This window comes from Mytilus edulis, chromosome 13 (assembly GCF_963676685.1).
Source record: "Mytilus edulis chromosome 13, xbMytEdul2.2, whole genome shotgun sequence".
Taxonomy (NCBI): domain Eukaryota; kingdom Metazoa; phylum Mollusca; class Bivalvia; order Mytilida; family Mytilidae; genus Mytilus; species Mytilus edulis.
Genome location: NC_092356.1, coordinates 31,013,126 through 31,077,305, shown reverse-complemented (window position 1 = coordinate 31,077,305; position 64,180 = coordinate 31,013,126). Strand labels below are relative to the sequence as shown.

The following is a 64,180-nucleotide window of genomic DNA, read 5'->3' as shown; positions in this document are numbered from 1 at the left end:
ACAAATTCGAAAATGAACTATTGCCGGCTGACCAAACGAAGAGATTCTCCACGTGGGCAATAATACCAGAGGAAGAGGTACTTATTGCCTTTAAAATGGCCTATAGCACTTATACCCTAGACCCGTACGAGTTTGTCATTAGAGGGTTCAAAGGGGGGATATGGAATCCAAGAAACAACGAATTCGAACTGAACTATTGCCGGCTGGCCAAACTAAGAGATTCTCCACACCGACCATTATACCAGAGGTAGAGGTTGGTATTGCCTCTAAAATGCCATAGCACTTATGCCCTAGACCCGTACGAGTTAGTCAGAAAAGGATAAGGGGGGGGGGGTACCCTGGTATATCACAAATTCGAAAAGGAACTATTGGCCGGCTGGCCAAACGAAGAGATTCTCCACGTGGGCAATGATACCAAAGGAAGAGGTACTTATTGCCTTTAAAATGGCCCATAGCACTTATACCCTAGACCCGTACGAGTTTGTCAGTAGAGGGTTCAAAGGGGGGATATGGAATCCAAGATACAACGAATTCGAACTGAACTATTGCCGGCTGGCCAAACTAAGAGATTCTCCACACCGACCATTATACCAGAGGTAGAGGTTGGTATTGCCTCTAAAATGGCCCAGAGCACTTATCCCCTAGACCCGTATGATTTAGTCAGGAAAGGGTAAGGTGGATACCCTGGTATATCACAAATTCGAAATGAACTATTGCCGGCTGGACAAACTAAGAGATTCTCCACATTGGCCATTATACCATACGTAGAGATGGGTATTTCCTCTAAAATGGTCCAGATCACTTATCCGCTAGACCCGTGCGAGTTAGTCAGGAAAGGGTAAGGTGGGTACCCTGGTATATCACAAATTCGAAATGAACTATTGCCGGCTGGACAAACTAAGAGATTCTCTACGCGGGCAATGATACCGGAGGTAGAGGTACTTATTGCCTTTAAAATGGTATATAGCACTTATACCCTAGACCCGTGCGAGTTTGTCAGCATAGGGTTAAAAGGGGGATATGGTATCCTGGTTTACAACGGATTCTCCACGTAGGCCATTATACCAGAGGTAGAGGTGGGCATTGACTCTAAAATGGCATATTGCACTTATGCCCTAGAACCGTACGAGTCAGTCATCAAAGAGAAAGGGGTTTACCCTGGTATATCACTAAGTCGAATTGAACTATTGCCGACTGGCAAAACTAAAAGATACAAACCTTTTTTATGTACTACTTTTGGATATATTATATAGATTAGATGTCTTTAAAAACCCTACTTCCGGTAGAATCCAATATGGTGGACATTGACGTAAATAAGCTTATTTTTTAGGGAGGGTGATTGAAATGTGTTTTAACGTATTGTTACTATTATTAAATTGTGCAGGAACCTTTCTTTGATGCTTCTAAGGGATACAATGTATAAGACATATGTCTTAAAAACCCTTTTTTCCGGTAATATTAAAAATGGCGGACATAAATATATCATTTTTTTATTTTGATATTTAACTTCTGTTTAAAATGTGAAGAAAGTGGGTTTTTTTTGTGGTGGTCATTAACCATATGCTTTAATTTATCCTCTAAACCACTAATCATATTCTGTAGTTGATATTTGAATACAAAGTTAACACTTCCGGTAAAAAAAACAATATGGCGTAAAGGTCAAAGATGAGTACTCAATCTATATCTTCGATGTAGAGTTTTGGATAGATTGATTTAAACAAAGAAAATCACTTAAGTACTAAAACATTTTAAAAACTACTACTATTTGGCCAAAAAAATATGTGTATTCCCAGTTACCACCACATGCACACGACGCAGGGCACGGGAGACTTGATTTTCCACATTAACAACAACCGCGGCACCTTTCTTACATCCACAATGTGCAAGCTTCTGACAACATGATGAGGCCTCAGAAAGAGTTTTTTTTAAAGTGATCCTCTTTGTCCCGTCGTCATCCATTAGCGCCTGGACTTGGTAGCATAAGAGCCAATTTCAGGCTCGTCCCCTTGACACGTGTCTTAGTATATTGTACGTTTTGCATGCTGGAAAAGACTAGACTAAGTTGATAGCCTCAATTAACCTACCCTTTTGCGTAAATAGATATTTCTTGCTTTGTTAACCATGCTAACCCCATATGATAAGTTTGTGCTATCTTACAGTAAACACCGGTGATTGAGACGGATCAATTATTATTCTTTATGTGAAAGTTACATCTGCAAATGCAATGTCTTTTTCAAGAAAACAGAGAACCGTATCACAACCGGAAATATATGGATCACAATATGTGTGTGTGATCACTCATCGCTAGTGCATTTGGAAGGTCATTGATATATATTTATCCAAAGCTTTTCCTCCTCCTAAACACAATCCATAGTTTGTCTACCCCTATCTCACGGAATAGCGAAACAGTAATGACAGCATCATCAGAAACGACTGTTCGAATAATGACTTGTTTAAGTTCGTGTTTCACTGCATCAGACACATGCACCATGATTCTAGTGTCAGCCTTTTAATATGAATATGGTGTTTAACTTGAAATGCATCGCGTGGTGGTAAAGATAGAATATCCTGAACATGTGTTGCTACAACTGTCATATGCATTTAAGACTTCATCATAATAGTTTCATGTTTTTTTTAAGGTAAGGGCATAATGCCCTATCAGCATACTCGTTATGAAACAACTTGAAACTGTAAACAACAGTGGATGAACGCGTACATTGAAAATACGGGTAGTTTGAAGGCTGCCACAAGAAAAAAGAGCTACATTTAGGGGTTAGGGAATACATAGACGAATCCAGAGTCAAAACAAATCTCAAAATTGGTAAAGTTTTCTGAGAGATGACGACATTAAGAAATAACTTTTTAGTTTTTATTCTCAGGAGCTTGCTCAATAGATTTTGAGGGAGAGTAAGTTGTAGCAACAAATGCTCAGGATGTTCTGTGTTATTCACCACATGATGGTGTTTCAAGTTTAGCCCCATGTTAAAATGAAGAGGCTTATACTATAGAATCAATATACATGTGTCTGATGCAGTGATACACAGACTTAACTGAGTCATGACTTGAACAGTCGATTCTGATGCTGCTGTCATTGCTGTTTCGTTATTCTGTGACAAAGGGGCAGACGAACTTTGGCTTGCATTTGGAAGTGGGAAAAGCTTTAGATATAATCTATCCATGACCTTTCAAATGCACTTTTACTTGAAAGGGAACTTCGTTGTTGACATGGATGGCGTTTGAAGATGTGACTTTATGATTTAGAATGATGATTGATCAGCCAACATCACCAGATATGGATTTGATAATGTCATTGATAAAATGATACGTGGTTTTGTAGTAAGATCGAACAAACTTATCAGATGGGGTTTATGAAGCAAGAAAACATGTTTTTGGAAGTGGAAAGACTTATTAATGCTATTTGAACGACTCGGTCTAGTGTTTTTCAGCATGTAAAACGTGCAATATACCATGGCGGGTTTGTATGAGTAACACGCTTATTTTTTTCCTATGCTAACTAGTCCAGACGCTTATGAGGCTATTTATACGACTCGGTCCAGTTTTTTTCAGCATGTAAAACGTGCAATATACCATAGCGGGTGTGGATGAGTAACAAGCTTGGGATTGGTTTCTATGCTTACTATTCCAGACGCTTATGTATGGCGAAAGGAAAAATATGAACCATTGGAACCCTTTTGGACAATTCTTTGTGAGGCCTCTTCACCTTATCAGGAGCTTGTACATTATTGATGTAAGAAACAATACCGCTGTCTTTTTAAATGAGGAAAATCAGCTCTCCGATTGTGAATATTTGCGGCCATTAATCCGTAATTTTAAAGATGTTTTAGTACTAAAGTGATTTTATTTTATTTTCATCAATCTATCCAAAACTCTACATCGAAGATATGGACTGAGGACTCATCTTTAAAATTTACGCAAAATTGGTTTTATTTACCGGAAGTGTTAATTTTGTATTTAATCATTATCTATAGAATAGAATAAGTGGTTTAGAGGATAACTTAAAGCCAAATCCAAATGTTTACTGACCAGCACAAAAAAACCCAGTTTCTTTACATTTTGAAATAAATATGAATATCAAAATAAAATAATGATATTTTATGTCCGCCAGATTGAATATAACCGGAAGTAATGATTTTAAAGACATATCTCTTATTTATTATATCCATTAGCAGCATCAAAGAAAGGTTCCTGAACAATTTAATGATAGTAGCAATACGTCAAAACACGTTTCAATCACCCTCCCTAAAAAATAAGCTTATTTTAGTACAATGTCCGTCATGTTGGATTTTACCGAAAGTAGGGTTTTAAAGACATCTCATCTATATAATATATCCAAAAGTAGTACATAACAAAGGTTTGTACCAAATATTATTATAGCAGCATGATAAAAACCGCTTTTCACACACTAGCCTCTGATATTTGATTTAAGTATGATGTCGGCCATTTTGGATTTTTACCGGAAGTGAGACATTTTTTTTCAAATGCCTCCTTATCTGAAATAAAAGAGTAATAGCCGAGGAAGGTCTATGCCAAATTTTATTCTTGTAGCAGGATTTGCACAATTTTTCACAAAGCTGCCGTATTAATTTCTGGTACATCAGATCATCGAATCAGCTATTCCATAACATACCAAGTACTTTTGTGTTTTGTCCGCATATAGTACTTTTTCTGTCTTAGCTAGCTTACGTATATCCACACTGTTTGACGTCCAGGATCGTAGATAGAATCCAGTTTCCTCCATCATTGTTCTCCCTTCCTTATAGTCAGCACACCCTCGTTCTGTAAACTTAACAGAATGTTGTCCACATACAAATCTCTTTCCATCAATGTATCTGTGATAGTGTTATTACGTTGTAAATGTTAAATATCGTGGCGTTTGGTATAAACGGCGAACAAGTCGCTCCGAACAGAACGGATTTGAACTTCTAAGTCTGTAAATAACTTGTTGGGTCGGATGGGTTACTTAGCCACCAGAAACGTGTATCGTCTCGATCACCCTTTTTTGTAATCCTTCATGTAAAAAGGCTTTTTTAAATATCCGTTGTTATGGCGACAGAATTGTCTGTAAATCTCATCAGAATTTTTTTCAGGTCGTTTAGCTTCGGCGGTGTATCCAAAAGGCAGTCATTTAAACTTGGCGAATTATGCGACTGTCGACAACTGTAGTCGTAAACAATTCTGATAGGCATAGTGCTTGATTCCTTCTGTACAGGATGATTAGAAATGTAGTGATATTTTTCTTAAGTTCAGCTGTTTCATCTACCTTTTCTTTGAATCCTCTTCGTTCCTGTTCTTGTATAATGTTTCCGTACTTCTTTAACATATCTGAGATTTTAGTAAGTCTTTGAAGGACGTTTTCAGTCGTTCTGTTCGTGACTGCTTAATTTATAGGCAATTCATCATGTTTCCAAGGTAACCTAGCGAAATATTTAGTTTCTCAGAACTCAATTGATCTGTCCTGATAGATTTTAATATATGCATTGTCGTCTTCGTCTACTTCCCTGCTTTTTATTCCTATTGAATCTAAATTCCAAAATCTCTCTAGATTGTATTCTTCAACTTTGTGTGATATTAGAACATTAAACATACTAGTCTTCGACGTGTTTGTTTTCGTACCGTATATAAGTACCGAAAGCATATATCCAATCTTGGATTTCACGGCGGTCGGATCGTTTCCACGTACTATATAATCGTTAACAATGTCCCCGTAGTGATATGCGCCTACCAGCAACGATATCTCGAATGAATCATGCTTTTTCACCGTGTGCGCTAACTTTAAACCACGCAAATAACCGTTCTGTGTATCAATGTTACGTATGTAATTCTGTAGAGGCATGCCGATCAACATGCCGATCATCTGTACTTTGATTGACAAGACGTGTCCTGCAACGGTTTTCAGATAGATTGTTGACTTTTCTATGTGTCTCGTGTTTTTCTCTCCACCTCCAAATGCCGATAAATATATTATTTCTGTTCCCGCTATCTGTAAATTAAGTTAAGTTCTGCGTTAAAAAAGATGTTTGCGCTCTTTCGTCAAAAAGAATATTCGTATCGATAAAGTACTGATTTGAGCCTACTTGTGCTACGGCAGTTTACAAAATTACATTGATTGCAATTCTGTCGATTGAGAATACAAAATAGTAGCATCATGTTCCGTATTACGAATGTCATTCACGAGTTGAACGTTGGTCGAATTCGAAGATAGTGGGATTAACGGGTTGCTGCTCTGATTTCCTTTTGCGCGAAAATTAGTATGCGCTGAGTTACTACTCTTGTTTCTATGGCTAACCTCATTCCCTTGTTTTAATAAAATTATATTGTTTCTTGGAAGTGCATTACATTAGTTTGTATGGTGTTTCTCATTACAATGTGTACATGTGTGTTTAGATTTACATTCGTTAAGTATGTGTATAACAAGGCAGTTAAAGAATAACTAAGCTGTTCATACGGGATTCTGTGTCGGCTATTTTACTGCAACGAGTTGGTGCGTGTATTTCGTGACAGAAAACGCTAGGTCTAGTCTCAATATTCTTGTAAGATTTACATTTCATCAATTTCGGGTGTCGACTCTATTGTCCTGTGTCCAGTATAACGATCTCATCTTATATGCTTTTACGGAGGTCCCGTAATACCAAGGTTTTTATTCTATGTTCTCGCGCGAGATATTTTCTGACTTCCACGGGTAATTTGTTCACAATAATGGGAACAAGTAGCGTGCCGTATGTTTCATGTGTCTGACCCAAAGTTTCTAGACCCTGACTACCTTCAATTTGATCGTAAAAACTTCGTAAGCTTGTAAACTGATTTATAGGCGAAGGAATTTCTAAACCTAGTGCTTCGTGTTCTAGCTCATGAGCTTTCAAGCAGTTACACTTTTGTATATTTGTAAGTGACAGGTTCAGATGTGAGGCCGACTCATATGAGTCCCAGAAGGTTTGCCATTCTAAAATGGTGCCTTTGAAAGTTGGAAGCGTAAGTTTTGTAGGCCGTGACTCTGATTAATAGCTGCAGAAAATGTACTTTGTTGCGTGTTGATTGTGAGACTAGCTTGGGCAAACTGGTTTTCAAACGACTGTGTGTTGTGTGGGTTAGCTATGTTGTGCGTTGAAACAAACGGTATAGTTTCTGGATTTAAAGTGTGCGTTCTAGTACTTAAGTATTTGATTCAATTTGACGGGACTGCAGGGTTTTGGACATTTTGTATGAACTTACGTACGTGTTGAATCTTCGTTACCATATTAACCGAAAATTCATCTGAATCAAATAATCTAATTTACCACATCGTAACATTCCGTTAACTTTAGAATTTGTTCATTCAAGTCCTAAAAAATGTTTGTTTTTGCACAAGTTTTCCGAGTGTTGCAATGACTTCTACTTCATCGAAATTTGTATTCTCCTTTGCTTCATCTAATCTTCGGAATACCTTGAACTACACGTATTTTGCGACTGCATATCTGAACAACGGAACCGAAACTACGTTAGTGATTGCAAAAAGCAGATTAGCGCAAGTGAAAAACCTAACATAACCGCAACTAGAACTTATGGCCGCCGTTATTGGAACTAGACTAGCTTTTCATGTAAAATCGACCTTTGAATGTAAAAACGTGGTTTTTTGGTCGGATAGTTGTATAGTATTGCACTGGTTAAAATCATCGAAACCGTTTAAACGATTTATTGTGAATCGAGTGCGAGAAATAACAAAATCTACAAAATCAACATTAATGGAGATATTGCCCGAAAGAATGCAACCCAACCGATCTCTTAACACGAGGAATTGACGTCGATCAATACATCGATAGTGTCATTAAAAAAAGACCGAGTTAGTTAAAGGTATTGACAATTACAGAAGAAAACGAAGACGAGGTATTTCTAAACAATGAAGTTCATACTGATCACTATGGTATCAGTAACGTTATAGACAATTCGAAATATGGAACTTTCAGGAAAGTGATTCGAGTAACTGCTTACGTTCAGTGGTTCATATCCAACTACCAATATACCGATATACCAAACATCTGAGATAAAACACAAGGAAATATCCTAGCATTAGACAAGTAGGACTCTTCATAGATGACGGTGGTTTTGTGAGATGCAATGGAAGGATTCACACCGCAACGATTTCAGAGAATACCAAATTTCCGTATTTATTACCTGCGAATCATTTACTTACCAAACTGATAGTGACAGACGCACACGAGCGTTCACTTCATTTTGGACTCAGTGCTACGCTTACTTACGTACTACAATCGTATTGGGTACCGATACTTAAACAATTTGTTAAGGAGTAATTGATCAAGTTTTCGCTCCTGTTAATCATTGTTATGTTACCTAAGTGTGACGTGTTGACATTAGAGTCCGAATAGATATACATACATTCTATTCGCTTTTGTTATTGTTAGCTATATAGTTGCCCGATGTATCCACTTAACGATATTGGTGTCAAGTGACCAGGATGAATTTGAAGCTGAAATCGATACTAGCAGGACATAGAAGCGCCGTTTTCAGAATATTCCAGAAATTAGACGAAAAAGGGGAGAGCGGAACAGAACTTGTTGATTCCGATGAACTTTCGAAACAGAAATCGTTGACTCTGATGAGTATTTATTTAATTTAGAAACAAAAATACGTTAAATAGCAAAATGTATCTAAGTACAAACATCAACGCTAAACACAAATGCCACAAGTTCACAACATCACACAAAACTACATGAATGCATTATTTTACATACCTTCATATAAGAGCTGACGATATTTTTTACGAGAAAATTGAAACATATGTACGTGGTTTAGAATCCGTTGGTCAGACAGAGAATACATATGGCCCATTATTGGTCCCTGTCATATTGAAAAAGTTACCGGGGGACGTACGCATAAATCTAACAAGACACCATGAATCAAATAGTTGGCAATTAAATGAACTACTACAAATACTATCTCACGAAATCTACATAATGGAGGAAGGCAATTCCTCTGCATGATCATACGGAAACGTATACCGCTACAGCAGCATTTCACACCAATGCAAAGGTACGTACAAAATAAATCAACAGACAAATAAACGTAAAACCATGTGTACTTTTGTAACGAATCACATGTCCCCGTTAACTGCACTAAGATAATTGATCACACAGTAATTATTTCTATTGTTGATTATATAGGTATATATTGTTAAACGGGATAGTTTATGTGTTAACTGTCTTTGACCTCCCAATATAGATGATTGCAAATCACACCAAAGTTGCAGGAAATGTAAAATATGACACCATACTAGTTTATGCAAAGACGCGGTTGAAAAAGATGAAAAACAGAGTAACACTTATGTAAATATTAACACAATTCAGGAAACACAACACAACGCGAAGAAAACGGGCACAGTACTTCACTCACAGACACAGAATAAAAACTGCTGTAGCGCAAGTAAGTTCGGGCATTCAATGTACTAACACAAACACATTATTTGACAAGGGCGCACAGATGTCCTTCATCACAGAAAAATTAGCTACAGAGCTTGATTTGACAATTACCAGACAGGAGACCATAAACTTGTCAGGATTTTGTGACACAAGTGAGGACAAAACAGTTCGACATCAAAATAATGGTACCATTTACTTACTTACAGACAACGGAAAATTACCTATCAACGTTTTGATTGTACCAGAAATAGCTGTACCAATGAAAACTTATGTACATAATATTACAAATTTAAAGTATTTGTTTGGCTTGAAATTAGCCCATCCGCTCTCACATGACCCAATGGTTGAAGTTTCTCTATTGAATTCTATCTAAATCGATTATTACTGGTCAATTGTCGATGATAGAATAGTATGAGGAGCAGGACCTACTACCGTCAAGTCGGAAATCCGTAACCTTCTGTCCGGCACAATCAATTGAATACCTGCAAATCCAGATCACACACTTACGTCAATGATGAACATATTAGTAGGTCACAAATTTGAAGAGCATATATTGGAGAAATTTTGAGAAGTTCAAGCTGCTAGTATAAATAATACTGACAACAAATCTGAAAACAGACCATTCCAAGATGTATATGAATCAAAATGTAGAGGTTACCATATGGAAACAGAAAGATATATTGCTAAGTTACCTTGTAAGGAGGAACACCACACCTTACTTGACAACAGAAGCACAACGGAGAACAGATAATGTCAATAAGCGTCTTAGTCGTGAACTTACATTTTTATAGAACAACGGAAAAATTATAAATGAACAAGAAAAACGTGGATTTATCGAGAGAGTTGATGAACGATCAACCAAAACAAATGTTCATTCCATACCGCACCATCATACTGTAAAAGTCGTCAACCACGCCCATCAGAATTGTATTTGACTGCAGCTGCAAACTTTCACCTGTTAGTCTAAGATTAAATGATTGTTTGATGGATCTTTGGCCAAACTTTAATGATTTAACCGGAATTTTTCTCCGATTTAGAATGCACAAATACGCCGTGTCGTCAGATATAGAAAAAAGCCTTTCTTAATATGGGTTGGATGAAGAGGATCGTGATGTTACCAGATTCTTTTAACCTAGTAACCCGGATGACCCAAATAGTCAACTAACCGCAAACAGATTCAAGTCAGTATAATTTGGAGCAACTAAGCTTCTCTCCGTTTATCCTAAATGCTGTTATACGTAAACATTTGACTACAATTCCACAGACTTGACAACAATTTTAAAGAAAGACTTTTATGTCGACAATAATATTTCGAGCTTTGATCAACAAAGAGCTTTGTTAGACTTCTTTCATGCATCACGTTGAGTATTTGTAAATGATTTGTATGATGCGGGAGCATAAGAAATTGAACATTTATCAAAATCATCATATGGAACCGAGAAGCTTAATTCTTATGGAACAATTTTGTTCGGCGGATGGTGGGAGAGATTGAGATGAATAACGAAAAACTGCATTAAAAAAGTATAAGGACGAGCACTTATGGACAATAAAACACTCAACATGAAGTAGAAAGTTTACTCAGTGATCGCCCACTAACATACGTTTCATCGGATCAAACGGACGGCTAACCCCTTAGTCCGTCACATTTATTACATTGAAAACGGACCAGGACGCTACCGTTTAACGGACTTGAAGACTGTAGTTTACAACCAGGAACCAAAGACACTACGCATGAATCAGTAACTGGCTAGACAATCGAAATTTCTTTCATTAAAACTCGTAAAAGATACATAAAAAGATGGAAGCAGGAATACATAAATTCGCTTAGGGAACATTACCGATACACAGATCGAAACACATAGAACATTAAAGTCGGAGATGTAGTTCAGATTCAGGACTATGTATCAAGAGTAAATTAGATCATTGACAAATTATTTTACGGCAAAGATGGACTTACACGATCAGTCATAATCGAACAAAAACTGGTTTGATATCTAGACCAATTATCAAACTTTATCTGTAAGAACTGAATTCTTTGGAACTTGAAAATAGAGCAGCTCAGAGTGAGGCAAAGACGAAAATAAAAACTTGGAATACCATGTGTTAAATGTAAATTGTGAAAAGTAAAATGATAATGTGTGATTAGCATATGAACATTAAAATGAATATAAAAAGTGGGCTGCTAAATATTTTACATATAAACTTTCAAGTTTTAATTTATTTTATTAGAACTTTAATAATTAAAGTTGTGATCACTTTCATTTATTGTAAAGTAATTCATGTGCGGCCCAAGCATGTTGGGAGCAAAATCACAAACGTAACGTTCTCGCTGCCGCTATTCATTGTAATGTCACCTAAGTGTGACATGTTGACATTAGAGCTTGAATAGAGAGATTTTTTATTGTTAGCCATATAGTTGCCCGATTTATCCACTAAACGATAGCCTAGACCCGTACGAGTTTGTCAGCTGTAGGTTAAAAGGGTAGTAACCCGGTTTAACACGAAGTCGAAATAAACTATTACTGGTTGGCCAAACGAAGAGATTTTCCACACGAGCCATTATATCAGAGGGAGAGGTATCCATTGCCTCTAACATGACCCAAATCATTAATGCCCTAGACTCGTACGACTTAGCCAGGAAAGGATAAGGTTGGTACCTTTATATACTGACCGGCTTTAGAAACGCAACACTAGATTATTGTTTTCCATTTTCATTTTTAATTATGCATTTTTTTTTGTAAACATACTTATGAATAGAAAGTTCTGTCATTACTTAAATGTTTGAAAAAAAATGCAGTTCGAAAGTTGAATTGATTACGTCATGTTCGATGTTCAAATATTGTGGTATACACTGAAACCCTGGTTTTCCCCTTACCAATGAACGTGTCACCGTCAAAAGCAATCATTTTATTATGACTGCCTGTAACAAACGCCAAAATGATTGTCAGAAAGGTCAACCATTTCTGTTCAAAACGTTTTGGTTTCTGTTTTGCACCTTCTGATTTTGCCGTTGTTCCACCCATTACAATGTGTTTTGTCAATTATGCGGTTTAAACTTTAAGGCTCTAAATGTTTTTCTGCAGTCGATTCTTTGCCAGTTCAGTTAATGGGAAACATTTATGGCATAAATCTGTGCAAAATTTCATTCATCAATTTGGTTAGCAGTTGACGTTGCGGCTGTAGATCTGTCTCACAAATGACGTTGTTTAATCAAATTCTATTGACGTTGCATTGTCACTACATGTTGATCTAGTCTTTGATGGTCTTCAACAAATCCAGTCTACCGATATCATTGTCGGAAGGACAGTAAGACGAGTTTCTGACGTCAATTTTTTGTGTTGCAGCACGTTCACGTTTTCCTGTTTGCAGAATTCTAATGAGTTGATTCAGCTTTTCATTCCTGAGTTTTGGCAATATGGAGATGCCACATTTTTTTAAATGATTAAAGTGTGTCCAAGGATTGAACGAACTGTTTCACAAAGAAAAAAAACCGGAAAAAATCTTTTATTGGCTCGAAATTTCTCTTTCGGAAATTTCGTGCGATCTAAAAAATCTGGTATTTTCAATAACCACAGGTAAGTGAGATGTTTATTTTTCGAAAGGGAAAGACATATGATGAGCATGGATAGTAGTTGTATGAGGATCAAACATTATTTGGTGAAAAAAATCTACAAAATGAGTGTTGCGTTTTTAAAGCCAGTCAGTATATATCTCAGTCGACATGAACTATTGCCAGCTGGCCAAACCAAGACATTTTCCACATGGGTCATGACACCAGAGGTACATGTAGTAGTTGTGTAATGGCCCATATAGTACTTATGCCCTAGACCTGTACGAGTTTGTCAGTAGAGGGTAAAAAGGGGGATGTGGTACTACGATTCATCACGAAGTCGAAACAAACTATTGCCGGATGGCCAAACTAAGAAATTCTCCACGTGGGTCATTATATCAGAGGAAGAAGTAGGCATTGCCTCTAAAATGACCCATATTACTTATTCCCTAGACCCGTACGACTTAGTCAGCAAAGAAAAAGGTAGGTACCTTTATATATCTCAAAGTCGAATTGAACTATTGACGACTTGTCAAACTAAAAGATTCTCCTCATGGACCATGATACAGAGGTTAAGGTAATAATTGCCTTTAAAATGGCCAGCAAGTAAAAGTATGTTTGAATATTTTGATATACAAGAGTACTTCCCTTACCCTTTTCCTACCAATACGTACGGATCTATGATATACGATATATGGGCCTTTTTAGAGAAAACAACTACGTTAATCTTTTTAATAGTCCACAAGGAGAATCTCTTATTTTGGTCTTTGTGATATACAAGAGTCCTACTTTCCCTTTGCTGTCCAACAGGGACGAGTCTAGGACATAACAACCATGCGTAATTTTCGAGGCAATATTATTCTCTACATCTGATATAATGGACAACGCCATCAGGGTTAGTGCTATGGCCCATCTTAAAGGCAATGACTACCTCTACCTCTGCTAAAATGGTCCACGTTTAGAATATCTTAGTCAGTCAGCTGACAATATTTCATTTCGACTTCGTTGTACACCGGGATACCATATCCCCCTTTAAACCGTCTGCTGTCAAATTTGTACGGATTTAGGGTATAAGTGTCATGGGCCATTTTAGAGGCAATGCCCACCTCTACCACTGGTATAATGGCCCACATGAAGAATCCCTTAGTTTGGCCAGCCGGCAATAGTTTATTTCGACTTCGTTGTAAACAGAGGTACCACCTCCCCCTTTTAACCCCTGGCTAACAAAATCGTACGGGTCTAGGGCATAAGTGCTATATGCCATTTTAAAGGCTTGGTCCACTTCTATCTCTGGTATAATGGTCCACGTGGAGAATCTCTTAGTTTGGCCAGCCGGCAACAGTTCATTTCGACTTTGTGATATTCGAGGATACCCCTTTACCCTTTGCTGACTAATTCGTACGGATCTAGGGCATAAGTGTTTTGGGTAATTTTAGAGGCAATGCCCACCTCTACCACTGGTATTATGGCCCACGTGGAGAATCCCTTAGTGTGGCCAGCCGGCAATAGTTTATTTCGACTTCATTGTAAACATAGGTATCACCTCCCCCTTTTAACCCCTTGCTGACAAAATCGGACGAGTCGAGGGCATAAGTGCTATAGACCATTTTAAAGGCTAAGTCCACCTCTCTCTCTGGTATAAAGGTCCACGTGGAGAATCTCTCAGTTTGGCTAGCCGCCAATAGTTTATTTCGACTTCGTTGTAAACAGAGGTACCACCTCCTCCTTTTAACCCCTTGCTGACAAAATCGTACGGGTCTAGGGTATAAGTGCTTTTGACAATTTTAAAGGCAATAAGTACTTCTTCCTCTGGTATCATTACCCACGAAGAGAATCTCTTCGTTTGGCCAGCCGGCAATAGTTCATTTTCGAATTTGAGATATACCAGGGTACCCCCCTTATCCTTTCCTGACTAACTCGTATGGGTCTAGGGCATAAGTGCTATTGGTCATTATAGAGGCAATACACACCCTCTAACTCTGTTATAATGGTCGATGTGGAGAATCTCTTAGTTTGGCCAGCCGGCAATAGTTCAGTTCGAATTCGTTGTATCTTGGATTCCATATCCCCCCTTTGAACCCTCTACTGACAAACTCGTACGGGTCTAGGGTATAAGTGCTATGGGCCATTTTAAAGGCAATAAGTACCTCTTCCTCTGGTATCATTGCCCACGTGGAGAATCTCTTCGTTTGGCCAGCTGGAAATAGTTCATTTTCGAATTTGTGATATACCAGGGTACCCCCCCCCCCCCCCTTATCCTTTTCTGACTAACTCGTACGGGTCTAGGGCATAAGTGCTATGAGCCATTTTAGAGGCAATATTAACCTCTACCTCTGGTATAATGGTCGGTGTGGAGAATCTCTTAGTTTGGCCAGCCGGCAATAGTTCAGTTCGAATTCGTTGTATCTTGGATTCCATATCCCCCCTTTGAACCCTCTACTGACAAACTCGTACGCGTCTAGGGTATAAGTGCTATGGGCCATTTTAAAGGCAATAAGTACTTCTTCCTCTGGTATCATTGCCCACGTGGAGAATCTCTTCGTTTGGCCAGCCGGCAATAGTTCATTTTCGAATTTGTGATATACCAGGGTACCCCCCTTATCCTTTTCTGACTAACTCGTGTGGGTCTAGGGCATAAGTGCTATGAGCCATTTTAGAGGCAATATTAACCTCTACCTCTGGTATAATGGTCGGTGTGGAGAATCTCTTAGTTTGGCCAGCCGGCAATAGTTCAGTTCGAATTCGTTGTATCTTGGATTCCATATCCCCCCTTTGAACCCTCTACTGACAAACTCGTACGGGTCTAGGGTATAAGTGCTATGGGCCATTTTAAAGGCAATAAGTACCTCTTCCTCTGGTATCATTGCCCACGTGGAGAATCTCTTCGTTTGGCCAGCCGGCAATAGTTCATTTTCGAATTTGTGATATACCAGGGTACCCCCCCCCCTATCCTTTTCTGACTAACTCGTACGGGTCTAGGGCATAAGTGCTATGGGCCATTTTAGAGGCAATACCAACCTCTACCTCTGGTATAATGGTCGGTGTGGAGAATCTCTTAGTTTGGCCAGCCGGCAATAGTTCAGTTCGAATTCGTTGTATCTTGGATTCCATATCCCCCCTTTGAACCCTCTACTGACAAACTCGTACGGGTCTAGGGTATAAGTGCTATGGGCCATTTTAAAGGCAATAAGTACCTCTTCCTCTGGTATCATTGCCCACGTGGAGAATCTCTTCGTTTGGCCAGCAGGCAATAGTTCATTTTCGAATTTGTGATATACCAGGGTACCCCCTTATCCTTTTCTGACTAACTCGTACGGGTCTAGGGCATAAGTGCTATGGGCCATTTTAGAGGCAATACCAACCTCTACCTCTGGTATAATGGTCGGTGTGGAGAATCTCTTAGTTTGGCCAGCCGGCAATAGTTCAGTTCGAATTCGTTGTATCTTGGATTCCATATCCCCCCTTTGAACCCTCTACTGACAAACTCGTACGGGTCTAGGGTATAAGTGCTATGGGCCATTTTAAAGGCAATAAGTACCTCTTCCTCTGGTATCATTGCCCACGTGGAGAATCTCTTCGTTTGGCCAGCCGGCATTAGTTCATTTTCGAATTTGTGATATACCAGGGTACCCCCCCTTATCCTTTTCTGACTAACTCGTACGGGTCTAGGGCATAAGTGCTATGGGCCATTTTAGAGGCAATACCAACCTCTACCTCTGGTATAATGGTCGGTGTGGAGAATCTCTTAGTTTGGCCAGCCGGCAATAGTTCAGTTCGAATTCGTTGTATCTTGGATTCCATATCCCCCCTTTGAACCCTCTACTGACAAACTCGTACGGGTCTAGGGTATAAGTGATATGGGCCATTTTAAAGGCAATAAGTACCTCTTCCTCTGGTATCATTGCCCACGTGGAGAATCTCTTCGTTTGGCCAGCCGGCAATAGTTCATTTTCGAATTTGTGATATACCAGGGTACCCCCCCCCCCTATCCTTTTCTGACTAACTCGTACGGGTCTAGGGCATAAGTGCTATGGGCCATTTTAGAGGCAATACCAACCTCTACCTCTGGTATAATGGTCGGTGTGGAGAATCTCTTAGTTTGGCCAGCCGGCAATAGTTCAGTTCGAATTCGTTGTATCTTGGATTCCATATCCCCCCTTTGAACCCTCTACTGACAAACTCGTACGGGTCTAGGGTATAAGTGCTATGGGCCATTTTAAAGGCAATAAGTACCTCTTCCTCTGGTATCATTGCCCACGTGGAGAATCTCTTCGTTTGGCCAGCAGGCAATAGTTCATTTTCGAATTTGTGATATACCAGGGTACCCCCTTATCCTTTTCTGACTAACTCGTACGGGTCTAGGGCATAAGTGCTATGGGCCATTTTAGAGGCAATACCAACCTCTACCTCTGGTATAATGGTCGGTGTGGAGAATCTCTTAGTTTGGCCAGCCGGCAATAGTTCAGTTCGAATTCGTTGTATCTTGGATTCCATATCCCCCCTTTGAACCCTCTACTGACAAACTCGTACGGGTCTAGGGTATAAGTGCTATGGGCCATTTTAAAGGCAATAAGTACCTCTTCCTCTGGTATCATTGCCCACGTGGAGAATCTCTTCGTTTGGCCAGCCGGCATTAGTTCATTTTCGAATTTGTGATATACCAGGGTACCCCCCCTTATCCTTTTCTGACTAACTCGTACGGGTCTAGGGCATAAGTGCTATGGGCCATTTTAGAGGCAATACCAACCTCTACCTCTGGTATAATGGTCGGTGTGGAGAATCTCTTAGTTTGGCCAGCCGGCAATAGTTCAGTTCGAATTCGTTGTATCTTGGATTCCATATCCCCCCTTTGAACCCTCTACTGACAAACTCGTACGGGTCTAGGGTATAAGTGATATGGGCCATTTTAAAGGCAATAAGTACCTCTTCCTCTGGTATCATTGCCCACGTGGAGAATCTCTTCGTTTGGCCAGCCGGCAATAGTTCATTTTCGAATTTGTGATATACCAGGGTACCCCCCTTATCCTTTTCTGACTAACTCGTACGGGTCTAGGGCATAAGTGCTATGGGCCATTTTAGAGGCAATACCAACCTCTACCTCTGGTATAATGGTCGGTGTGGACAATCTCTTAGTTTGGCCAGCCGGCAATAGTTCAGTTCGAATTCGTTGTATCTTGGATTCAATATCCCCCCTTTGAACCCTCTACTGACAAAGTCGTACGGGTCTAGGGTATAAGTGCTATGAGCCATTTTAAAGGCAACAAGTACCTCTTTTTCTGGTATCATTGCCCACGTGGAGAATCTCTTCGTTTGGCCAGCCGGCAATAGTTCATTTTCGAATTTGTGATATACCAGGGTACCCCCCCCCTTTATCCTTTTCTGACTAACTCGTACGGGTCTAGGGCATAAGTGCTATGGGCCATTTTAGAGGCAATACCAACTTCTACCTCTGGTATAATGGTCGGTGTGGAGAATCTCTTAGTTTGGCCAGCCGGCAATAGTTCAGTTCGAATTCGTTGTATCTTGGGTTCCATATCCCCCCTTTGAACCCCCTATTGACAAACTCGTACGGGTCTAGGGTATAAGTGCTATGGGCCATTTTAAAGGCAATAAGTACCTCTTCCTCTGGTATCATTGCCCACGTGGAGAATGTCTTCGTTTGGCCAGCCGGCATTAGTTCATTTTCGAATTTGTGATATATCAGGGTACCCCCCCTTATCCTTTTCTGACTAACTCGTACGGGTCTAGGGCATAAGTGCTATGGGCCATTTTAGAGGCAATACCAACCTCTACCTCTGGTATAATGGTCGGTGTGGAGAATCTCTTAGTTTGGTCAGCCGGCAATAGTTCAGTTCGAATTCGTTGTATCTTGGATTCAATATCCCCCCTTTGAACCCTCTACTGACAAACTCTTACGGGTCTAGGGTATAAGTGCTATGAGCCATTTTAAAGGCAACAAGTACCTCTTCCTCTGGTATCATTGCCCACGTGGAGAATCTCTTCGTTTGGCCAGCCGGCAATAGTTCATTTTCGAATTTGTGATATACCAGGGTACCCCCCCCCCCCCCTTATCCTTCTCTGACTAACTCGTACGGGTCTAGGGCATAAGTGCTATGGGCCATTTTAGAGGCAATACCAACTTCTACCTCTGGTATAATGGTCGGTGTGGAGAATCTCTTAGTTTGGCCAGCCGGCAATAGTTCAGTTCGAATTCGTTGTATCTTGGGTTCCATATCCCCCCTTTGAACCCCCTACTGACAAACTCGTACGGGTCTAGGGTATAAGTGCTATGGGCCATTTTAAAGGCAATAAGTACCTCTTCCTCTGGTATCATTGCCCACGTGGAGAATCTCTTCGTTTGGCCAGCCGGCATTAGTTCATTTTCGAATTTGTGATATACCAGGGTACCCCCCCTTATCCTTTTCTGACTAACTCGTACGGGTCTAGGGCATAAGTGCTATGGGCCATTTTAGAGGCAATACCAACCTCTACCTCAGGTATAATGGTCGGTGTGGAGAATCTCTTAGTTTGGCCAGCCGGCAATAGTTCAGTTCGAATTCGTTGTATCTTGGATTCCATATCCCCCCTTTGAACCCTCTACTGACAAACTCGTACGGGTCTAGGGTATAAGTGATATGGGCCATTTTAAAGGCAATAAGTACCTCTTCCTCTGGTATCATTGCCCACGTGGAGAATCTCTTCGGTTGGCCAGCCGGCAATAGTTCATTTTCGAATTTGTGATATACCAGGGTACCCCCCTTATCCTTTTCTGACTAACTCGTACGGGTCAAGGGCATAAGTGCTATGGGCCATTTTAGAGGCAATACCAACCTCTACCTCTGGTATAATGGTCGGTGTGGAGAATCTCTTAGTTTGGCCAGCCGGCAATAGTTCAGTTCGAATTCGTTGTATCTTGGATTCAATATCCCCCCCTTTGAACCCTCTACTGACAAACTCGTACGGGTCTAGGGTATAAGTGCTATGAGCCATTTTAAAGGCAACAAGTACCTCTTTTTCTGGTATCATTGCCCACGTGGAGAATCTCTTCGTTTGGCCAGCCGGCAATAGTTCATTTTCGAATTTGTGATATACCAGGGTACCCCCCCCCCCTTTATCCTTTTCTGACTAACTCGTACGGGTCTAGGGCATAAGTGCTATGGGCCATTTTAGAGGCAATACCAACTTCTACCTCTGGTATAATGGTCGGTGTGGAGAATCTCTTAGTTTGGCCAGCCGGCAATAGTTCAGTTCGAATTCGTTGTATCTTGGGTTCCATATCCCCCCTTTGAACCCCCTACTGACAAACTCGTACGGGTCTAGGGTATAAGTGCTATGGGCCATTTTAAAGGCAATAAGTACCTCTTCCTCTGGTATCATTGCCCACGTGGAGAATCTCTTCGTTTGGCCAGCCGGCATTAGTTCATTTTCGAATTTGTGATATACCAGGGTACCCCCCCTTATCCTTTTCTGACTAACTCGTACGGGTCTAGGGCATAAGTGCTATGGGCCATTTTAGAGGCAATACCAACCTCTACCTCTGGTATAATGGTCGGTGTGGAGAATCTCTTAGTTTGGCCAGCCGGCAATAGTTCAGTTCGAATTCGTTGTATCTTGGATTCAATATCCCCCCTTTGAACCGTCTACTGACAAACTCTTACGGGTCTAGGGTATAAGTGCTATGAGCCATTTTAAAGGCAACAAGTACCTCTTCCTCTGGTATCATTGCCCACGTGGAGAATCTCTTCGTTTGGCCAGCCGGCAATAGTTCATTTTCGAATTTGTGATATACCAGGGTACCCCCCCCCCTTATCCTTTTCTGACTAACTCGTACGGGTCTAGGGCATAAGTGCTATGGGCCATTTTAGAGGCAATACCAACTTCTACCTCTGGTATAATGGTCGGTGTGGAGAATCTCTTAGTTTGGCCAGCCGGCAATAGTTCAGTTCGAATTCGTTGTATCTTGGGTTCCATATCCCCCCTTTGAACCCCCTACTGACAAACTCGTACGGGTCTAGGGTATAAGTGCTATGGGCCATTTTAAAGGCAATAAGTACCTCTTCCTCTGGTATCATTGCCCACGTGGAGAATCTCTTCGTTTGGCCAGCCGGCATTAGTTCATTTTCGAATTTGTGATATACCAGGGTACCCCCCCCCTTATCCTTTTCTGACTAACTCGTACGGGTCTAGGGCATAAGTGCTATGGGCCATTTTAGAGGCAATACCAACCTCTACCTCTGGTATAATGGTCGGTGTGGAGAATCTCTTAGTTTGGCCAGCCGGCAATAGTTCAGTTCGAATTCGTTGTATCTTGGATTCCATACCCCCCCTTTGAACCCTCTACTGACAAACTCGTACGGGTCTAGGGTATAAGTGATATGGGCCATTTTAAAGGCAATAAGTACCTCTTCCTCTGGTATCATTGCCCACGTGGAGAATCTCTTCGTTTGGCCAGCCGGCAATAGTTCATTTTCGAATTTGTGATATACCAGGGTACCCCCCCTTATCCTTTTCTGACTAACTCGTACGGGTCTAGGGCATAAGTGCTATGGGCCATTTTAGAGGCAATACCAACCTCTACCTCTGGTATAATGGTCGGTGTGGAGAATCTCTTAGTTTGGCCAGCCGGCAATAGTTCAGTTCGAATTCGTTGTATCTTGGATTCAATATCCCCCCTTTGAACCCTCTACTGACAAACTCTTACGGGTCTAGGGTATAAGTGCTATGAGCCATTTTAAAGGCAACAAGTACCTCTTCCTCTGGTATCATTGCCCACGTGGAGAATCTCTTCGTTTGGCCAGCCGGCAATAGTTCATTTTCGAATTTGTGATATACCAGGGTACCCCCCCCTTATCCTTTTCTGACTAACTCGTACGGGTCTAGGGCATAAGTGCTATGGGCCATTTTAGAGGCAATACCAACTTCTACCTCTGGTATAATGGTCGGTGTGGAGAATCTCTTAGTTTGGCCAGCCGGCAATAGTTCAGTTCGAATTCGTTGTATCTTGGGTTCCATATCCCCCCTTTGAACCCCCTACTGACAAACTCGTACGGGTCTAGGGTATAAGTGCTATGGGCCATTTTAAAGGCAATAAGTACCTCTTCCTCTGGTATCATTGCCCACGTGGAGAATCTCTTCGTTTGGCCAGCCGGCATTAGTTCATTTTCGAATTTGTGATATACCAGGGTACCCCCCCTTATCCTTTTCTGACTAACTCGTACGGGTCTAGGGCATAAGTGCTATGGGCCATTTTAGAGGCAATACCAACCTCTACCTCTGGTATAATGGTCGGTGTGGAGAATCTCTTAGTTTGGCCAGCCGGCAATAGTTCAGTTCGAATTCGTTGTATCTTGGATTCCATATCCCCCCTTTGAACCCTCTACTGACAAACTCGTACGGGTCTAGGGTATAAGTGATATGGGCCATTTTAAAGGCAATAAGTACCTCTTCCTCTGGTATCATTGCCCACGTGGAGAATCTCTTCGTTTGGCCAGCCGGCAATAGTTCATTTTCGAATTTGTGATATACCAGGGTACCCCCCCTTATCCTTTTCTGACTAACTCGTACGGGTCTAGGGCATAAGTGCTATGGGCCATTTTAGAGGCAATACCAACCTCTACCTCTGGTATAATGGTCGGTGTGGAGAATCTCTTAGTTTGGCCAGCCGGCAATAGTTCAGTTCGAATTCGTTGTATCTTGGATTCAATATCCCCCCTTTGAACCCTCTACTGACAAACTCTTACGGGTCTAGGGTATAAGTGCTATGAGCCATTTTAAAGGCAACAAGTACCTCTTCCTCTGGTATCATTGCCCACGTGGAGAATCTCTTCGTTTGGCCAGCCGGCAATAGTTCATTTTCGAATTTGTGATATACCAGGGTACCCCCCCCTTATCCTTTTCTGACTAACTCGTACGGGTCTAGGGCATAAGTGCTATGGGCCATTTTAGAGGCAATACCAACTTCTACCTCTGGTATAATGGTCGGTGTGGAGAATCTCTTAGTTTGGCCAGCCGGCAATAGTTCAGTTCGAATTCGTTGTATCTTGGGTTCCATATCCCCCCTTTGAACCCCCTACTGACAAACTCGTACGGGTCTAGGGTATAAGTGCTATGGGCCATTTTAAAGGCAATAAGTACCTCTTCCTCTGGTATCATTGCCCACGTGGAGAATCTCTTCGTTTGGCCAGCCGGCATTAGTTCATTTTCGAATTTGTGATATACCAGGGTACCCCCCCTTATCCTTTTCTGACTAACTCGTACGGGTCTAGGGCATAAGTGCTATGGGCCATTTTAGAGGCAATACCAACCTCTACCTCTGGTATAATGGTCGGTGTGGAGAATCTCTTAGTTTGGCCAGCCGGCAATAGTTCAGTTCGAATTCGTTGTATCTTGGATTCCATATCCCCCCTTTGAACCCTCTACTGACAAACTCGTACGGGTCTAGGGTATAAGTGATATGGGCCATTTTAAAGGCAATAAGTACCTCTTCCTCTGGTATCATTGCCCACGTGGAGAATCTCTTCGTTTGGCCAGCCGGCAATAGTTCATTTTCGAATTTGTGATATACCAGGGTACCCCCCCTTATCCTTTTCTGACTAACTCGTACGGGTCTAGGGCATAAGTGCTATGGGCCATTTTAGAGGCAATACCAACCTCTACCTCTGGTATAATGGTCGGTGTGGAGAATCTCTTAGTTTGGCCAGCCGGCAATAGTTCAGTTCGAATTCGTTGTATCTTGGATTCAATATCCCCCCTTTGAACCCTCTACTGACAAACTCTTACGGGTCTAGGGTATAAGTGCTATGAGCCATTTTAAAGGCAACAAGTACCTCTTCCTCTGGTATCATTGCCCACGTGGAGAATCTCTTCGTTTGGCCAGCCGGCAATAGTTCATTTTCGAATTTGTGATATACCAGGGTACCCCCCCCTTATCCTTTTCTGACTAACTCGTACGGGTCTAGGGCATAAGTGCTATGGGCCATTTTAGAGGCAATACCAACTTCTACCTCTGGTATAATGGTCGGTGTGGAGAATCTCTTAGTTTGGCCAGCCGGCAATAGTTCAGTTCGAATTCGTTGTATCTTGGGTTCCATATCCCCCCTTTGAACCCCCTACTGACAAACTCGTACGGGTCTAGGGTATAAGTGCTATGGGCCATTTTAAAGGCAATAAGTACCTCTTCCTCTGGTATCATTGCCCACGTGGAGAATCTCTTCGTTTGGCCAGCCGGCATTAGTTCATTTTCGAATTTGTGATATACCAGGGTACCCCCCCTTATCCTTTTCTGACTAACTCGTACGGGTCTAGGGCATAAGTGCTATGGGCCATTTTAGAGGCAATACCAACCTCTACCTCTGGTATAATGGTCGGTGTGGAGAATCTCTTAGTTTGGCCAGCCGGCAATAGTTCAGTTCGAATTCGTTGTATCTTGGATTCCATACCCCCCCCTTTGAACCCTCTACTGACAAACTCGTACGGGTCTAGGGTATAAGTGATATGGGCCATTTTAAAGGCAATAAGTACCTCTTCCTCTGGTATCATTGCCCACGTGGAGAATCTCTTCGTTTGGCCAGCCGGCAATAGTTCATTTTCGAATTTGTGATATACCAGGGTACCCCCCCTTATCCTTTTCTGACTAACTCGTACGGGTCTAGGGCATAAGTGCTATGGGCCATTTTAGAGGCAATACCAACCTCTACCTCTGGTATAATGGTCGGTGTGGAGAATCTCTTAGTTTGGCCAGCCGGCAATAGTTCAGTTCGAATTCGTTGTATCTTGGATTCAATATCCCCCCTTTGAACCCTCTACTGACAAACTCTTACGGGTCTAGGGTATAAGTGCTATGAGCCATTTTAAAGGCAACAAGTACCTCTTCCTCTGGTATCATTGCCCACGTGGAGAATCTCTTCGTTTGGCCAGCCGGCAATAGTTCATTTTCGAATTTGTGATATACCAGGGTACCCCCCCCTTATCCTTTTCTGACTAACTCGTACGGGTCTAGGGCATAAGTGCTATGGGCCATTTTAGAGGCAATACCAACTTCTACCTCTGGTATAATGGTCGGTGTGGAGAATCTCTTAGTTTGGCCAGCCGGCAATAGTTCATTTTCGAATTTGTGATATACCAGGGTACCCCCCCTTATCCTTTTCTGACTAACTCGTACGGGTCTAGGGCATAAGTGCTATGGGCCATTTTAGAGGCAATACCAACCTCTACCTCTGGTATAATGGTCGGTGTGGAGAATCTCTTAGTTTGGCCAGCCGGCAATAGTTCAGTTCGAATTCGTTGTATCTTGGATTCAATATCCCCCCTTTGAACCCTCTACTGACAAACTCTTACGGGTCTAGGGTATAAGTGCTATGAGCCATTTTAAAGGCAACAAGTACCTCTTCCTCTGGTATCATTGCCCACGTGGAGAATCTCTTCGTTTGGCCAGCCGGCAATAGTTCATTTTCGAATTTGTGATATACCAGGGTACCCCCCCCCTTATCCTTTTCTGACTAACTCGTACGGGTCTAGGGCATAAGTGCTATGGGCCATTTTAGAGGCAATACCAACTTCTACCTCTGGTATAATGGTCGGTGTGGAGAATCTCTTAGTTTGGCCAGCCGGCAATAGTTCAGTTCGAATTCGTTGTATCTTGGGTTCCATATCCCCCCTTTGAACCCCCTACTGACAAACTCGTACGGGTCTAGGGTATAAGTGCTATGGGCCATTTTAAAGGCAATAAGTACCTCTTCCTCTGGTATCATTGCCCACGTGGAGAATCTCTTCGTTTGGCCAGCCGGCATTAGTTCATTTTCGAATTTGTGATATACCAGGGTACCCCCCCCCCTTATCCTTTTCTGACTAACTCGTACGGGTCTAGGGCATAAGTGCTATGGGCCATTTTAGAGGCAATACCAACCTCTACCTCTGGTATAATGGTCGGTGTGGAGAATCTCTTAGTTTGGCCAGCCGGCAATAGTTCAGTTCGAATTCGTTGTATCTTGGATTCCATATCCCCCCTTTGAACCCTCTACTGACAAACTCGTACGGGTCTAGGGTATAAGTGATATGGGCCATTTTAAAGGCAATAAGTACCTCTTCCTCTGGTATCATTGCCCACGTGGAGAATCTCTTCGTTTGGCCAGCCGGCAATAGTTCATTTTCGAATTTGTGATATACCAGGGTACCCCCCCTTATCCTTTTCTGACTAACTCGTACGGGTCTAGGGCATAAGTGCTATGGGCCATTTTAGAGGCAATACCAACCTCTACCTCTGGTATAATGGTCGGTGTGGAGAATCTCTTAGTTTGGCCAGCCGGCAATAGTTCAGTTCGAATTCGTTGTATCTTGGATTCAATATCCCCCCTTTGAACCCTCTACTGACAAACTCTTACGGGTCTAGGGTATAAGTGCTATGAGCCATTTTAAAGGCAACAAGTACCTCTTCCTCTGGTATCATTGCCCACGTGGAGAATCTCTTCGTTTGGCCAGCCGGCAATAGTTCATTTTCGAATTTGTGATATACCAGGGTACCCCCCCCTTATCCTTTTCTGACTAACTCGTACGGGTCTAGGGCATAAGTGCTATGGGCCATTTTAGAGGCAATACCAACTTCTACCTCTGGTATAATGGTCGGTGTGGAGAATCTCTTAGTTTGGCCAGCCGGCAATAGTTCAGTTCGAATTCGTTGTATCTTGGGTTCCATATCCCCCTTTGAACCCCCTACTGACAAACTCGTACGGGTCTAGGGTATAAGTGCTATGGGCCATTTTAAAGGCAATAAGTACCTCTTCCTCTGGTATCATTGCCCACGTGGAGAATCTCTTCGTTTGGCCAGCCGGCATTAGTTCATTTTCGAATTTGTGATATACCAGGGTACCCCCCCTTATCCTTTTCTGACTAACTCGTACGGGTCTAGGGCATAAGTGCTATGGGCCATTTTAGAGGCAATACCAACCTCTACCTCTGGTATAATGGTCGGTGTGGAGAATCTCTTAGTTTGGCCAGCCGGCAATAGTTCAGTTCGAATTCGTTGTATCTTGGATTCCATACCCCCCCTTTGAACCCTCTACTGACAAACTCGTACGGGTCTAGGGTATAAGTGATATGGGCCATTTTAAAGGCAATAAGTACCTCTTCCTCTGGTATCATTGCCCACGTGGAGAATCTCTTCGTTTGGCCAGCCGGCAATAGTTCATTTTCGAATTTGTGATATACCAGGGTACCCCCCCTTATCCTTTTCTGACTAACTCGTACGGGTCTAGGGCATAAGTGCTATGGGCCATTTTAGAGGCAATACCAACCTCTACCTCTGGTATAATGGTCGGTGTGGAGAATCTCTTAGTTTGGCCAGCCGGCAATAGTTCAGTTCGAATTCGTTGTATCTTGGATTCAATATCCCCCCTTTGAACCCTCTACTGACAAACTCTTACGGGTCTAGGGTATAAGTGCTATGAGCCATTTTAAAGGCAACAAGTACCTCTTCCTCTGGTATCATTGCCCACGTGGAGAATCTCTTCGTTTGGCCAGCCGGCAATAGTTCATTTTCGAATTTGTGATATACCAGGGTACCCCCCCCTTATCCTTTTCTGACTAACTCGTACGGGTCTAGGGCATAAGTGCTATGGGCCATTTTAGAGGCAATACCAACTTCTACCTCTGGTATAATGGTCGGTGTGGAGAATCTCTTAGTTTGGCCAGCCGGCAATAGTTCAGTTCGAATTCGTTGTATCTTGGGTTCCATATCCCCCCTTTGAACCCCCTACTGACAAACTCGTACGGGTCTAGGGTATAAGTGCTATGGGCCATTTTAAAGGCAATAAGTACCTCTTCCTCTGGTATCATTGCCCACGTGGAGAATCTCTTCGTTTGGCCAGCCGGCATTAGTTCATTTTCGAATTTGTGATATACCAGGGTACCCCCCCTTATCCTTTTCTGACTAACTCGTACGGGTCTAGGGCATAAGTGCTATGGGCCATTTTAGAGGCAATACCAACCTCTACCTCTGGTATAATGGTCGGTGTGGAGAATCTCTTAGTTTGGCCAGCCGGCAATAGTTCAGTTCGAATTCGTTGTATCTTGGATTCCATATCCCCCCTTTGAACCCTCTACTGACAAACTCGTACGGGTCTAGGGTATAAGTGATATGGGCCATTTTAAAGGCAATAAGTACCTCTTCCTCTGGTATCATTGCCCACGTGGAGAATCTCTTCGTTTGGCCAGCCGGCAATAGTTCATTTTCGAATTTGTGATATACCAGGGTACCCCCCCTTATCCTTTTCTGACTAACTCGTACGGGTCTAGGGCATAAGTGCTATGGGCCATTTTAGAGGCAATACCAACCTCTACCTCTGGTATAATGGTCGGTGTGGAGAATCTCTTAGTTTGGCCAGCCGGCAATAGTTCAGTTCGAATTCGTTGTATCTTGGATTCAATATCCCCCCTTTGAACCCTCTACTGACAAACTCTTACGGGTCTAGGGTATAAGTGCTATGAGCCATTTTAAAGGCAACAAGTACCTCTTCCTCTGGTATCATTGCCCACGTGGAGAATCTCTTCGTTTGGCCAGCCGGCAATAGTTCATTTTCGAATTTGTGATATACCAGGGTACCCCCCCCTTATCCTTTTCTGACTAACTCGTACGGGTCTAGGGCATAAGTGCTATGGGCCATTTTAGAGGCAATACCAACTTCTACCTCTGGTATAATGGTCGGTGTGGAGAATCTCTTAGTTTGGCCAGCCGGCAATAGTTCAGTTCGAATTCGTTGTATCTTGGGTTCCATATCCCCCCTTTGAACCCCCTACTGACAAACTCGTACGGGTCTAGGGTATAAGTGCTATGGGCCATTTTAAAGGCAATAAGTACCTCTTCCTCTGGTATCATTGCCCACGTGGAGAATCTCTTCGTTTGGCCAGCCGGCATTAGTTCATTTTCGAATTTGTGATATACCAGGGTACCCCCCCTTATCCTTTTCTGACTAACTCGTACGGGTCTAGGGCATAAGTGCTATGGGCCATTTTAGAGGCAATACCAACCTCTACCTCTGGTATAATGGTCGGTGTGGAGAATCTCTTAGTTTGGCCAGCCGGCAATAGTTCAGTTCGAATTCGTTGTATCTTGGATTCCATATCCCCCCTTTGAACCCTCTACTGACAAACTCGTACGGGTCTAGGGTATAAGTGATATGGGCCATTTTAAAGGCAATAAGTACCTCTTCCTCTGGTATCATTGCCCACGTGGAGAATCTCTTCGTTTGGCCAGCCGGCAATAGTTCATTTTCGAATTTGTGATATACCAGGGTACCCCCCCCCCCCCTTTATCCTTTTCTGACTAACTCGTACGGGTCTAGGGCATAAGTGCTATGGGCCTTTTTAGAGGCAATAATATGGACTGAATTAAAGATTAAAGACTCTTATTGATCTCCGTAATTTTGAAGAATTATGTCATTGAAATAGTAATTGACAGTTTCTATTTTTCTGTTTATTATATGTCTTCAACTAACTATGTTTCTTGTTTTTCTGATCTTTTTAATTGTGTGATACTATCATATGTATTGTATATTTTAGTTTTAGAATTGGACTATATTTGTAGACAACGAACAGATTATGGAATGCCCATATGACAATTAATTCCATTTAATTACCCTCTATTTAATCATCTTGTTTTAATTACTAAAGTTTACATTGATTCAATAATAACAACATTTTAATGATCATAATTGTTTTGTGTTGTGTGAGGCAATGCAATTAAACTTTTCATTTACTTTCATTTTAAATGACGCGGACCTTACAGAAGACACCTATTGGCTTAATATTTCTTAATTAATTTATATTGCTATAAATAGCATAACCATAATGGATATTGACAGCAAAATTTATTTTATTGTCACAATCTAATAACTATCCAAAACATTTCATCGAACGCGGTTTTGATCTCATGAATATTATTGACGGCTAGCCTCATGAATATTAACGCCGGCTAGATCTACACTAGTCCATTTTACTGATGTTTCTTAAAGTAAGGAAATCGAAGAAAAACGGGTAATTTTTAGCCATATAAAGAAAAAAATCCGTGGTCACAATGTATTTAATGTTAATTATAGGCCAAATAACAACCTTCAAGACGGAGCCTTGGCTCACTCCGAACAGCAATCTCAGCTTGTTTTTGCATAAAAATTGTTTCCAGGTTCAATCAATACTGATGCATGTCTCTTAGAGTAAGGAAATCGAAGGAAAACGGGTCATTTCTAGCTATTTTACTGAGAGAGAAAAAAAAAATCGGCGGCCCCCGAACCCCTGCCTCCCCTGAATTAGAACCCTAGTTACGGCCCTGAAAAGGCAAGGTTACGCTCACTTTATAAGTTAATAAACAAGATTAACTTCTCTAATCAAGAAAACAAATCTGCCATTAAATGTTGCAGGTGGTTAAGCAACAAGAGGCTCGTCGTGTTTGCTTGTTACAAGCAACTTATAAAAAAAATTTCCTGCAACTATTTCCATTGTAAGCTTTTAACCCTGAAATACAAACTGGTTTGACATAGGACACACTTTACCATTCTTATGACCGCATTCTGTAAAAAAAAAAATTCGACTCCCTGCGGCTTTAATCGTAATTGTAGATCAAGAGAAATACAAAACATATAATGTCTCTGGTAGATCTTACTGAACTACTGATCTTACTTATAATAGAACGATAGATGGATGAGAATAAGTGAGAGAAAACAAAATTCGTTTTAATATTAATCTTATGTTTTCATTGCATTTTACTTGTTTCTTTTTATTTGTCTTTATCGTGTTACATATCTGATCTTCTTATTTAGCCTCTTCAACATAATGATTAATAATTGATATCTTCTATATATCTTTGAACCAAACTCTTCACAGGTGGTATTTTCTACTCAATTAAGCATGGTACATTAAGGAGAAAGATCAAGCACCGTCTTCGTCCGGATATGTATGTAATATTTGACACTGGACGTTACACATGCATCAATTAATACATGTACATCTATCAATCCATCCATCAGAATTCTTCCAATTCTAAATAGTTTAAAAACAAAAGAGTGACTCTTTGGGTTGTTTATATCGTTATATTTGTAGACAGGCAATTCTATTCTTATTTATATGTACAACTGATTAAACTCATGCTTTATAGTTAAAGACTACAGATTGAGATTTTTCTTGTTAATGGTGGCTTTTAAAAAGTTTACAACAGCATTATATGGTTGTATTTCACATGAAATTGATGCTTTACTTAAAGGAATTGATTATGGTATCTTCGAAAGCTTTACAGCGCCATCATTTTGGGTTGACCGTTGTCGGTATGGTCATCCTTTAAACCTGTTTCAACTCTAGGGGGTTGTAGGAGTTTTAGTGATACCTTCAATATATTTAAAATAGTGTAAAGTGCAGAATTAAAGTACATGTAAACTTTGTTCATTAGTACCATGACTTTAAACATTTATCAGAGATCAATTCGTCCATATCGATAAAGATGTCTTAACATCATCCGAATGATAGAGGTATCAGGAAATAATGTCTCCCAGTCTGTCTGTATCTATGTCATCAAAGTGTTTAAATCCAGTAGCACCTACTATGAGGTCGATCTTTCCGTGTTATAATCAGTACTAAGTAACCAGAGAAAATGCAGTATTTGGCACAAAATCCGATTAAATGACGGAAGAAAGAATTAAGGCACCATTATAAATATTATTACGATGAAACTAGAGGTGTGAGATGAGCCAGTTTAGTGTAAAGTCACTACGTGTTGTCTTTGAGTGACAGCGATTAATTACCCTTTCAATACTTTAAGGTAGGTACTTTGTGTAAATTAACGCACGTTTTATCTAAACCGTTCTTTGTTAATGATAAACATTCCATCAAATTATACCCTTGTCTATTCTTATTTTGTTATAAGGTTAATGAAACCGTTTTATGTGATGTTACCTGAAAGATATAGACAAAAAACTATGCAAGAATTCCCCTTGAACTTGTTGCCATTGAATGGGATATATTAATCACCCAATTATGTAATAAACTATCAAAAATTGTTTTTACTCGAAATCAAGAGAAACGTGGAAGCTATATGCAACAAAGGGATGGGATGCAGAATTGTGCAAGCTTAAATCTTCAATTAATTAAAACAAAAATGTATTGCGTAATAATGGCATTGCATTTTTTTAATCTTCACTGAAGGGTCGAGATAGTTAACATATTGCTTTATTTCGATATTATAATATCTCGGGTTTCAAATCATCGATGTAAACAATTTAAATGATATAACAAATAAATTACTTAAGGATGTACTTCAGTGAAGTTTTGGAATTTGTGTCAAATGTTCGGACTCCTTGGTGTTTTTCCATACAATACAATGTAAAATATTTTGCCCCGTAACACCCATTTATTTTTTTCATGTTAGACTTAATAGCTCATGAAAGGTCATTTACCAAAATTTTAGAAGATTCTTGATTTTCTTTCTTTGTTTTGACTCCCAAATAATACCAATGCAAATATAGGGTAAAAGTCCGAGTCAGCCTTTTCCCGCCATATTTTAAATTTCAAATATCTCGAAAAGGAGGTCAATGACCTATCAATATTTTTAGCTTATTGATGCTCTACCAGCTTATAGTATCAATTTTAATTTCTTAATTTCTAATTTTTTACCTAACCTCACCTGAGCCGTATTTGGAACGTAGTAAGGACGTGCTATGACAGAGTTTGGTTTTGCGTCAATTGGATGTACCTGTGTACACAGACCGAGTCTGTTTAAAGCACTCTCATTCCTTTCATTTAGAGACCCAACTCGACCTTGTTACGTTCTTTTAAAGTCTTTAATCCGTCTTAATACGACAAAGCAAAATAAAAAATCCATAAATAGTTAGCAGCAAGATTGTTCTCTGATCAATACGTTTGCAGTATGTTCTTTGAACGGTCTACTCGTGTTTATTGCGTTCTTATGCATTCTAAAAACATAAAAATAGACAACTGTGGTATACAAAGAGGTCATCATTTAGCTAGTTATATATTCAGAAACGCTTACATAAGTACAACATGGAAGTTCATGTGTGGATGGAGGGTGATCACAGTTCTAGTTTGTATCAGAGGAACAAAATTACTTATTTATTGTTATGAGTTACAATTTATGACTAAAATTAGCAAAGACCCATCAAAACAACATTTGATACAAAAATTTAACAATACTTTTAGATATTTGGATGATATATTGGCTCTAAATAATGACGACTTCAGTATGTATACTAAAGAAATTTATCCTGTAGAACTTACTTTAAATAAAGCTAATGATAACAATGACCACTGCCCTTTCCTCGATCTTGATATCTATATCATAAACGGGAAGCTTAATACAAAAATTTATGATAAAAGAGATGATTTTTCATTTCCTATTGTTAATTATCCATTTTTAGATGGTGACGTTCCCTTGTCACCATCTTATGGTGTTTATATATCTCAACTTGTACGATTCGCTCGTGTATGTAACAATGTATTAGATTTTAGCGAGAGAAATTTATGTATTACTGAAAAATTATTACACCAGGGTTTTCGATATCACAAACTGGTCAAAACATTTACTAAATTTTATCACCGGTATAAGGAAATAATTCGTAAATATAACTCAACATGCAGACATCTTATACGTTCAGGTATTTCACATCCAAAATTTTATGGAAATATTCTTTATAAAGCACAAAAATGTCAGTATTCTCCTCAGAAACTAACAAAACCTTTAAATAGACTTATTAAAAGGGGATATAGTTACGATACTGTTGTCAGGTCATTAAAGATTGCATATTTTGGCTTTAACATTGATTCACTGATAGGGTCTTTGCATCGGAACTAAACACATTTATTTCTAAAAAAACAGTTGTTGGCATGACACGGGTTATGTTCTTCTCATATATTTTATGATAGTATGATACTAAACCCCTAACGGGAGGGATTGTACCTGATATTCATATGATGAAGACATAATCTTTCAATCAGTTTAATTGAGGTCTGGAGCTGGCATGTCAGTTAACTGCTAGTAGTCTGTTGTTATTTATGTATTATTGTCATTTTATTTATTTTCTTTTGTTACATCTTTTGATATCAGACTCGGACTTCTCTTGAACTGAATTTTAATGTGCGTATTGTTATTCTTTTACTTTTCTACATTGGCTAGAGGTATAGGGGGAGGGTTGAGATCTCATAAACATGTTTAACCCCGCCGCAATTTTGCGCCTGTCCCAAGTCAGGAGCCTCTGGCCTTTGTTAGTCTTGTATGATTTTAAATTTTAGTTTCTTGTGTATAATTCGGAGTTTAGTATGACGTCCATTATCACTGTACTATTATGCATATTTTAGGGGCCAGCTGAAGGACACCTACGGGTGCGGGAATTCTCGCTACATTGAAGACCCATTGGTTGCCTTCGGCTGTTGTTTGCTCTATGGTCGGGTGGTTGTCGCTTTGACATATTCACCATTTCCTTTCTCAATTTTATTATCATATTAAAATATGTATCTTCATGCTTCTCTTCAGTGAACATCAACACATTTTCAGATATCAACGTAATATTAGACAATCTTAAAGCATGTCACAAAGTTCTAGCTAGAATAACTAGCACAACTGAAAAAACAGGCGCGGATCCAGAAGGGGGGGGGGGGGGTTCCGGGGGTTGGAACCCCCCTTTTTTTTTACGATCAATGCATTTGAATGGGGACATGTATTTGGAACCCCCACCCTTTGTCCTGGGTTAGGAACCCCCCCTTTTTGAAATGGCTGGATCCGCCCCTGAAAAAATGTATATAAAGCGGCTTGCGAGAATGAGGACTATCAGACACGGGTTTGGTATGTATTGTCTTTAGGCTAGGACGTGAAAACAATAACCTGGGTGGTGTGATTCTAGTGAACGCTTTACCACTATAATGATTCATGTTTGAATTGCTGTTTTATACCGTAGGATTAAATAATGCAGAATTCAAACAAAAATACATCTAAATGATCTCACATATCGCGTTTAGACTTAACTGTTTTGATTTTCTAATATTTCTTGTATATGACGGGAAAAAGTGAATTTCACAATTTATATTATTATAGACACTTATGTAGTTCTGTTCTATCTTGTTGCGGTTACGAAATGATTTAGATTGAACATTCACATGCTGCGATGACTGAGTTGTTGCACACACGAAAAGGAATGTGTGTTATAAAACAGGAATATCTAAAATTCATTGACTTGCTATCTGAGAATACTATGCAATATATTTTTTTCTTATGAATTTTCTTTATGTTATTGTAATCATTGACTGTATTTTGTTACATACATATTCGTTGTGTTCATAGCTTGTAATTTTATTTTTGAATTTAGTGAGACGGATGTATGTAAGAGCACTGTTCTTATTTCCTAATCCCAATTATTGATTTTTTTTGTATATTTAGTATTTATGTCTTTACCCTTGTAGCTAAATATAACGATTTCTTTTTATAAAATATGTTTACAGGAATAGTAGTCTCTGTTGCTATAAATAATGTAATAGAATAGATAATTTTCTCTCTCTAAAGTTGTTGGAACGTAGTAAAGCTGGGATGCAAGTCTATCCTTAAAATATATGTTTTCTAATTTGAAAGCTTTGTTTTGGTATATTTAATATGTTCATTCGTCAATTTGTTAATTCATTCACTCATTCGTCAAATTATTCATTCATTTGGAGTAATCTGTTTTACGAGAATTTGTCAGGATGGAAGAAAGACAACTCATGAGAATTACAACATTGGGGTTTTTTTTTCTCTCGCAGATTTATGCATCTTTGCACCTGATATCGTAACTGGTACAAAATGTAATTGAACAGGATTGATTTATTAAGTTGTAAATGAAATCGTTACGTATCTTGTCATAGAACACAACAAGCCTTTGCAATCCTTAAACCAGTCTGGCGGTGCAAAGCACTCAGAACAAACACCAAAAATCAGGATCTTTAACTCCAATGTAAAGTCTATAATTCCCTATGGGTCAGAAACTTGGAGACTAACAGCTGTGTCTTCCAAAAAATTACAAGTTTTCAAGAACAGGTGTCTGAGAAACATCATTGGAATCAAGTGGCCAAACACCATTAGCAACAAAGAACTATGGAAAGGGACAAGACAAGAACCAATAGAAAGAACAATTACGACTTGAGATGGAAATAGCTTGGACACATGTTAAGTAAAACAACACAAATATAACTAGACAGGCATTAGATTTGAATCCTCTTGGCCATCGTAAAAGGTGGGCGAACGAAATTCACCTAGCGCAGAGATCTAACGTCTGATTTACAGAAAATTGGGAAAACATGGTGAGAAGTAAAGAAAATAACCAAGGACAGGAAAAGATGAAAAACTACTGTGGTCGCCCTCTGTCCCCCATGGAACAAACTGGATTAAATCAAGTAAGTCAAGTAATTCATGGAATATTGTCATATCTTTTAAGGAAAATGACTGGTCTGGCTATTGAGATATTAAAACTTTGTTGAAAGCAAATATGTGGGGTTTTTTTCTTCTCAATATTGGTTCTACCACTCATTGACCAATTCCTGGAAAGTAGTAAAATAATAAGAACACATGGCTCCAAGGAAAATTCAAAAAGGAAACAAATGGTACCAAGTCAACTATGTTTCATATACATGTATATATTTACATATGAAAAGGTTGACTCGAGATCTCGTGGAATACATTTCCACATTTTTATTATATATAGCAATATCATGTTAAGTCTTAAATAATACCGCTTTTTGATAAATCTAAAATATTAGATATAATACAAGATGTGAAATGATTGTGAATAAAAAGTAAAATCACAAAAATACTGAACTCCGAGGTAAATTCAAAATGGAAAATCCCTAATGAAATGGCAAAATCAAAAGCTCAAACACATCAAACGAATGGATTTCATGTAATATTTATGACTTGGTACAGGTATTTTCTTATGTAGAAAATGGTGGATTAAACCTGGTTTTATAGCTAGCGACAGCTAAATGTATCTATGGAAGATCATATGACAAGTATCCAAACAAGTTCACGTAACCGTTACGCCTACGCCAATGGATACATTATGATATAAAAGACCCTGGGGTAACAAATCATGTAAGAGGACATATGACTTTTAAAATTGTAAAAACCGAAAAATATGACCTTTAAAATTGTAAAAACCGAAAATCTGTACATTTAAAAAACTGTACAGAAATTTGCCCCTTCATAAAGCATGTAGTTACACCACTTTTCCGGTTTAAGGGAGGGATGAGCGTTTGCAACCAAGTTTTTACCATTTACATTCTGCATATGCCTGTCCATAGTCTGGAATCTGTCATTCATTAGATATAGTAGGTTGCTGTCAATCATGTCATGTTATTTTACCTTTATTTAAACATAAGAATCCTTTGGTTTTCTCGATTTGACCATTTAAACATTTAGTCGGACCGGTTTTTTTAAGGTTTTTTTTCTGCATGTTTTTGCTCATTGTTGACGTTGTGTTCCCCATGCGTTTGAAATAGTATCATCATTAAATTTTGTTTAGCTTTAGATGCAATAAAAATAAACAAGTTTCGTACTAGTGATGTAAATAGGATATGCTGGCCTGTGGATTTTTACATTATTTTTCAAAATATTATAGTGCAAGTATATATATAAAGATTAGGAGACGTAATATGGCTGATTAATCCACCAAAGTGAATGTAAGAAATTTTAGGCAACCTATGGCCTTCAACAATGAGAAAACCCACAATGTAAAGTCGTCTTAAAAATTCACCGGCAAGAGACATATGAAACAATTTAATTGAGAAAACTATAGTGGTCTAATTCATAACAAAACAATTACATAAAAACAAATAGAACAGACACGAACCAACGAAAACCACTTAACAGATTCCTGACTTAGCATATGCAAATAAAGAATGTGATGAGGTAAGACGTGTTTGAAGGAACCAATCCCATATTACCGATGCCAGTTGGGTGGTGTAACAATACATCATAAGGAAAAACTATGAAGATCGGTTAGGAAGGACTTACCAATCAAACGCGACACAAAATAGAAAATCTTAAAATCAAAATCTCAGACCGAACGTGGCAGAGTATTTATGAACCCCTCACACCAGAAAAGATTTGGGAGTACTCGAAGTTATCGACAGTCTATTATAAAGTCTGAAACAACTAATTAACAATTCATGTATCTAAGACTAAAATATCAATCAGTAGACATCCAACATCAAAGGGATTTATTGTTAAGAAGTCATTTCCATTCATAGGTTTAAGATACAGTATTAAAAAAGTTCTATCTAACGTTTGTGTCGGGATGTATAAGTACCGGGCCACGTCCACTTGTATTTTTGTCTATCTGATGAGTTAATAAAATTGAGAAAGGAAATGGTGAATATGTCAAAGCGACAACCACCCGACCATAGAGCAAACAACAGCCGAAAATAACTGATTTTTATAGTTCGTTCTTATGTTGTACTGTTATACCACTGTCCCAGGTTAGGGGGAGGGTTGGAATCCCCCTCACCTGTTTAACCCCGCCACATTATTTATGTATGTGCCTGTCCCAAGTCAGGAGCCTGTAATTCAGTGGTTGTCGTTTGTTGTGTTTATGTGTTACATATTTGTTTTTCGTTCATTTTTTTAACATAAATAAGGCCGTTAGTTTTCTCGTTTGAATTGTTTTACATTGTCTTATCGGGGCCTTTTATAGCTCACTATGCGGTATGGGCTTTGCTCATTGTCAAAGGCCGTACGGTGACCTATAATTGTTAATGTCTGTGTCATTTTGGTCTTTTGTGGATAGTTGTCTCATTTGCAATCATACCACATCTTCTTTTTTATACTATCGCATAATGTATTAAATTAAGACCCCTCCTCATTTATGCACATTGAAAATCTATTTGTGTGTACTGCTGTATACAACCGAATAGACATTGCCGTCAATGTATGAAAAATTGGAAATTCGTTTTCTTCAAAGACATATCTGAGAGGACTCGCAGTTACTCACAGCCAATTCAAAACCTTTAACAACTTACATATCATGTATCAACCGAAGTGGAGATAGTCGTCACTATATGAGCTGCGTTGTATAGAAATCAGCCTTGTGCAAAATAATCATCATACATCTGTTACACCCAATCACAAGTTACAATAACCTTGACAAATCTCGCTACTAGCCTTGTTGATAGACTCCTCGACTATCTCCTATACTACTTGATTGTCTATTATTGTCATTTGTGTCCCAATGAATTCTTTAGAAAACTATTTAGTAACGCTTCGAATACCAGATAATTAGTTGGCTTGGTCGTATAAACTCGTCATTGAGTTGATAAGTCATTGTTATATACACATGGAAAAAAGTATTGCAACACCAAATTGAAATTGAAATTAAAAAACACTCTTTATTTTTTTGTGATATAATTTGGTAAAATAGAACTAGTTAAACATTTTTTAAGTATCACCTGAGTTTAATCAATAAATATTGACTCGATAAGTTTTTATCTGCACATGCAGCTAATGTACCCGTAAACAGCAAAACAGATGTTTTTATCCTCATTGTTTTCAACACTTTAAATAACCAAGTTTTTAAAGTTATGTGATTGACACCTTGTAATGGGTCCTTGACAACTCTTAACTGCAGCAAGATGGCAGATTATCAGCATAAGAGAAGCAGGGATGTCGCTGTAACAACTGCACGTATTGTTGGTCATCACCATTCCAGTATAAGTCGTTTTGAGAATAAAAATCAGGCAATAAACGCTGTTAAAGACCTTCCGAGATAATGAAGACCCCCTATACCATTTGCTAGGGAAAATCAAGCATAATGAAGGTTGGTCAGAAGGAAACCCATTGCATACAAGACAATCCTAAAAAGAGAGTGGTGGCCATACAGGAGCCTTTTAACAAGAACTGTTCGAGATCGACTCATCGCTACTGGTTATCGTGCGATAAGACCATTTCGGAGACCTTTGCTATCGAAGAGACACACAGTTTTCCGTATCCAATGTAGTGCAGAGCTCGCCAAAGTTGGAAATAAGCATCGTGGAGGAAGATCCAATGTTCAAATGGAATTCGGTTCATCTTCATTGGCCCGATCGTAGCCCGGATTTGAACCATATCGAGCATATTTGGGACACTATTTGGCGGAAAGTGCACGAAAGGACACCCCAGTTTAAACACATCATGAAATAAACAATGCTCTTCATCAGAAATGGTTGCTGCTACCTTAGCAACAAATAAGTCGATTGATGGCAGGAATCAGAAGACGTTTAGATGCGGTTATCCGTTTGAATGGAGGCTGTGCACAAAGTACTAATGCTTTGGCGTATAACGATCAACCATGATGTGAACAGTCAGCTGAAGATTAATTTTGAAATGTCTGACATTGTTAAGTTCGACTACAGTAAAAGTTGTAAAATGCATTTTTTGTACAAAAAACACTTCATTTTGTTATTAAAATTGTGGTTTTATAAATCATTTTTTTTTTCAAACATTTTTTGGTTGTGTCAATGCCAATGTTATCATAAACTATGTTTCAATAATAATATACACATATTTTATTATATTTCATCCAAAAAATGAGGCTGATTTTTCAAGTTTTAAAAAATCAAGGTGTTGCAATACTTTTTTCCATGTGTATATATCACGAAAAGCCTACAGCTAAATTTCATTTGTCTAACTGGACAGGGCATGATATTGGTATCAATCGTATGTCCGAATTATAAATAAACAATCATTTGAATAAATGAGATGTGGTATTATTGCTAACAAGATAACTCTTCACAAGAGACAAAATGACACAGAAATTAACAACCATAGATCACTATACGGCCCTCAACAATGAGCAAATTCTATACCGCATAGTCATCTATAACCAATAGAAAAAGGTTCTTTTTCAGTATTTTACTTTCAATATATCTGTTTAAATCCCCCTCAAAGTTTACACAACACACAATAATTACATGAACGAATTTTATTGAATTATTATAAAGATATGTATATAATACACTAAATAAGCGTTTTTACAAATAACCACATCCACGAAATATAGAAGAAGACTTTGAAGCGGATACTTGTCCTAGACCGTCACATATAGCCATCTCAGTCAATTCACGTGCGTAGGTCGTATGTTTACGCAAATAGTCTTTCATTACTTCAAAGCATACTTCACACGTATTCAAGTCTGGGTGATATGGAGGTTGATATAATAAGTCTATGTGACGGTGTCCCAAAATAAATCTAAGTGTATTTTCGGCGAATCTACCGTGGTGGAAGCCACAATTGTCCATAACAACAGTGTCCCCGGGACGTAAGCAATAATTTCCAAATCGATCTAATTCCTGTAAAGCATCAGAAAAAAAGTCAACGAGATGAAATCCATTTGAAGGTCCATCTAAAACATTAAAATAATCAATTCCAAATGGCCCATGAAGGAGGTTTACCGTGTGGGTAGCATTGGAAGCATATTTTTGTACCTCTATAACCTTTTCCCCTACTGTTGCATGTCCATAAAGTCTATTTCCAGTTGTTTTTATGACAGATGATTCGTCAAAGAAATGTAAAGAATAAGGATTAATTGAAGAGATAGTATTTACATATTCGTCAAATCGTCGTTGGTTCTCAGCACTTAAAGCTTCTTTAGCACATACTTTTAACTTTTTGTGTGACATTTGGCAGTCATTTTTCAAAATTTTTGAAATTGTAGACAGACTTGGCAACCGATCATTTGTCGTTACTCCATCAGACAATAACGTACTTTGAATTTCTTTCCCATAGATTGACGGCTTGCGAAATTTATAGTATCTTATAGCCTGAACAATGTCTTCGGAACTGTTAAGCCTTGTTGCACCATGTTGATATTTTACCGGAGATACAGAACCATCTAATTGATATTTATCAATGACATTGCGAACCGTATTGTGCGAAACGGCACAGTGTTTTGAAATAAATGCACAAGTATGGTTTCCTGATAAATACATGTCTAGAATAGTCTTTCTTGTTACAACATTAGTATCCTTTCCAACTTCATAGTATCTTCCAAATGAATTTTGCTTGATCATATTACATGTACTGTGATGGAATATATACAACTGTTCAGCTTTTTACTTTGAGAACCGTTATATTTGAAAACAGGTTTTTTTCAACTTACAAGTACATGCATATTCATCATTACATGTACATGTATATTCATCGATTTATACTTTAAAAAGTACTCACATGCCATCCTTTCTACTATAAATGAACTATAATTCAATCTTATTCATTTATATACTACCAAAATGGATGATATGACAGTGACTGAATTTCTTTCTCAAATTGGAAAGGAATTTGTACAATTTTCGGATTATTTCGTTCAACATAAATTTCTGAATGTCTCTTTGTTACGCTGTATTCATATTCCGGATGACATTAATTACATTTTTGGAACTGTATTGACATAAGGAGAAAAGAGGCAAATCGAAAATGCGCTCATGGAATTGAAAAAATGTCGCCGTAAACGAAAAAGAAACTTTTGAACCTGAATCTTCAGCACTTCACAAAATTTCAGGAAGGCTTGAAGACAAACTATAGCAGAAAAAGATAGAACTGGCAGATAAAGAGCACCAACTTAGACAACTGGAAATGCCTGTAGAAGAACCACCACCCCAAGGAAATTTGAATTATAGGTAAATGTTATTATATATACTTTTTTCTTGCGCCTCAAACTATTATTTTCTGTGATTTTTTGTTGTTGTGATAGCTAAAATTTTAACTTTGTTATAATATTTTTTTCTATACTGCTATCTTATTATTAATAAGTTTGTACGACATGCATCGACTGTTTAAAGTATAAACATCATTGATTATAAAGTTTGACTTCTATAAATCTTCATAAAATAATTCTAAAACATTTTTCCCCTTGACGTATGTTGATATATGATATATACAAACCACCACAAGAAATTTAAATCAAATATCTCGTAACCTATAACTATTCTAATTTATTCTGTTGATTAACGCATGCTCTTTCAATTTAAAATTTCATGTAAGTACAAAAAAGTCACCACTTTTATTTGTCACATGCTTAAAGATTTATTCTTATTTTTAGATGCACAAACTGTCACATTAGAGGCCATAAGGCTGACAACAACAAGGGGAATAATGTTTGCAAGAATGACCGCTGTTCTACATTTCTGATTTGCGGCCAGAAAGACAAACACAAAGAGTTTCGCGAGGAGAGAAAATCTTTGCAGAAACAAATACGAAATATACGCATAGAAGTAGAGTCCCTCACAACAGAACAAAACCAGTTCTGTGAGTACAAACAAAGAAATGATGCCTTATTCATGACAGTCATGAAAGACCGATTAAGGAAAACAGATCCTGTAAAATGTTCCAAACTAAATATACTGATGCGACATCTTATGTGTCTTAAGTCGACGTATAATGGAAAAATCCCACCTGTGACACAAAATGACAGAATAGAGCTGCCCAAAATGGTCGAGAAGGCATACGAGAAGAAACGTGAATTGAATTCCGATTCTGAAAATGAAAGCTTTGTTCCCTCTTTTAAAAAGGCACGTTCCTCTGTTTATTCAAACCAAAATATCTCGCAGACGTATAGCAGTCACTGTGTGCCATACCAGAATCATCAACAATTTCAACAACACCATCCAGCTCCATACAATATGATTCCGCAATACCATACATTTAATTATACTAACGTGCCACAACAACATCAACAACAACACATATTCGACCAGTATTCTATGCAGCCTTCTTATAACCCTATATATCCAAATGCTTCAATGTCGCGTAATTCTTCTTTCAGTTTCAACCAAATGCCTCTCCAAGTCATACCACCACAGTCTCCTTACTTCTCTTACTCCACACCTGCAGATGATAATTACCACAGTAGTATAGATGAAGACCAAGAGGACAAGTCTAAGCCAACGAAGATATGGTCACCCGTTGGACTATGACATTTTAAGATAAAAGAATGTGATTATTATAAACGTTCCTGTCAATATTGTAATATTCACATGTTGCATTTTGTTAATGTGTTACTTTGCCTACCAGCTGATCATATGAAAACTCGATATTGGCAAAAAGAATACATTTGCCTATTGTATACTAATATCTGTATGCCAAGATCGTTATATATATAAACTATTATGTATTTCAATTTGTTGCATTGATTCTTCGTAGTCGTATATTAAAAGAAGGAGAAATGGTATTATTGCCAATGAGAAATCTAAGGAGACGAAAAATTAAAAACACGTTTAATTTCTTGCGTCCGAATTCGAAGCGCTTTTCTGGATTTACCTCCATCAGGAACGCTCAAAACCAAACATTTGAAATCCCAAAATGTATAAGTACCGAAACCGTTGAAGAGCTATATGTAAACAATACCTTAAATATATAGACCCCCCCCCTCTCTCAACACCTGAATATAAAGTGGTCGTCCCCAGACAAACCGATTCAAAATAAAGTTTATTACTGCAACTAAAGATAATCGTACGACCTTCAACTTAACAAGTTATCCCGATACCGTGTAGACTAGTCAGCTATAAAATGCTCCGACATGACAAATGCGAAACAGTTCAAACGAAAAAATCAACGCGAAACAAACATACATGCCTTGAGTTACATGTTATCCATTAGGAAACTAGATTAGGCAACAAAGAGTAATCAAGTAATTTGAAAACTTTAAACACCAAGCCAACTAATTATCTGGTATTCGAAGCGTTACTAAATAGTTTTCTAAAGAATTCATTGGGACACAAATGACAATAATAGACAATCAAGTAGTATAGGAGATAGTCGAGCAGTCTATCAACAAGGTTAGTAGCGAGATTTGTCAAGGTTATTGTAAATTGGGTGTAACCTATTTCGAACTGAAAATCATCCCTATACAAAATCTGTAAGGGAGCTACCATTTGATTTTTATGGAGGGGGGGGGGGGGGGGCTAGGATGAAATTTGAAAAAAATAGGCAGGACAGGAGTTTTGAGTTAAAAAAAAAGGCAGGATGAGACACTTTGCAAAAAAAAAAGGCAGGATGACAATTTAGGTAAAAAAAGTCAGGATAAACTAATAAAAAAAAAGGCAGGACCGAATAGAGTGAAAAATAAAAATGCAGGACAGAGATTACAACTAAAAATAAATGCAGGACAACATTTTTCATCCTAGCCCCCCCCCTAAAAATCAAATGGTAGCTCCCTAACTGTTTGAAAATTAAGTTGATATAACAACCCTACATAATAGACCTACATTTACAATCATTTTTAATTACTTATTTGAATGTTCCAAAATCAATCAAATACTGATATATGTACATTTAAAAGTGCACTTGCATAAGGTGGTTTTCTATTTCTACGCAGCTCTTATGAAAGATTGCAATTTCGTTCCCTTCAAGGACATCTCGTTGTTGAAACATTTCGGTAGTTTATTTTAGCAGATTATTATCTAGAATAATTTTGTATGGAAACATGAAACTTGATCATGAGATGAAGTAAAAATGATTTTCAAGGTAAAAGGTTAAATTTCATCAATTTATCAAACAGAATAATAGTGTTTTCATATGTTTACAAAATTGTTTGAATATGTACAATATATTCAGTATATGAAATGATACTAAGTAAATAGAAAACTGGAGTGAGTTAAGGAGGTAGACCTAGGTTAAGGGAAATATCTCTTAAAATCCTCAGTACGTTTGTGTCAGCCATTTTCATAAATATGTTCTAAGTTTCTAGAATACATAGATTATTTCTAATCTGTTTCATGTAAATGCTTAAAATTTATTGACAAAACTTGGCTTTTACAAACACATAACTGATTTAAAGAGTTATCTCCCGGAACCGAGGTCTACCCTCTTAACATATGCTTGTTTCACAAAGAAAATCAGTTAGAAAATAGTCAACCGAAACATCTATCTTTCACCCTACCTGCTAAAACATTGCAACATAGTCAATCTTTTTAACTCTAAACTTCCCGGCAGTTCCAGCCTTGATCTGCATACTAGTTCCAAAACGGAAACGATCCCTGTACGGAGTTTGAAAAAAATGAACAGTCGTATATCAATTTTAGTCTTAATCAGTCATCTTGGTCGAAAAAGTCTGAACTTAAAATGATGAGTCTTTCAAGAATTTAAGATATTTTTCAGATATCTTCTCGTAAATTCAGTAAATTCAGATCAGTTAGTTATGGTAAGTAGATTAAAGTATAGTCAGTATGTGTTTGTTCTGTGCAGGTAAATAACAAATACTGAACAGTCTACACATAGTCTTAACAGATCTGAATTAACTGCAAGCGTATTACCGGAACAGCAATGAACTTACCGCAGAAGATAAGTCTTGTAATTGATTGAAAGACTGAACATTATTTTAAATTTTAGTATACAGTCTTTAAAGACCTGTTCAAATAAGAATTAACCTGTTGGTTAAAAAAGATCGCATAGGGTTAATAGACTGGTAACAACGGTTGTTGAACTTCGAAATATGATTAAATCGTTCATTCTCACTCATGAATTATATATAGAAAACGTATGCCTTTTCACCTCAGTCGATCACATTTTTGTGCATTTAAGTTACTTAATAATTACCAAAGATACCAACCAGGATTATTATTTGATACCTAGACACGTGTTTCGTCTACTAGAGACTCATTAGTTACGCTTAAATCAAAATAGTTAGAAAGCCAAACAAGTATAAAGTGAAAGAACATTGGGGACCCCAAATTCCAAAAGGTTGTGCCAAATACGGCTTAGTCAATCTACGTCTGGGATAAGAAAATCCTTAGTACCGGAATTTCGAATAATTCATAATTTTGTCAACAGTAAATTTATAAAAATGACCATAAAGTCGATATTCATGTCAACACCGAAGTGCTGACTACTGAGCTGGAGATACCCTCGGGAACGGAACGTACACCAGCCCTGGATTCGAACCAGTGGTGTAAATAGTTATCAAAAGTACCAGGCTTATAATTCGAAATTAACCCGCTTTGATTGATACAGAAAACGCTGTAAAAATTCACATAGTTGCTAATTTATGGGCCAATTTTCTCTTGTGAAGAGTTGTGTCTTTAGCAATCACTCAACATCTTCTGATATGTATATATACAAGAGGAATGTTCGAAAACAACTTATCTAAGGAAAATATTACTGTCTCGTAGACATATATCCATATCTTCTAAAATTAATTTATACTAGAACACACTTGCGAAATCGGGTGCATTGAGAACTTAGTTTAAAGTATAAAAGTCACTTATATAAGTTAACTGTTGTAAGCTGAATTTTTGTAACAGATTTTATGTATGGAGAATTTCATAAAAGGTATCAAAATTCGTGGAGATTTTTCTAAACCCTCTCCTTTTTTTCCAAAGTCCGTTATTTTTTTGTTAAATTCCATTATTTTCGCGTTTGTGTATACTATGAACATACGTATACTATACATAATATAGTATGATTAACACCTCCACGCAATTTAGATATTAAATGTGTGTCTCTTTTCATTGAGAAAATATTTCTCTGTATATTTGTTTTTGTTTATTTTTGTCTATTTTTGTATTTTATTTTGTAAATGTCATAGAAAATGATAGTGGGAGTGGGGCATCCGTGTACTATGGACACATTCTTGTTGTATTTTATTTTGTAAATGTCAGCTTGTATCATTCCAGGGTAGGAATTTACACAAATAAAATTATGATTTGATTTGATTTTGATAAATAAAGTGTATTTTCTATTAACTATCAATTCCATGTTTCTATTCCACGGCGATCACTGCTATATTATGTAGAGAGTCTCTATATATTATAGTAGTATAATCATAGTATACATGCAAATAAACGCAAAAATAATTGTCCTGTCCCCGAGTACTTCTGAAAATTAAGTGTAAGTTAAAAACAAGAAGTCATGTCTATGACTTAAAAGTCAGTCGACGACGGAAGCAATATCCGGACGCTTTTCTTTTTGTTTATCTCCCAAAATAAACCAAAACTGAATAATCATAAGAATGGATGACACATGCGACTATGCATGACACCTATAGTACACAGAAGCATGGTAATTAATTATTGTGGAAGGAAGAGAAGCGACAAACAAAATGAGGTCTTCTCGTTTAATAGTATAGATTATTTCAAAGTATCACATTTTTATTTGCAGAACCTACTTTTTGAAATAAGAGTACTCCCCATAGTTTTGTATAAGTGGGTTTCGGATTGTTTTTGTTTTGATTTTCTATTCTGTGCTGTCTTGTTTTTCAATGTTTATGCCGTCTATACATGGAGAGGTCTCGTCTTTACCTATCAGATTTCATCCCGGAAAACCTTGTTTTTCATTTCAAATTTTCACGGGGCATGCACCTGACTTAATCCTCGTTTTCTATTCATTCTTATAGGGGAGTAGTGTTTCTCAATTTAAATTCTTCTGTTGTCTGTTTTGTTAGGATTGTCTGTTTCATTTGACTTTTCATTCTTTTTATAAATGGACTGATTTTATTTTAAGATTTGCACAAGTTTACGAAATGGACCCTCAGAATGTTTCCCCTTTAGTTTTTAGTAGGGCTTGTGCTGTTTAGTCTGTGCTTTTCTTTGTTTTGTTTTGTGTAATATTGTTTGTCTGTTTGTCATTTTTAGATATGGCATTGTCAGTCTATTTTCGACTTATGAATTTGAATGTCCTTTAGTATCTTTTGCCTCTCTTTTTCAACTTAAAATACTTGTTAAAAAATGGGAGATGGAATCAAACAGTTCAGTGGTTGTCTTCTGTTTATGTGGTTCTATTCATAAGTGTTTCTCGTTTCTCGTTTATTATATTGGTAAGAATGTTTGAATGGTTTAACACTAGTAATTGTTGGGGCCCTTTGTAGCTTGCTGATCGGTGTGAGCCTAGGTCCCGTTTTGAAGACCGTACCTTGACCTATTGTGGTTAGCTTTTATAAATTGTGACTTGGATAGAGAGTTGTCTCAATTGGCTCCCATACCACATCTTCTTATATCTATTTCATGGTAAATTTAGTCAAATAAAAGTTTAGAAAGTCTATAATGGACGCTAAGAAGAGATGGAAAATCCGTTGTGTTGATAATTCAACTCATTATATGCTGATTGTATATTATAATATGGCTCAACTAAGACAGCTACCCTTTGCTAACCAGTAGTTGACGCTATGTTTAACACTAATGTGAATATAAACGGCAACAGCAGATTACCGATATATAATTTTTGAATCCATTTTGACCATTCAAACCAATCGAGAGAGCAAAATGAGGATTTCAAATAGGAGCAAAATAGAAGCGTCGACGTGACTTTCAATCAAGGACTGTAACATTATCGGTTGAGCTGACACAGTAGTTTTGATCTAGAATTATCTAAAAATTTTGACAATAACAAAGTTCTTTTTATGCCCAACTTAGAGGCATGTTTTTTGGTCTGTGCTTCCATTCGTTCGTTCGTCTGTTTGGTCGCTCTTCCGTTCTTTCGTTCTTCTGTCTGTCCCGCTACAGGTTTGAGTTTTTGGTCAAGTAAGTTTTTGATGAAGTTGGAGTCCAATCAACTTGAAACTTAGTACATATGTTCCTTATGAAACGATCTTTCTAAATTTACGGTCCACTCAACATAAAAAATGGTAGTGTGAGTGAAGCATCCGTGTACTATGAACATTCTTGTTTATCTGTGTTTCAGTTGTGATTTTACTTTTGTGTTGCTACGAATTTAGATATGTCAGATGGTATGTAAATGCTAGAATATGTTGCATAATAAAGAATGCAAAATACAAATAAATTGGCTTCCAGTATAGTCACTCATGCAACAACTTACAGCATAATGGTTGTTTTTTAAGTGTTTTTAATGCTGAAATGCGTATTATATGTCAATCTATACACTTATTATTATACAAATAGCTAACTACAAAGCCAGGTTTTATCCATCATTTCTACATAAGACAATGCCTGTACCAAGTCAAAAATATGTCAATTGTTATCCTTTGAGCTTTTGATTTTGCCATTTGATTAGGGACTTTCCGTTTTGAATTTTCCTAAACGTTCGGTATTTTTGTAATTTTACTTTTTATCCAAAGAGTCACAGAAAAAACAAATGTTTTAGCAGAATGCAACTAGGTTCTCAGAGCAAAAAATCCGTCTCTTACAAATAATTCAACAGAATACTTAATCCGGCTTCGGTAAAATACTCTTAATTCTTTACTAGCAAACAACAAATCTTCTTTATAAGAAATGGAATTTATAAAATTAGTTTTACAAACGAAAATAACCTTAACATTTGATAAGGCAGTCATGTGCTAGAACAGACGCAATCAAAGAGAAGTGCTTGTGGTTGATTAAACCAGTTCAGTGACCAATACGTTAATTTTAAATCATATTTCAATTATGTGTCACCTTTTAACCTTTCAAGCTGTACCAGGTGCTGAATTAATTATTTTTCAGTCTTTATTTCATTTCATCACATAATTAGCACGATGACAAAATCATCTCTGTACTGTATAATACAAGTACATTTCTAATATTTCAAATACAACTACAGGAGACTATATCAGTTACAGTTATGATCAAATGCATAATACTCATACGGTATTTTAAAAATATATGACTAATTAGGCCGTTAGTTTTCTGGTTTGAATTGTTTTACAGTTGTAATTTTTGGGCCTTTTATAGCTGATTATGAGGTTTGGGCCTTGCCTTTTGTATAAGGCCGTAGGACGACGTATAGTTGTTAATGTCTGTGTCATATTGGTCTCTTGCGGAGAGTTGTCTCATTAGAAATTATACTATATTTTCTTATTTTAATATCATAAGGTATTTAAACAAATAAGAACCTAAAAATTCATATAAAGTCATAAATTTATTTTCCATTTTGGTAAATACTTTGCACCCTGAAAGGAAGTTATTTGTCCAATATTTGAGTTAATAGTCTGCAGTAAATCCACAGTATAACCACTATATCGGTCATCACCATACCCTACTCGCGAGTAAAGTTTAGTCACATTGATACTGCTGTTGAGTTGTTTCATACTGATGTTTGATTCCTCTAAAAACTTATTTGATATCTAAAAGAAAAAAAGAAAAATAATATTATTCTGAATTTTATTTGCCTTTACATTTTTTATGACAAAAGGAACTTAACTAGTAAATTAAAAATTGAGAAATGTAACGTTAGCAATTTAAGTAGCTGGTGTCATATTAACATGTATGTATATAGGTATGTATAGTGTCCGACTAGGATCGTGGTTTTTCGAGTTATTTGATGTGTTTTTTCGAGTGTGACTACTTTTTTTCGAGTGAATATCATCAAAAATGTAAACAAACAGACTTCCTTTTTGACAAGACTTGATATAGAAGCTTGAGATTAAGGTATTTTGGTAATTGTTTTTAACATTCTAATGCTGGCAACAATATATATTAAAAAATACAAGCATTTATTGTACAACAACAAAACTTACTATATAAATTTTTTTCGTCTTCACTAAATCTGAAGCATGTAAAATCCATTCCGTTTTCAGAAAATTAGCTAGAACTAGTATTACATCTTTTCTTCTTGATTTATTTGCCAGATTCAATTTAAGAAAAGATTTTTCTTGTCCAGTCTGACCATACATGCTTACGACGTGTATTTCAGAGTCCTTATTGTCAATGTCTGTGTCTTTGTAACAACTAAAAGTAGATCTTTTTTCGTTTGATATATGCTTTGTTAGTCTCTTTGTTCTGTGAATAGCACACCCGTTAACCACAGCTGTAAAACAAAAAAAATAAAATCGAGTTATAAATTGATATGTAATAATATGATTGCCAACATTTTTTTCTTTGCGATTTTAGTAACTGTTGACACCCAAATCTTAATTTATACCTATTCTAAATGCCAATAATAGTTTCGCCCATGTTTAATTGAATATTATACATTTATTTCCCGTGTCTGAGGGAGATATTAAGATTTGTTCACCCAAGAATATTCATAATTCACGAAGACTCTGCCCGAGGGAAATACGATTTTTCGAGTGTGAACAAATCTACATATCTCCCGAGACCAAGGGAAATTAATGTTTTATTCCATTGCCTAAGCTGTGTATACTATCTGAACTTCAAATATAAGTTTGCATACCGGCATTTTTATGACTTATCCGCTTGTTTTTATTACTAAACACGACATACATATTGATAAACATTACGGATAAACATTGATTATTTATTAAGCCTTTTTGTTTTAACATCGAAATGAATTTGAACACGATAATGATATTTACTAAAGCTATTTAGAAAATAAAAAGTTTAAGACGGTATGTACACAAACCGCGCGTAACGTCTTTTAGTCCCGACATGTCAGAAGGGAATATAATACCAAGAGGTGAATATGAAGTTTTGTTCGACGTCTCGTGAGAACGTTTCAACCAATCAATATTCATTATTCAACTTGGCATTAAGTACTCAATATTATACTATTTCTGTTACAGTGTATGTAAAGTGCGGATCCTAAAATATCATTTTGACTGTATATGCCAGAAATTTTTTATGTAGAATGATAAATAAACAGACGACTTTTTTTTAATTTTTGAAGAAAATGAAGAAAATTAGTTAAAAAGTATATGTTAAGAAACACATAATACTAATAAAACAAAGTAAGAGATGCGAACGGGTTTTTTCGCGCCTAAATCCAAATAGCTGTGAAATATATACCAAAATAGGTGAATATTTAGGACATTTCACGAACAGATCGTGCAGGTGTTTTATTACTAACAGGTAAGATGTTGTTGCAGAAAAAATATTCATTTCAACACAATTGTTAAAGTTGTATAACGTAGGATAGGTTTTGTCATTCAGTTTTTTCATATTGAACTGAATTCCACTATGATGCTTTCTTTATGCGAGTCATGTTTACTGTCGAATAATGATACTATTCTTTCATTTTCACTGTAGAGCGATTCATTAGTATTGTATATGCGGCGCATTTTCACTGTATGATATATTATTTCTTTTATCTATTACAGCGTATTTTTTTTAAGCATGGAAAGCAAGACTTAAGTTAGCGTGCATGCTTTTTTTTTGTTTTGTTACAATCATTATGATAACACCCAATTTAATTCAAATATAATAATTATATAAATACAGGTTAAACTATGCCGATTCATATTGTTTAAAGATGTCAATCTTATTTACAAAGTTTGTATAAACAATTATACAAACTAAGCAATCAAGTCAACCAAAGTTTTGCTTTAATTTAAGTTACGGAGGAAAGTTTGGTTTTAAAACACTCTAAATAAATTCAATAGAAATAACAATTATTTCAAATGTATTCCATTTTTAAAATTTCTTATGAATCGTATAGGGATCTTTATCCTTGTTTTTTTTTATCCATTTCCATATCCTTGGTTTTTTTTTTATTCATTTCCATGACACTTCACCACTAATTACGTACATCTTGATAAAGATTGAATCGTTGGTTTTCCCGTTTAAAAGGTTTTACACTGGGGCCCTTTATAACTTGCTGTTCGGTGTGAGCCAAGACTCCATGTTGAAGACCGTATTTTGATGTATAAAGGTATACTTTTATAAATTGTGACTCGTTTTGAGAGTTGTCTCATTGTCACATATGACATCTTATCTATCTGTGGCTCAACCCGAAACGAGACGGGATAAAAAGGGATAAAAAACACACTTTTTTAATATATTGTGTGGGTTGCGTTGGGGTATAAGCGTGACGCGGAATTGCCGATTTTTTTGTAAGCGTGACACGTCCTCAAATGTACTCGTCTCTATTTTACACAGACTGCACTTAAACTCCGCAATATCAATCTTTGACTTCGAAAAAATACAGAAATATCTTTTAATTTTTTTTTAAATCAAGGAAAAACGTAATTTACACGTAATTTGAAGAATACAATATGACATTTTGAGAAGCGTTTTTGTTACAAGTTTGAAAAGCTATATATTTGAAAAAGAATGAATGAGTAGTTTGTATTTCAATTTGAAAATACATTTATCATAAATTCTACAGTCATCAACTAAGTTTTTTCATTTGTTTCAAGTGCATTTATCACATAATTCTACAATAAAAATTCTTCGCATCTTCGAAAATTCCACATCAGAAATGACTGCACTAACAGTGATAATTCATCGCATCTATAGTTAAAATGGATCGCTTTCAAAAATCGATATGCTATATTATGTTGCTTTTATAACACTTATTTGAACTTTAATGCTATGTTTGTACATAATAAAGACATATCACAATGAAAATATGTAAAAACTTTCCTTCAAATCAATTAATTTGGTATTTTCAAAACGTAAACAAATACAGTTTTCCCATGATCCTTTATTCTACAATAGACATGCCCGCATATGACAGTGAAAATGAACTAGCTGGATTTGCACTTTATATACACTGTGTTATAGAAGTTATATTAGTGTATGAAATTAAGTAAATGCTATTCAGTTTAAAAGGCCATGTATAAGTTTGTGTGGCAAATAGGCTTGCTAGTGAATTATGGTCATGACCATACGCGTATGGTCCAAATACTCATATGGTCCGGAACATATATATTAACTCAATATTAAACTGTTGCATATATCCAACTTTTATGTGAAATTTGAACAACTCTCTATAAATCTAAAACTAAATGAATTTTCTTTTGCAACTTATTATTTAAATTAAATCGTTTAAATGAATGACAGATCAAAAACGAAATATGCAATAAGACCAACATTACGAAATAAATTCACAGGTGATACATCACATCAAAAACATGATTTTAAAAACATTTTAGTGGAGTAATTAATAATTGAAATTATAATTCTGTAAAAATAGATATTCAACAAATAAATGTAATTCAAGAAACTATTAATTTAAAAAAGAAAAACATTAAATTTTCATTTATATATGAATTAAAGAAATCAAATTTAAACATTTATTTATATTTTACATTTTAAATTTCAAAGATATACAAGGCTATCAAAACATCGCATGCTTTTTGTCATAATAATTCTTTTTGTACCTGCTGTTTTGCGTTCATAGCACAATAAAAGGTACAAACGATGAATTTTCACTGATATTGATTCCAACAGTTTTGCATACAAGGTCATATTAGATTGTGCGTTTTATTAAAATTAGAATTATGTAATCTTTAAAACGCAATTAATATTTTTTTGTAATTTGATAAAAACTTTTCAGTACCTTTTGTCAAAAGCAGAAAAAAAACCATAACAAAACCAATGTACTTATTCTAACAGGGATTTCATTACTGTACCTGTTTAATTTATCAATCTTCGACAATAAAATTGATATTTGTTCTTTATAACAATATACATGTATACACATCGCCTTCATTTTCCCGCCAGAATACAATTCAATCAATTATGAATAAAATCAGATGCTAGATATACAAAAGTTTTTTACTTGAATCATCCGAAGTTGCAGACTTTCATACAAGTGAGAGGTATAGCTAGCTATAACACCGGATTTAATCTAACATTTTATATACAAGGAAATACATGTAGCAAGTCCGGAATATGACGTTTATTTTCAATCCGTTAGCTTTGTGCGAGTTTTTGTTTTTGCTATTTGATAAAGGACTTTACGTTTTAAATTTTTCATTGAGTTCGATATTGCTGCTGTTTTACTTTTTTGTATGTGGTAGAACGAAGCTGCGCGGGAAAGCTATGTCCTTAAAGTTATTTGCTGATATTGTGTTATTACTCACGTAAACATGTATTGGTGTCGTAAAACTGATTTTTACATCTACATCTTCCTTTTTCACATGTGGATTCGAATCGAAATGCCGAATATATCCTACACGTGGTTTGGCATGGGATAAATTCTTTTAACGATTGAAAGGTATTGACAGCCCCTGCAAAAAATATGATAGTATTGTTTGAATACATGCTTATAATATTATTTTTTTATAATATTGAAAAGGTGGGAATGACAAATAGACTTTATCAAAAGAAAATCGTCAAATTAGTGGAGTTCCGAAAGTGTAACCTCCATCTTTTGTTAGCATTTTCTAAACAGTTTAAAATCGCTTACAAATTCACAGTCGTATGACTTTTGCATGCGTGATACTCTTTCAAGCTTGTTATGGCACCATAAATGTATAAAGCGTCTTTGTGACGTCAAACCTTTGGCAAACCTGGTCTTATATCATGACAAAAATACCCTAAACCGATACACGTTGCCATTGGATTGAAGCATAGAATGATACTGCTTTAAAAATTTCTATGTTCACGTTTTTCATATTATAGAGATCAGAGCATTAATATCAACCACTACTTAAATGAGCGTCAGCAACTCTGTTTAGTACGCAGATTTTGTTTTACATTTTACACCCGTTGTCTTACTCATGTAAGTTTAAATTTAAATTTGGTGATACGTTTCATCGGTGGTGACATATTTGAGGAACGGAGGATTTGATTTGGGTTACCACAATTGAAATATATCCGTCGTCATCTGTGAAACAGATATTCTATTACAGTCAAAAAATTAAAGCAACACATTATAAATTGCATGGGTCCAACGCGCTCTTCTGTATTAACCTTCATTAGGGAAACTCACAGTCGAATATTTGAAAGCCAATGTTGTATAAGAATCGAAACATTTGAAAAACTTTGTTACCAAACAAAAAAGAACCAGTTCGTGAAGTCGAGTTGTATTATTATTTATGAACATTATAATGCCAATAATGATGAGCTTTCATTTGTCATATGAAAATACTGATGTATAATGTAGAAATACAATAGGATAATGATTACGATTTCCTAAATCCTTTTTTTTCTAATACTAAAAAAAAAGAAGAAAGTGCATTCAATTAGACACAAAGTAAGACGTTTCAGTTGGTAGTCTTTTGTCTCCCCCCCCCCCCCCCCATATGATGAGTTTGTTCCTTCAAAAAATGCGTTTGTAAGAGTGACTTCTAAAATGAATAAAAATGTCTGCAATTAAGTAAGGTCTGAAATCAGTTGGCTTTTTTATTACAATTGCTAAACAAGCTTTAAATGATAGTACTTGGAACATTCAAGCCGTTTCATAGACCATTGCTTACTTGATCAAAACATCAATATACCTTTTGAAATATATCTTCTTCTGTTGCTTGTAATGTTTGAAATCTCACCTGTATTATTGTTTCTCTGAAAATAGTATAAAATATTATACTCATTTATGAAGTGCTGTGAAAAAAAGTTACTTATTTCAATGCTCTTTTTAATCGAGTGTACATTATTCGACATTGATGCATCTTTTGTAACCGAAACATGCATTCAGTGTACCAATATATGAAGCCTAGCTCGTATCTTTGATGAAGTTTTTATTTTATCTGATTCCGCATGCTTAAGAGTATTCGTCACAAGACGTGCAAATGTATGTTCATCACAAAATGACACATCAAGAGAAGCTCATTAATCAAGTATAGCTCAATAGGTTCCTTAATAGCAGACGGATTAGTCAGAATGAAATACAAATGTATCACAATTTCATTTAATTCAAATACTAAAAATACGATTAACAGAATTAATGATTGGTTTATTGGTTGGCATTTTACTTTCAGCAACACAGTGTATACACATTTCTGTGTCATTTTGTAATCTTGTGGAGAGTTGTCTCATTGGTAATCAAAACACATCTTTTTATAAATATTCCGAATTTTCAATGCTATTAAGAAAAAACTATTTTGAACAAGACCGACGCGCTGAATACGATTGCTAAATATGCTAGTTCACTAGAATAAAGTCCAAATGGAGATATGTCATCCAACTGAACACATTATTCTGATCAAGAGATCATGCAGTCTGGCGATCATTGCACACATGTATTACACTACATTTCTCGAAGTTGTGAAGACAATTGTTGGTTTTTTTATTAATAACAACGCTGACATTTATTGAAATAGCGAAAATTGATAGTGTCCAAGTTTGGCGTTTGGCCCAGTTGTTTCAAAGAAGATGATTTTTGTAAAACTTAAAGACGACGACAGACGACGGACACCAAGTGATGAGAAAAGCTCTATTGACCTGTGGACCAAGTGAGCTAAAATATAAATTGTAAAATGTACATACCTCTGACGAAATATCGGTCAGAAGTTGTGAATGATGATTGTTCGTTTTCTGAATAACAACGCTTACAGTTATCGAAATAGCGATAATCATAGTCACAATGAAACCACATACACACAGCACATTTCGTCTTTGTTTATTCCTTTCTATTACAATGTGTTGTGGCACGTGAATGCTTATATATTTGATATGCATTGGAAAACTTTCTTTGTCGAGGGTAAAAAGCGGCTCCAAGTCGTCTCGTGTCTGCAAAATTAATAAACTTACATATACAAATATATATCTATTTGAATAAAAATAAAAAAAATAAAAATCATTTTCATTTCAATTGAAAACATAAGTTTGAAGGTTACACTTACTTACTGCTAATCAATATGAATAAATTACAGTGGTTATTTAGATTATTTATAATTAATGTCAATGTCTTAATTTCAATTAAATTTTGCTTTCGATTTAGGAATAGTGTATGCATCACAACGAAACTGATAAAAGTGATGACGCCCAGCTTTCACAGATGATATCGGATATGTTTCTTACGTCGTAACTACAATCCTCTTCCCTTTCATGAATGTTACCTAACGAACTAGACTATTTACCGGATTTGTTATAACATGAGCAACACGACGGTTGCTACATGTGGAGCAGGATCTGCTTACCCTTCCGGAGCACCTGAGATCACCCCTAGTTTTTGGTGGGGTTCGTGTTGCTTATTCCTTAGTTTTCTATGTTGTGTCTTCTATAGTATTATTGTCTGTTTGTCTTTTTCATTTTTAGCCATGGCGTTGTCAGTTTATTTACGATATATGAGTTTGACTGTCCTTCTGGTATCTTTCGTCCCTCTTTTTCAAACATAACATGGTCAAATGTAAAATAACAAATATACTGAACTCAAAAATTCAAAAAGGAAAGTTCCTAAACAAATGGCAAAATCAAAAGCTCAAATACATCAAACGAATGGATGACAACTATTTCTGACTTGGAACAGAACGACAATATATATCATGTATTATTATTCAGTTCGTCTGGATGGATTACATTTGTTTTTAAATGAACGGTTACATGGGAACGGTTTGCAAAAAGATAATACATTATCCCACGACACATGAACTATCTATTACAGTCCACATTACTGTTGGTCACCTATATTTATTGATTGCAGTAAGTATTTTTGCATCTAGCCTCGGCCACTAAAGTCAGTCGAGAAAAAATCTCATAAAAACACTTTATTCATGACATGAAACTTCACACGAATGTGTGAGACCAAATTTGCAATTTAATTAAATAACTTTTCAGTGATATACAGAATAATGAATGCAAATTAAATTTAAATATTTCAATCTTTAAATAGAAGTGCAGTTTTTGTCAACAACATGATTTCTTTCACAGGAAACTGTTGACATGTAACATGCGATTACAGTGCACATGAAAATGGAAATTATCTTTTTTATAAGTATTCTATGTCCAACAACTATTCATGTAGATACATTTTTATCTGCATATTGTATATGTCAATCAGTAACGTGACATTATTGCAATACATTTAGCTGATTAAATTTGACAAGCAGAAAAAGATAAACAATTCTGCTTGGTTAATTTAAAATGAACACGGTTAAGCTCTTTCTACTTTATTTTTACCCCCAATCGTTTTGTTTATTCGTCTTTTTTATACTTATAAAAAACTAGTAAGGTACGTATCCGATTTGATTCTTTTATAAATATTTAACGTATGTTTATAGTGGTTAATGCATCCTCTAAATATATATTATAAAGTCAACTATGGCATATACAACCTAATCAAGCATTCGATCTTCAACAGTACATTATGTTTGTCTAAATTTCTATTCCGAATTATTAAGGGTTTTTTTTTTCGAAACAGCATAGGATACAATTGAGGTTGCGTTATCTTACTCTTGTAACACATAATAATCAAACTCCGCCTTAGTAAAATGAGATTAGCATGATTGTACCTATTTTGAGAGGTCGTGAATTTGATTGACTGCTGCTTCAAACCAAAATCGACTTGAAAATTTATTTATTTCTGCCTCTCGTCTACAAAAGCTACATTAATGGGTAAAAGTAAAAACTAATCGGCTCGCAGTCGGAATTAAATGTGTCCTGGTAGAATGACACGTCTTCATGTGAACGCGCATATCTGTCTCATTATGTCAATTTGCTACAAAGCATTGTGATTATTCAAATCGCATTAACATGTCTCCAAACTGGTATGCATGTGATATTGGCATTTCAAGCTGTTTGATACTTATCAATGAATCTATCCATCATTACTGGGTTAAAGGTTTAACTTTTTTTAAATTCCTGTTAAGTTTGTACTTATTTCAGTTTGAAGGAACCTCTTATTTCTTTACGTTATAAACGAAAATATTGACCATGTTTTCTGAAATCATTCTACAGTTCCAAGTCCCTCCGTGAAGGGTCAAACTAATGATAGTACTGGATATTCTGTCATATAGATCATCCCGTATTTAAGGAGGCTCGCGGGTAAAAAAAAAAAGCAAAAAATTAAACATTTGTTTGTTCGTAACTAATTTTATTTATTACACTATTAGTTATTACTTTATGATATGATACAAAGATTAACCAAAAAATCGATTCGGTTTGGCCCCAGATGACTTTTAAAATGTTTATATCATTGAAAAAGCTCCAAATTATCTCCCTTTGGTGCAAAAATGCTATTTTTTTTTTACATTCATTTTTTTTTACTCATCGGTGACCTATATTTTTTATTATTGTTTTCAAATAAGCTATACATTAACTAAATAATTGTAAAATTTAAGCGATTTATGTAATGAAGTTCTTTTTTTTTATTTCGATATTAACTCTTTTTCTCCTATTAGTTCAACAGAAAAAAAGTACCTTTACAAAAATGTATGCTTCTATCGAAGGCAGATTGTGAGCGTAAATGATCGATGACCCCTCTTTTTTATTTTATTTTTCTATTAGGTATAAGATAAAGTTCATTTATAGAAAAAATTAGCGAAATCTTATATTAAATTTTAAAAAATGATTTAGACCCGCGAGCCCCCTTAAGTAGTTTTAAATCAGTTATTGGTCATTTTATGTGTTGATCGTTCCTCGTGAATGTAAATCTTCAAACGCACGTCGAACAAACCGAGTTCATAGTTATTTGAATGATCAAGTTTGAAAAGTGGATCTATATATACTTCTAACATATTCTTGCAAAACGTGATGAACGAATAAAAAATTAAACCATGCAATCAAAAAATCAAAGTGAACTACTGTTGTGTTAAATTAAGTCTACCTTTTCATACCACATACAGTTACCGATTTGTAATAAATACGAATAAATCTGTTATATTCGACATTACTTTATGTTATGTCTATATCATTTAACATAATTTAGTATAAATTGCTGGGAATTTTAAAGTGAATATCATGATTTAAAACCCTAATTATCTTAAGCCCCTGAAATCTATATTTTACCAATTGTACACATGCATATACGTGGGGACGGATTTACTAACCCTCCAAGAGAACCTGAAATCCTGCGGTATTTTGTAGGGATTATTTTTGCCATGGCGTTTTAAGTTTATTTTCGACTTTAGTGTGTATAACTCTTAAGTATTGTTCGTCTCTTTTTTATTATAACCTTTTTTATAATAATTTTTATGAGGTATTTACATAAAATGTCATGCTTTATAAATAACTTTAAATTTCACAATCTTGACATAATTGCTACGTTTATGTTTTTAACCACTAATTTAGATTGAGAATGTAGCTTACAGGAAATAACATAATGAGCGTCTGAATTTTAATCCTGGTATGGTCGATGTCACTGCTGGCAGAGCCTTTCTCCCCGAAGGTATCAATAGCCCAGTAGTCAGTGCCTGTATGTTAACAAGCATTATAACTGATATGATCATAATTATAAACTGACTGTATACAAAATTTGAAGTTTCACACCAAAGGATTTTCTATCTCAAGTTTAGATTACTTTCATAGCTGTATTTAGAAAAACTTTGGGGAATGATGGATTCTCAGTGCTTTTCAAATTCATACTTTATTAGGGCTTTTTTTAACTTTATTTAATAAAGCGGCAATGATGAGTCTTTTACAGACAAAAAGCGCGTCTGGCGTACACATTTACAAACTTGGTATCTATAATGAGTTTATTGCTAGCATCTACTTCATTTATACTAGTGCATAGTTGTCTCATTGGCAATCATACTAGCCTTACTTCATTTTTTTTTTTATATACAACACATTTGTGTTCGAGTTCTACCACTATCACTGATGAATTTTATGAACAAAAAACGCGCGTCTTGCGAACAAAGATTTAATCTTGGTATCTATGATGAGTTTATCAACTCAATGCAGGATAGGACTTTGAATTGAAACTAAGATGGAACAAGGAGCGTTTCTACATCTTCATGTATAAATAAATAAATGTGTAAGGCATAGGTAAATACCAATGAGTTCAATTCAATAGACCAGAGGCAGAATATACCAAATGGACATTCAAGCTCACAAGCAAACTTACAACGCCGTGGCAAAAAAACGAAAGCAGAATAAAAGACAAACAACAGTTTACAAGACAAGACATTGACAACTAAGACAAGACATTGACAACTAAAGACTGCGCGAGACGACTAAAACCAAAAATCGAAGGGGATTTTAATTATTCCAGACGTTTAAACTTATTCTGCTCCACATGTGGCATCCGTCGTGTTCTTAAGGTAAGTGCTAATTCTCAGTGATGAAACTTAGTCGATGATGTCAAAAGAAGACAGGATTACGGTTACGGAAACTGAAAAATATCCGTCGTCATTTGTGAAACCGATACCCGTTAACTTTCACACAAATCAATTCGGAATATTTTTAACGACATTTTGGTCTGGTGTTTACCAACCACCAGCTACTTTTGTTTGATTTTCTGGTGTTATCATAGTTTTTCTTTATAAATATATACAATATGAAAAAGCAAATGTTGCAGAAATTCAGAAAACCGTTCAGTATTAGCTATAGGTAATATTGACAGCAATACAAATTGTGCCTTAAGTTTCTTTGATGTATCAACATTCATGAATTACAAAATTACAATCTTGGTATGACTTATTTTATGTTTAATGACTATTGATCTTTTTTTAACTAGATAGAAAGAACTAGTATCAGTATTAATAGTAAATAAAATGTAGATTTAAATAAATACATACATTATAAAGATATATACAATTATAGTGACTTACCTGAATACTAAAACTTAGATTCTTTTTAAATTTCATTACCGTTTTTTTCCAAAGAAAATAAATTTAATTCTTTTTAATAAAGAATCATACGTTTTCCCATTGCAAGAATAAAAATACAAGCTCTATCCTTAAATGATGCTGCAGAAATAAATAAAATTTCGATGTTATCAAATTTTTAACTGAATAGCTTTTTATTGCTGGGTTCACTGAATTAATTTAAGAAGTGAGGGAGATTTTATGAAGTTTATTTACAGACTAGTGAAGTGTAACAATAGATATTACCAATATCATTCAACAGGTAAAAATTCTTCGTTGGCCACATGGCTTCTCAACCTCAACACCTGACTAATACCTGTTGATTAAATAAAGATTTTACAGCAGACGGGAATAAAAAGAACAGACGGTAGACGGCATAGCATTTTTTTTAAAGAGTAATTATGAATATGATCCTATTTAAACTAGTAAAGAATAACAGATAGCAAATGACGGAAAATTATCTGCACGTGCACGTGAAATTTCTTTATAATTTTACAGTACCCCTATCAAATTTTATATAGATTTAATTTGTCATTTTAAAAGAACGTTACATATGCGGACGGTAAAAATGTTTATTACATAATTGTTGCATGGCATTTTAAAGTCTTGTAATTTTATACAATGTGAAAAGGATATAATACATTAACCACATAATGGGTCCACTAAAACTTATAAATAGATATCAGGAATCTAATTTGATCCACCAGACTCGTGTTCTTTTTTTAATAAAATCCACCAATAGGACTCGTGTCAAACTGTTAGATGTAGCCTTCTTATATTTTAGGGGCGTTAGACACGAAGATATGAGACTACTATATATGATTTATATAGAAGTAATTATTTGTTATTTTCACTTATTGGTGTTCTTAAAAAAAAAATTAAGTTCGATAAAACAAGGAAAAGTGTCATTATTTTAAATTTTCCAA

At 36.7% G+C, this 64,180-nt stretch overlaps 2 protein-coding genes across 3 annotated transcripts; one reads left to right on the top strand and one right to left on the bottom strand.

The window, feature by feature from the left end:
• The first annotated feature begins 42,366 nt into the window (after positions 1–42,366).
• Positions 42,367–43,941, top strand: LOC139500860 (uncharacterized). Its single transcript, XM_071289750.1, has 2 exons — positions 42,367–42,636; positions 43,059–43,941. Exons 1-2 carry the CDS (start codon positions 42,593–42,595, stop codon positions 43,930–43,932), a joined length of 918 nt encoding a protein of 305 aa, XP_071145851.1. The 5' UTR covers positions 42,367–42,592; the 3' UTR covers positions 43,933–43,941.
• Positions 43,942–50,784: 6,843 nt separating this feature from the next.
• Positions 50,785–63,433, bottom strand: LOC139500837 (uncharacterized). Of its 2 annotated transcripts, none has more exons than XM_071289711.1 (6): positions 63,219–63,433; positions 57,997–58,239; positions 57,009–57,072; positions 55,650–55,796; positions 51,402–51,691; positions 50,785–51,008 (listed from the first exon to the last, which is right to left on the bottom strand). In XM_071289711.1, exons 1-6 carry the CDS (start codon positions 63,252–63,254, stop codon positions 50,796–50,798), a joined length of 993 nt encoding a protein of 330 aa, XP_071145812.1. In that variant the 5' UTR covers positions 63,255–63,433; the 3' UTR covers positions 50,785–50,795. The 2 variants fall into 2 exon arrangements, with proteins under 2 accessions (XP_071145812.1, XP_071145813.1); XM_071289712.1 differs by lacking the exon at positions 63,219–63,433 and adding an exon at positions 61,756–61,782.
• Positions 63,434–64,180: the final 747 nt, after the last annotated feature.

Coding starts and splice junctions, on each gene's coding strand:
- LOC139500860 (XM_071289750.1), top strand. CDS start 42,593: ATGCCTGTAGAAGAACCACCACCCCAAGGAAATTTGAATTATAG. Junction 42,637..43,058: donor CAAGGAAATTTGAATTATAG/GTAAATGTTATT, acceptor TCTTATTTTTAG/ATGCACAAACTGTCACATTA.
- LOC139500837 (XM_071289711.1), bottom strand. CDS start 63,254: ATGAAATTTAAAAAGAATCTAAGTTTTAGTATTCAG. Junction 57,073..57,996: donor TGACCGATATTTCGTCAGAG/GTATGTACATTT, acceptor TACTATTTTCAG/AGAAACAATAATACAGGTGA. Junction 51,692..55,649: donor CGACACCAATACATGTTTAC/GTGAGTAATAAC, acceptor TTTGTTTTACAG/CTGTGGTTAACGGGTGTGCT.